The sequence below is a fragment of the Gracilinanus agilis genome, chromosome 2 (assembly GCF_016433145.1).
Source record: "Gracilinanus agilis isolate LMUSP501 chromosome 2, AgileGrace, whole genome shotgun sequence".
Taxonomy (NCBI): domain Eukaryota; kingdom Metazoa; phylum Chordata; class Mammalia; order Didelphimorphia; family Didelphidae; genus Gracilinanus; species Gracilinanus agilis.
Window position 1 is genome coordinate 256,436,227 of NC_058131.1, and position 67,684 is coordinate 256,503,910.

General features: G+C 37.5%; 3 protein-coding genes and 1 pseudogene across 10 annotated transcripts; 2 read left to right on the forward strand and 2 right to left on the reverse strand.

The window, feature by feature from the left end:
- Positions 1 to 6,301: 6,301 nt before the first annotated feature.
- Positions 6,302 to 11,967, forward strand: TUBB1 (tubulin beta 1 class VI). Of its 8 annotated transcripts, none has more exons than XM_044663860.1 (5): positions 6,305 to 6,361; positions 9,523 to 9,631; positions 10,246 to 10,248; positions 10,399 to 10,509; positions 10,647 to 11,967. In XM_044663860.1, exons 1-5 carry the CDS (start codon positions 6,305 to 6,307, stop codon positions 11,717 to 11,719), a joined length of 1,353 nt encoding a protein of 450 aa, XP_044519795.1. In that variant the 3' UTR covers positions 11,720 to 11,967. The 8 variants fall into 8 exon arrangements, with proteins under 8 accessions (XP_044519799.1, XP_044519795.1, XP_044519798.1 ...); XM_044663863.1 differs by lacking the exon at positions 10,246 to 10,248 and having other exon boundaries at positions 10,647 to 10,758; positions 11,101 to 11,967; XM_044663865.1 differs by lacking the exon at positions 10,246 to 10,248 and having other exon boundaries at positions 10,647 to 10,739; positions 11,346 to 11,967.
- Positions 11,968 to 17,303: 5,336 nt separating this feature from the next.
- LOC123233569 lies at positions 17,304 to 21,325 on the forward strand (annotated as a pseudogene).
- A 939-nt stretch (positions 21,326 to 22,264) lies between these two features.
- ATP5F1E (ATP synthase F1 subunit epsilon) lies at positions 22,265 to 30,424 on the reverse strand. Its single transcript, XM_044661137.1, has 3 exons — positions 30,320 to 30,424; positions 25,506 to 25,632; positions 22,265 to 22,412 (listed from the first exon to the last, which is right to left on the reverse strand). Exons 1-2 carry the CDS (start codon positions 30,349 to 30,351, stop codon positions 25,509 to 25,511), a joined length of 156 nt encoding a protein of 51 aa, XP_044517072.1. The 5' UTR covers positions 30,352 to 30,424; the 3' UTR covers positions 22,265 to 22,412; positions 25,506 to 25,508.
- Positions 30,425 to 33,322: 2,898 nt separating this feature from the next.
- Positions 33,323 to 50,175, reverse strand: PRELID3B (PRELI domain containing 3B). Its single transcript, XM_044661138.1, has 6 exons — positions 50,072 to 50,175; positions 38,246 to 38,414; positions 37,400 to 37,489; positions 36,709 to 36,779; positions 36,488 to 36,590; positions 33,323 to 35,198 (listed from the first exon to the last, which is right to left on the reverse strand). The coding sequence occupies exons 1-6, from the start codon at positions 50,101 to 50,103 to the stop codon at positions 35,079 to 35,081; spliced, it is 585 nt and encodes a 194-aa protein (XP_044517073.1). The 5' UTR covers positions 50,104 to 50,175; the 3' UTR covers positions 33,323 to 35,078.
- Between the last annotated feature and the right edge of the window lie 17,509 nt (positions 50,176 to 67,684).

Sequence of the window (67,684 nt, forward strand, 5' to 3'; positions counted from 1 at the left end):
ATATATATATTATATATATATTATAATTATAATTATAGAGTGAGTACTGTCAATTATATGTGAGAGTAAAATTTAATAAATACTCCAAGTATTTTAATTTATAGGATTTTAATAATAACAAAAGTGAGAAAGAAAGGGATTCCTTAGCCAAGTGAACAGAGCACAGAGCCAGAGACCCACACCTGCTTCACTTTGCCAAAGCAAAAGCCCCAAAAAAGCCTAAGTAAAGAGAAAAAACAAAAAAGCTTCCCAGATCAAAACACCTGGGAGAGAGCCCAGAGTTGTCAGAGCAGAGAGCCCCTGAGGATGGGGTCTCCTGAAAATTTATTTCCCAAACACAAGGACACCAGGTGGGAACACAACTCAAAAGGATGCTTGAGGGGCAGCTGGGTAGCTCAGTGGATTGAGAGCCAGGCCTAGAGACAGGAGGTCCTAGGTTCAAATCCGGCCTCAGACACTTCCCAGCTGTGTGACCCTGGGCAAGTCACTTGACCCCCATTGCCTACCCATACCAATCTTCCACCAATAAGTCAATACACAGAAGTTAAGGGTTTAAAATTAAAAAAAAAAAAGGATGCTTGATAATGCAGCTCAGGTGCATCAAATTTCCACCTACACAGTACCCACACTGATGAGTTTATAGATCCAGTAAAATATATCTCTCTAAAAACAACAATCTCTGGACTGGAAATGATGAAACAAAAATGGGTAACAGGGAATTAAAATCCAAGAAAAGTAAACAGGCAAAAGAAAACCACAAGCATGTATTGATAAGTTCAAGTCACCAAGCTTAGATAAAACATATTCCAAGGACAAAATAAATAGAAAGATTCACAAGCTGTTAGTGATCTCTGAAAGATTATGGAGAATGGCAGAAGTACCATAGGACCAGAGAAGGACAAATGCCCCTATTTTCAAAATAGAGAATGGAGTATTTAGTCTACAAACTATAGGCCACAGAGGGTGACTTATTTTAAATTTTCTAATAAAATTCTAGAATGTATTAAAAAAAAAAGGTGGTTCATAAATTTGGGAAATCAAAGTCATTAAAGAGAACCAGGATAGTTTCATGAAAAATGTATCAAAGAACCAATCTAGTTTCAGAAAAAAAAAGGTCATTTTCTTTTTTGACAGGGATACTAGACATGGAGATCAGCAGATTTAATTAATAAATATTTATTAAGGGCCTACTATGTGTCTGGCACTGTTTTAAGCACTGGTGATACAAAAAGAGGTTGAAAGACATGGCCTGCCCTATAATCTAGTTAGGGAGACAACATGCAAACAAATATATACAGCTAAATAGGAAATAATCCCAAGAAGGAAATCATTGGAAGTAAGAGGGGTTGGGGAAGGCTGCCTATAGAAAGTGAGATTAGAGTTGGGACTTAAAGAAAGCCATGGGGTCAATAGTGAGAGTAAGGGAGGGAGAGTGTTCCAGTTATGGGGGACAGTCAGAGAGAATACCTGGAGTTGAGATGGAGTGTTTTGTTCATGAAACAGCCAGGGAGTCAGTGTTACTAAATCAAAGAGTGCATGTTAGGGAATAAGGGATAAAGAAGAATGGAAAGGTAGGAAAGGGTTAGGTTTTGAAGGACTTTAAATGCCAAACAGAATATTTTGAATTTGATCCTGGACAACAGGAACTCCCTGGTGTTTACTGAGTAGGGGAGGTGGGGAGTTGGCATGATAGAACTTGCACGTTTGGAACAGCATTTTGGTGACCGAACAGAGGAAGAATTGGAATGGGGAGAGTTTGAGGAAGGCAGACCCCCCCCACCTCCAAAAAGTCTATTGCAACAATCAAGGCATGAAGTGATGAGGGCCTGCACTAGAGTGGGGATAATGTCAGAAGAGAGAAGGGAGCTGAGGTGGGGTGGAGGAATAACTCAGGAGAAATGATCAGGTTGATATTTGAGGAAGAAATAATATGTATGTTGAAGTCTTATATATGAATTTGGGAAGGAGGAGGAAAATTGTAAGCCAGGTGTCAAACTTATTTGAAGAAGGAAAGGGAGTGACTTGGAGGCATGTGGGTAATAGCTAACTCAGATATAGTTTACCTAAATTAGTAAAACCAGTTTGACAAAATCTCTCATGCTATCTTTGTGAACAAGGTGGAGAAATGAGGGTTAAGTAGATTAGAAGCCACCTGAACAACAGTTCCCAAAGAGAAGTACTAAAAGCTTAGAGGAAGGTTTCTAGTGGAAAGTCCCAGGGATTGGAGCTTGGCCCAGTTCTGTTTAACAGTTTTATCAGAACTCAGGACCTTGAATTTCCAGGCCTTGCTCTATATTTCCTGAGTCACCTACCTGCCCCCATCATTACCTGAAAGTCATGATCACAATAACTAAAGACAATATAAGATACCTCAGGGCATACCTACCAAAACAAACAGCAAAATTATGAACACAGTTATAAAACATTCTTCACACAAATAAAATCAGACTGGAACAACTGGGAAAACATTAATTGTTCAGTGGTAGGCTGAATAAATACAATACAAATAATAATCCTAGCTAAACTAATTTACCTATTCAGGGCCATAACAATCAAACTACCCAAAAATTATTTCATAGGACCAGAAAAAAAATAAAATTCATCTGGAAGAACGAAAGATCAAGAATATCAGGGGAATCAGTGAAAAAAAATGTGAAGGAAGAAGGCCTAACCATACCAGATTTCAAACTATACTATAAAAGCAGTAATCATTAAAACAATCTGGTATTGGCTAAGAAATAGTGTAGTGGATCAGTGGAAAAGATTAAGTAGTCAATACAGGATAGTTCATGTCCATAGTAACTTAGTGTTCAATAAACCCAAAGATACAGGTTATTGGAGAAAGAACTCTATTTTACAAAAACTGCTATGAAAACTAGAAAACAGAATGGCAAGAAACTAGACTTAGAATAATATTTTACTACATATACCAGGATAAAGTCAAAATGGATCCTGGATCCAAAAATAAAGGGTAACGCTATAAACAAATTAGGGGATCATGGAAAAGTCTACCTTTCAGACTTAAACAGGCCATAAAGAATATTACAAAAAATTAAATAGGTAATTTTGATTACATTAAATTAAAAAGATTTTGTACAAACAAAACCAATGCAACCAAAATTGGAAGTAAAACAACAAATTTGGAAAAAAATTTAAAGCAAGTGTTTCTGACTAAGGCCTCATTTCTCAGATATACGGAGAACTTTTGCCACTACAAAAAAGAGTTCCTGAAAATATTTTTATACAGATAGTCCTTTCCACTTATCTCTTAGGGATGCAGACCCAGTAGTGGTATTGCTGAGTCAAAGGATATACATAGTTTTATGGCCTGTTGAGCATGGTTACATATTGCTCTCCAAATGGTTGTATCAATTCTCAATTCCACCAAAAGTGTATTAGTTTCCCAATTTTCCTGCATTCCTTCTAACATTCATCATGTTTATTTTTTGGTCATGTTAGTTAATCTGATAGGTTATGAGGTAGTATCTCAGAGTTGTTTTTTTTTTTTTAACCCTTAATTTTTGGTGTATTGTCTTATAGGTGGAAGAGTGGCAAGGGTGGGCAATGGGGGTCAAGTGACCTGCCCAGGGTCACACAGCTGGGAAGTGGCTGAGGCCGGGCTTGAACCCAGGACCTCCTGTCTCTAGGCCTGACTCTCACTCCACCGAGCTACCCAGCTGCCCCTCAGAGTTATTTTAATTAGTATTTTTCTAATCAATAGTGATTTGGAGCATTTTTTTCATATGACTAAAGATAGTTTTAATTTCTTCCTCTGACAACTGCCTGTTCATATCCTTTGATCATTTTTCAATTGGAGAATGCTTTGTATTCTTATAAATTTGACTATTCTTGATCAATGACACATGTAAAACCTAGTGGAACTGCTCATTGGCTATATGAGGGGGGGTGACAGGAGGGGAGGGAAAGAACATGAATCATGTAACCACGGAAAAACATTCTAAATCAATTAATTAAATAACACTTTTTTTAAAAAAACCCTTACCTTCCGTCTTAGAGTCAATACTGTGTATTAGCTCCAAGGCAGAAGAGTGGTAAGGGTAGGCAATGGGGGTCAAGTGACTTGCCCAGGGTCACACAGCTGGGAAATGGCTGAGGCCATTAAATAACACTTTTCAAATGAACCCTGTGCTCTTTCCACAGCATCTAAACACCTGGAAATCTTAAGAGGCCGTTCTGCATGTTGACTCTTCCATTTGAGGTAATCCTCTCCCAAGGATTACCAGGCTTCCTTGCCCCAACCCAAACCTCTTTGACTTCCCTCCCCCCCATCAGTATGGAGTGTTCTGGGGGCACCAGCACCTTTTCAGGACTGCTCCTTCATCTTTGGGGTCCGTTTGTCACCCAACACTTACCTGTGGCTCCAAGAAGTTGCAGCATGCACAGAGGCCACAACCCCAGTAAAACCATCTCGGCAGATGGGCTAAGCCAAGTTGATGCCTGTCTCAGGTCAGGCCTATTGTCTATGTTAGGGGCACATCCACCCCAAGCATGTGAAGCCTTCCCCTGGCACAATGGGCAGCTGAGAACAATTTGTTCCACCAGCCATGAAGGCGGCTGAAGCAGGTGATGTGAAACACTTAGAACTTGGTCAGGCATCAAAGATGCCAAGGTCATGTAAGTGATTAAAATTATCTCAGGAGACTGGCTCTTCTTAATTTTAAAATGATTTATTAATGGTCCAGGCAAGACATCCTAATTATGGTTAAATGACTCTCTTGATCATCATAAGACAAAAGGAAACTCCAAGCCCAGGTACATACACACACACACACACACACACACACACACACACACACACACACACATATATATATATACACACATTTTAGGGAGCTTATTATTCAGCCCTTCCCTTGAACGTCCCAAGATCTCTTTAACTGGTGATAGCTAATAAAGAGGTAGCCCATCAGATCCTCAGCCCTTCCCCAAATTGACAGGTAAGGATTCCCGTGTCTGTTTATAGAACTTTTCCTGTCAGCCAGAGATTGGGAAAGGACTACATTCCTCGGGACAAAAAGAATGAAAAAATCTACAAACTGAATTTTGTCTAATATAGCCTTTAAAATTCAGAACGCTGATATAAAAATAATACAGTACATAAAAAATAAATTCTCATAGGCATCCACTGCATCCTGGGCCATCGTTAGTCATTTTGACTTGCCACTGGACTTTGAGGACTCTGGAAGAGATTGTGAGGCTGAGAACTCTATGCAACTTTACCTCACTTCAATTAAATTCAAAGGCAAGTCTAGATATATGATGTCATTGGTCATTCTCAAAAACAAAGGACAAACAACAGCAATAACAAGGGACTTTTCTGACTCCAAATATGTGAGCCCAAGCTCCATCTTCCCTAAATGGTACTAAAACAACTCCAACAAAAATATGCCTCAGGCTAAGGACTAAAAAAAGAGTTTATAATCAATTCGATCTTTTGTTAATTTATTTAGTAGAGATAACAGAGACTGTGAAGAGGTTAGAGGATAGGCAGAGGGAATTTTCTTTCTTTTTAAGTCACTTTATCCAAACAAAATAGGGAAAAATCCCCCACTCTCCCTTTCAAAACTGTTTTCTATCCAGGTTAAATAGCAAAATAAACTAAATCTGAGGATAATGCCTATCCATTGAGAGAAACTAGAGGAGAGTCACAACAATCTTAGACTACATCCTTAATCATCTTTCAAATTGTAGTCTGTGGGGCAGCTGGGTAGCTCAGAGAGCAAGGCCTGGAGACAGGATGTCCTGGGTTCAATTCTGGACTCAAACATTTCCTAGCTGTGTGACCCCAGCCAAGTCACTTAGCCCCAATTGCCTGGCCCTTGCTGCTGGAACCTGTACTTAGTATTACTTCTGGGACACAGTAAGGGCTTAAAAACAAAAATAAATTGTAATCTGGAAGATAAAAACCCCAAACTAATGGTTAAAGACAACTACGGCCACTGAACAACTGCCGGTACTGCCCCAACTAGTAGTATACATTTAAGCTTTTTGCCTTAAACTGGGAAATGACTGGACAATATTGAGCCTAACAGTAAGAAGCAGAAAAGGAAAAAACACCCCTTCTCAAAGAAAGATAGGCAGAAAGGAGAGGGGGGGAGGGATGAGGGAAATTTGGAACTGGACACACCCCTGGGGCTAGTTTTTAAAGGGCAGTTTGGTCACTCTAATGCACTCAATTGGAAATGACTTTCATCACTACAAACTGATGAATTTGAGAAGAGTCCTCTTGGAGTTTGTGGATTTCATTGGAATCTCGTAACTTTGGTATAAGACCAAAAAAAAAATGCGTGAAATTGTACATATTCAGATTGGCCAGTGTGGAAACCAGATCGGATCCAAGGTAAGCAGAGTTTGATTTCGAATGCTATATTCCTATGATTGATGAACAGTTTCTAAAGACCATGAGCCTAGCCCTATGCAAAATATTTATTGTATAGGCCAGTTAGGAACATATCTGGTATTTGAAACAAAGGTATAATGACCCACAAATGTGAGAGATGGTTAAAAAAGCTTGACAATTAGGTTAATATAATTTGTGGTTAAATTTGTATAATATGCACATATATGACAAAATTTACATAAAGCTTTATTATATTTATGCTTCAACAGTTTATTATATATAGTGTGATGTTTTTCATTACAATTGAAGAAAAGTAATTTATCTCAAAATCAGTTTCTGAAAGTTGGTGGAGAAAGCACGTCAATCTGAAATAAACATTTTTCTGAAGTAGATTTTGGATGGCAATTTTTGTTCATTTTTTTTCAAACAAATTTCACCAAAATTCTTTCTATTTACCAATATTCAGCAACAAAAGACAGACTCACGGTGTCAAGTATTAAATTTTAAGATGACCAATTATGAGTACCAACTGATAGGGTGGGTCATTTTTGTTTTTACTTTAATGATTTGTGTATGGAATATTTTAATGTTTGCCTTTTTTGTCTGTGATCTTTTGAGGCAAGTGTGCTTTGTTTTTTTAAACCCTTACCTTCCATCTTGGAGTCAATACTGTGTATTGGCTCCAAGGCAGAAGAGTGGCAAGGGCGAGGCAATGGGGGTCAAGTGACTTGGGCAAGTGCACTTTAAAAATGGAACAAAGAATATTCCTATTAATAAAAGTCAGAATTATAGGGCAGCGTCACGGGGCATTTAAAACTAAAATACATACACAGGAGGGTGGGGCTGCCTTAACCTCATAGTTCTGAGGTTCAAAGATAAGAGGACAGAGGACCACAAATGAGTGGAAGGTCTAGATATGGCTTTGTTTCTTTTTCTAGAGCTTCAATGTGGTCTAGTGGTCAGTGCTCTAAAGAATAGGTATTTTAAGTTTATAAAAAGGCAAATGCATGCTTATTTCATGGTGCTTATATCAATTATTCTCTGTTTTAAACTTTCTCTAATGAACAATACTGTAACTAGTCATATGCTATAAAAATACATCTTTGTAATCAGAATTATTGCTATTTTTGGAAGAGCATTAGATTTGCAGTCAGAAAGCCTAAATTAAACTATGTTTTTAGGTTGTTTTTGTCATTCAGTTGTGTTCGACTCTTCTGGACCCCATTTTCATGGTTTTCTTGGCAGAGATACTGGACTGGTTTACCATTTCCTTTTCCAACTCATTTGACAGATGAGGGAACTGAGGGAAATAAAGTTAAGCAACTTGTCCATAAGTCTTAGTTTCCTCACCTATAAAAAAAGGGGGATTAGGTTATATGATCTTTAAGGTCCCTTTGGGCATTAATACATTATATGATAAGAAAGTAATACCTTTTTTTTTTTTTTTTTTACATTTGACCATAAGTGAAGACATGTCTATTATATTCTAATACATGCATTCTTGGGACAAACAAAGGTCCATTTCATGGTGCCTTTTTTTTTTTAATTTAAAATCCTGGTGTGGTTGAGCATATTGGAGAACATCTGTTATCCCTGCTGTTGAGGCTAATGAATTGGAATTGAGGAATTCTGAGCTGCAATCAGCTAAGTATATCAGGTGTCCCAACTTAGCCACCAAAATGGTGAGCTTTTGGAAGCTGGGGATGCCATGAGGAAAGTGGGTGGTGGTGCCCCCAGCCTGTCCAAGGACATAAATAGCAGGTCAAAGTTTCCTGGCTGATTTTTACTGGAATTGGCCCATGAGTGGTCATTTTATATTTCCAGACTGGGCAATATAGAGAGATTCAGACTTCAAAAACAAATAAACAGTTAAGCGTTATCTTATTTTGTTGGAAGTGCAATATTTTAAGTCCATCATAACTTAAGTATCACCAAAATTCGGAACCATATACTAACGGATAAAAATGAATATAATGTTAAATTATAGCTATTTATAGGTACTTGAAAATACAGCATGATACACAAATCACAGGGTTCCCCAACCAATGTGAAACCAGGTCAGAGGAGTTGGGATTATTTACATTTAATGGAATTTGCACTGTGTTAGTATAATATGCCATAAAATATTACTGATTCACAAATAGGACATTCTAAAACAAAAGTTCAACTCTAATGATTTAAATCCAAGTTATTTTACACACATATACTTGACATTCTACTCATGAAACTCCAACTGGTATGAAGTCAGTGATTCAACATAATCGTAGAGGCAGAAAATGAAATTCACTTTATGCTACCTAAGCAATTAGGTGGTGCAATAGATAAGGTGCTAGACTGTCAGTTATGAAGTCCTGAGTTAAAATCCTGACTCAGACACTTCCTGAATGACTGTATGACCCGAGTCTCTTAACCTCTCTGTGACTCAGTTTCCTCATCTATAAAATGGAGACAATAATAGTCCCTCCCTTCCAGAATTATTATGAAGATGAATTGAGATATTTGTAAAATGTTATGTGAATGCTAGCAATAATTATCATCATTAACAACAAAAGTTATTCATGAAGAAGTCTATCTCTAGTTTTTAAAATCTTATGAAGGGGGAAGTCATAGGAAAAAAGAACAGAAGAATTTTTTGACTGCTTTTCCGAGATTCAAACTCTTGATTCATTATTTCCAAACAAATTCAGTTTTCTAAAGATTTTATCCATCCATTCAATTCAACTAGCATTAATTAAGCATTTGCCATGTGTTAGGTGGCTATACTGTGCTAGTCCTGTAGGTATAACACAAAATGAAAAAAAAAAAGATCCTGCCTTCAATGAACCAACATTTTTCTGGGAATAAGAGGCAACATCAACACAGTGCAAAATATATTCAAAATAGTGGTGGAGAGAGATGAGCACTCCTGGGAATATCTGGAAAGGAATTGGGAGACCATGGCACTTAAACTGAGCCTTGAAGGGAGAAAGGAGCTAAGGCTTCCAAAACGCAGAGATAAGGAAGACTATTTTAGGAGCTGAAGAAAGTCTGTTTAAAGGTAAAGAGACTGGAGATGGAATGTAGGGCACTGAAAACTAGAAGCAGGCTACTGGCTGAACCTGGGGTGGGAATGTAATTTGAAAAAGTCTGGAGTCCTGAGTGCATCTATCTTCTTCTTTCAGTTCTGGGAAGTGATTGGTGATGAGCATGGGATTGATGCCACCGGGAGCTACCATGGAGATTCAGCCCTGCAGCTTGAGAGAATCAATGTTTACTTCAATGAAGCCTATGGTACACTGGCATTCTTTCCACTAAACTTCCAAAAGTCAGGCAAGGGTAGTCACAGGAAAAAGCAAGTGATCACTAGATATAACACAAAGGATGCCTAAATGGCAAACCAGTCAAGAGACAAGCACTTATCAAGTGTATAACCATCCAACCGAGATTCTCCTAGAATCCCTGCATCAGTTGTTTCTTGGAAGGACATGCATGCGGTTTCTACAAAGTATAGCAGGGAGGAGTGGAAAGGAGAGGTTTGGGGGGCCTCGTGTGAGGAGTGAGCTAAGTGTTTGGCTTTATCTAGACTATGGCTTTGATTTTACTGGGGTCCACTCTCACTCCTGGGGGCTGCAATCTCTGATATCTACTTTACTGGCTACAGGGTCACAGGTCAGTCTTCTCTGATTTTTAAGCAATTCACACAATACTTATCTATTATGCTATAATCTGGTTGGGATCTGCCCTTATGAGGGAGTTCTCATACTGATGAAATGATATCATTTCAGAGATTTTAAGCAATTTTGTACTATAGAAAAGAATAAAAGGGATGACTTCTATGTTCTTTTCTGGAATCCTCTGATGTATTTCTTGTCTCCCCAAGTCAAATTTAAGCTCCTTAAAGGTAGGATGTTCCTCCCCCCACCTCCTTTGGTATTCTTAGTGGCACAGAGTAAATGGCTTAATAAGTGTTTGATGATTGGCTATCTACATAAACATAAAATAGGTCTATGCTAGCAAACACCATAGCCTTTAAAAATGTTTTTTTATTTCTAAACCAGCTAAAAAGTATGTGCCCCGAGCTGTTTTAGTGGATCTGGAACCTGGAACCATGGATAGCATCCGGTCTAGCAAATTAGGAACCCTCTTTCAACCTGACAGTTTTGTTCACGGTAGGTTTTGCCAACGTGTTGACTAGAATAAATGCAAATGTCCCACAATACTAAATAATACAGCCATTTTTCTCTTCAGTTGGATTTTCTTATTCCTATCTTGGGTGTAATAATTCTGAAGACTTCTTTTGCTACAGGTAATTCAGGAGCCGGCAACAACTGGGCAAAGGGCCATTATACAGAAGGAGCTGAACTGATTGAAAACGTGATGGATGTGGTCAGGAATGAGAGTGAGAGCTGTGACTGCCTCCAGGGTTTTCAGATAGTCCACTCACTTGGGGGAGGGACTGGATCTGGTATGGGTACCCTCCTTATGAATAAGATCAGAGAAGAATATCCAGACCGGATTATGAATTCCTTTAGCATAATGCCTTCCCCTAAAGTCTCTGACACAGTTGTAGAACCATATAATGCTGTACTTTCTATCCACCAGCTCATTGAGAACACTGATGCATGCTTCTGCATTGATAATGAAGCTCTCTATGATATATGTTTCAGAACCTTAAAGTTGACAACTCCCACCTACGGTGACCTCAACCACTTGGTGTCCTTGACAATGAGTGGGATCACCACCTCCCTCCGTTTTCCTGGTCAACTCAATGCTGACCTGAGAAAACTGGCAGTAAACATGGTTCCTTTCCCTCGGCTCCACTTTTTTATGCCTGGCTTTGCCCCACTGACAGCCCGAGGCAGTCAGCAGTACAGAGCTCTCTCAGTCTCTGAGCTCACCCAACAGATGTTTGATGCCCGCAACATGATGGCTGCCTGTGACCCTCGCCATGGCCGTTACTTAACTGTAGCCTGTATTTTTCGAGGCAAGATGTCCACCAAGGAAGTAGATGAACAGTTGCTCATGATACAGACCAGAAATAGTAGTTATTTTGTGGAGTGGATTCCCAACAATGTCAAAGTCGCTGTGTGTGACATCCCACCCCGGGGGCTAAACATGGCTGCCACCTTTATAGGGAATAACACTGCAATTCAGGAGCTTTTCATCAGGGTTTCTGAGCAGTTCTCAGCTATGTTCAAAAGGAAGGCTTTTGTCCATTGGTATACTGGTGAAGGGATGGACATAAGTGAATTTGGAGAAGCAGAAGGTAACATCCATGATTTGGTATCAGAATATCAACAGTACCAAGATGCCAAAGCAATTCTGGAGAAGCATGAGGAGGCAGAAGTTGAGACAGAACCAGAAGAAAAAGAACAGTAAACAGTGGAATAAGAGGAGAAATGCTTAAATGTGAGGTAACCACTAAATCAGATACAATCAAGAATTTTGCTTACATAATTTTTGGTGGGTTTTTTTTTTTTAAAGACTGTTTTGGCCTTTTGCTCCAAATACAATGAAGAATGGACAGCAAATATATTTTTTTGATGAGTGTTTGGGGAGGGCGTAGGGAATGATGATGGGAAACAAGTAGATTAAAGGGTTGAATTCTTAGTACTGGCATTTACAACTAGGAGCTTATAGTTCAACTGCAAACTGCAAGTCAATCTTTTTAATATGGTAAATTTGTTGATAATTGTTATAAATACTTAAAAAGATTACCAAATGCCTACCATCCACAAAGTGCTATTTTAGGCAGCAAGTGGGCTACCTCTCTGATCTGGCAGAAAATCATTGCAGCTTGTATCAACTCCAAAATCCACTGAGGACATACATTCTGATCTACCTGGAGTGTTTGGGGATTTTTGCATTCCAAGATAGTCTGTCTTCAAACTCCTATTAAAGCCAGCTTTATATTTTACCTTTCCACTGGCTACCTGAAACCTCAGTGGAAATAAGACAACTTAATTGTTGGATTTCAAAGTGTATTTAAATTGATATTAGTAAATCAAATTTGTAAAAAAGCATTGTGTGCAAGCTGAAAAAAATGGAGAAAACGAGAAAAGAGAAAATTACCTCTAAAGCACAGGTAGCCCCCACAAAGCATTTAAATAGTCTTAGATTATTAAGTAGTTTAAAAATATTTTTAAATATTTATTTTTCTTATTATAGATAGATTCATGAGAATAGTATGGTGGTGTTTTTTTTAATTCTTGATCTACTTTTATTTATATCCAGAAAACATTGTGAAATCAATTTGGCTTTAGAAAAAGGAAATGAATAAACCAACACACACAAATGTAGCAACGATTGAAGTTTAGGAATTAAGCAATTGCCCACTATGATGTCAGGAAATGAGAATAGTCTCTAGTAAGAGAACATTCTACAATATGAAGAATATAACCATTTTATAGCATTACCATTTTTTGTAATACAATTTGATCCATGCATAACTGGAGGGAAAAAAAAGACTCTAATCTTTCTTACATTGAAAAAAAAGTCTTTTTTAAGCTATTGAATTCCCATTCTCCTAATTTGCTTTAGTAATTGGCTAGAATAAATAGAAGACCTGCAGGAAGTAGATGGGTAAGGGAATGGTGCCATCTGATAAGAATGTAACTTTTTTTAAACTAAGGCAACATGATAACACCAAGGCAAAAGAAGTAATGAAAAGGTTTGCCAAGCAAGTAAGACTACCATTATTGCTGATACTTTCAATATTTACAGAAGTCAAATCTAATGGCTTTAAACCATTTTCCATTTGTAGAGGAAACATTGTAGAAACAATATAGAGGAAATACTGAATTCAATTCATTAAAGGATTCTATATATAGAATATTGTTAGGCACTAAGGGAGATAAACAGATTAATTAGATGAAGTTCCTTACCCTCAAAAATCTCACACCAATAGTGGATATCTAATAATGTATAAAAGTAACTGATATAAAACAGGCCATTAAAAAATGTCTAAGAGATATACAAAGTGCTAAGGGAGTTCAGAGGAGGAAAAGGTAACATATTCTGTCAAGACGAAGAAAAGCTTTATAGAGAAGACAGAATTTGACCTGGACATTGAAGAATGGGTAGAATTTCAATAGTGGCTATTAGGATGAGAGGAAGAAGAAGAGGGGTGTGGGAAGCCAATAAGAGAATAGATAAAAATCTGAGACTCCTCTTTTGACCCCTTTTGTGATCCTTGTGATTTCTTATTGAAAAGTTTTGTGGCCTTATTGAAAAGCTTTAAGTTCCTACCAAACCTGAATTTAAGAGGTTAACACTCTCCCACTTTGGCCAGGAATGCAGCTGCCTGGTACAGCCAGGGCCAAAACCTTAGCAGGGGCAATTCAACCCTGAGATAATATTCCTGGACTTGGCTTTCTGATTAAGAACCCAGTCAGAATTCAGCCTTGGCCTTGTTCTATTCTGAAGCCAATGAGACTTTTTGTGTTTTGATATGACATAATTTGTAACTTCTGCGCATCTGCAAAGTTTCGGGGTGGGGGGGACTCTTTTGTGTGAAATGAGTCTTGAAATATATATAATAAACTCCATGCTCCTGGAGACAGAGCTGGAAGCATGAGCTAAAAGACAACTCCTGTGTCCCTTTATTTCCTTATCAACTAAGCTGTCCTTATCAGATTATCAGAGATGATAAAGAGATCTCCAGAGAGGGGGTAAAGGAAATTTCAGGAATAGACATAGGGAAGAACTTAAATAGAGGTATCAAAAACAAAAACTCTTTAATATTTAAAATGATCAAATTTGGTTGGATCATAGTAGATCAAGTAAAATACTAAAATAAGAATGAGAAGAGAAGCCAAAGTCACAGTTTAGAAAATGTTGAATAGCAGCTAAGAAGTTATAATGAGGAGTTGCTAAGGCTCTTTAGCTTCAGAGAAGTGATGTGATCAAAGGGTGTAAATAAGAAATGATATGGCAGCAACAGCTAAGGGACAGGTCTAAGTGGGAAAGAACCTAGAGGCAGTAAGCCTGGTTAGGAGGGTAATCATCGATCAGATGAGAGTAAAGAGTGCACGGAGCAAGGCTATTAGTCTAAAATGAAAGGATAAAAGTGAACAAGGTGGAATGAAAAGCAATTATTTAGCACTTAACTATGGGTCAAGCACTGTGCAATATGCTGGGTATTCAAATAGAGTACAAGCATGAGGTAGTCCTTGCCTTCAAAGAGCTTATTTATAATAAAGGAAGATAAAATGTATAGGGAATATTGTTTCCTATAAGAGTGCTTTGACCTGGGAATTCAGAGATGTTTAATGAAGCCATAGGGGAATCCATTAATTCATTCTTTTCCCATGCAGTGTTATTTTTTTGATTGTGGTTCCCAAAATATGATGCAGGTGGTAAAAAGATGATAGGAATGAACATCTGGATGAGATGTGAGTATGGTAGGATTGGAAGGGGACTGGCTAAATATAGTAGACTATATGAGTTTGCTCTCATTTGTCAATTAGGACAGTTTAGCTCTTGAGTTGATTAAGCTCCAATAAAAAAGTCAGAGAGTGTACCAGTTCTCTAGATGCAAGAAGATGGCATGGGTGATGACTAGATTAGATATAAAGTATGAATTCCGTAGAATTAGTAGTACTTCCAACAGATTAGATGGAAAAGAGTCAAAGATGACTAAGCATGGGTGACTGGGAAAATACTAGTGCCATTAATAGCAACAGGAAAGTCAAGAGAAAACAATGACAGAGTTTATTGAGAACCTCTTAACAGCTATCAGGATGGGCTGATTACTTAGATCCTAAAGATAGGCTTGAATTTATTGAAAAATTATACACATGCTTGAGAACTTTTGATGCAACATTTGAAGAAGCAACTAGGTATGTGTGGCATAGTAGAATATTGCATTTTTAATCTGGAAAGACTTACAGTCAAATGCCCCTCTAGACTTTAATAGCTGTGTGAACTCATGTGTAAAATAAGGAAGGCGTGAGTATCAATTGAGAAAGTATGTATAATTCTTTGAAACCTTAAAATGCTATGTAAATGTCAGCTATTATCAACATGTAGCTATATGAAATATATTAAAATATTTCTGCTGACTTAAAATTCTTATAAAGACTTGTGACTACGAACAAGAATAAAAGTCAAAGAAAATAAATTTATGTTCATTTTTCTTTGAATTGTTTACATAGAACTAATCTTTTTTTTTGCCTAAACCCTGCCATTTAAACTGATTCTTCAACTGATTGTTCAAAAATATTCCAAAATAAACCACTTTCCTACTTCATACTATAGCAATAAATTTAAAAGGAAAATAAAATTTGAACTGACAATTTTTCTTCTTAGTTTAGAAAACAGTTCATTCTACAATATGGTTTTTAGATGATTTAAAGGTTCATGAGACAGGATTGTAGAATTTAAAGCTAAGAAGAACCTTCAAGGTTATTTAATCCAACACCTTCATTTTACAGACAAAAAAAATACACCCAGAAAGATCACAATTTGCCTTAATTCACTTAACTAGTAAAAGGCAAAATGAGTACAAGAATTTCTAAGACCAACCCCAAAAGGCAAATCCTATCCTAATCCCCGACACTGCAGCAGTTTCCTATTGCTTCTAGCCTGAGGATTTGGGTCCTGGACTTGTTTGCCAGTCTAACAAAGCTCATGGACACCTCAGAAAACCTTTTTAAAATGCATGAAATCAAAGACATAGGATTGCCAAAGAAATCAATAACACTGAAATAGTTATCAAAATATTTAAAAAGAAGTCCTGCTTTGAGCAAAATTAATGCAGCCTGAATAAGAAGGGAAGCTGTCAAACAAGAAAAAAAAAGATTACATTTCTCAGATAAGGACTTGGCATCCAAGATATAGAGGGAAATAGCTTTATATCTATCTATCCATCTATGTAATTAGGATTTGCTCCCCAAGACTCTAAATCTCACCTTCCCATGTTCCTTCTTGTGTTATATACTAATGTAGGGAGGATTTAAGTTTTGTGTAGCTCCTCCACCCCTCTGGGGCTCTTTTCCCACGAATGTGGCTGGGAAAGCTTTCTTTATTCAGGCTTTTACTTTTGTCCTTTTATTTCTTCTACTTCAAGTGATTATTAATACATCTTATAAAATATAATACTTGGAGTTATTGGTTATTAATTTTAATCTTACACATCCATCCATCCACCCATCCATCCATCCACCCATCTATCTCTATGTCTATCTATCCATCTACTTATCTAATATGTGACTAATATGTATGTGCTAGGCAATAGGAATATAAAAGACAAATAGTCCCTTCCTTAAGAAGCCTATTGCAGCTTGTTGGCCTATGAATAGAGCACTGGGTCTGGAGCCAGGAAGATTCAGATTGAAATACAGCCTCAGATACTTCATAGCTGTGCAGTCTGGGCAAATCACTTGATCTGTTTGCTTCAGTTTCCTCATCTGTAAAATGGAGATAATAATAGCACCTGCCTCTCAGGGTTGTTATGAAAGCCAAATGAATATTTGAGAGCATTTAGTATAGTGACAGGCAAATAGTGGGTGCTACATAAAAGTTATTCTTTCATTTCTGGTGGGAAACATAAAGACATACATGGATACAAAATATATGCAAAGTAATTTCTTGGGGAGAGATTAGGTACAATGGGATATAGTTGACATATATTATATCCTTTTCTAAAAGAGTATTTTAAAATATGTCATCCTACTCTTCAGAAAAGCAACACAATAAAGTAGAAAAAATATTGGGCAAGAAGTCAGGAAAGCTGATTTCTAGCATCTGCTCTGTCACTAAAGCATAGTATGACTTTAGGAAAGTCAGTCAAATTTCAAAGAGTCTCAGATTCCTCATGTATAAAGTAAGGAGATCCTGGAGAGCAAACAAGCAACAGTTTTAGTGCAAGAGTGTTTTGGCCTTGCCTTTCCAGACTGACAGTTATGACAGAGAGAACTACATATGGGGACCCTTTGCTTCAGGCAACAGGGAATAGCAAGGGATGTTCTTGTACTTCTGCCCTTCCCTTTCTGCCTTAGAATTGAAATTAAATATCATTCTCAAGGTAGAAGACTGGTAAGGGCTAGGCAAATAGGATTAAGTGACTTGCCCAGGGGTATACACCTAGAAAATGAGGCCACATTTGGACCCAGGGCATCCCTTCTCCAGGTCTGGCTTTCTCTTCACTGAGCCACCTAGCTGCCCCAAGTCCTGCTTCTAACTTTTGCCATCCCTCCCTTCTCCAATGTATAAGCATAGTTTGGGATTCAAGTTCTTTTGAAAAGTCACATTTGGGTAGTGAGAATATGGGCTTAGTCTTTCTCTGTTGAGCAGCATCTGCTAGGAGCAAAAGGAAAGGAGCAATAGGGGAAGGAGAGCTCGGAGAGGAACTGAGGACAGCATTCCAAGTCATTTGGTAGGAAAAGGTGAGAACTAAAACTACTGTGAACTGTCAGATTTTAAGCAGGGAAGGAAATTTCAATATGCGAGGGATTCCCATGACTGGATTTCCCCCCCAAGTTTCCTGGGTAGGGGCAATGAGCAAAGAGGTAAGAAAATCCTTTAGGTAAACTGGGGTCAGACAGTGTGAACACTGTCTTGTTTGGCCCTCAAAAACAACAAAGTGCAGTAAGGAAGTAGTGTATTATTAATCATCCCACTTTACATATAAGGAAACTCAATGTAAGAGCTGGATTTGAAGTTAGGACACCTGGGTTTGAATTCTCATTGTTACTTCCCTGGATGACTTTGGACAAGTCACCGAAAATCTCTTGGTCCCAATTTCCTTATCTACAAAATAAGGCACATGAACGAATTCCTCTTCCATCCTTAAAAAACCCTCACTTGGTTCTTCTACTTCCCCTACTTGGAACATTGCAATAATCTGTTGCTTCATGTCCCTGCTTCAAATCTCCTCCCTCTCTATTCCAACCTCCACTCAGTTCTCAGTCATCTTTCAAAAATGTAGATATGACTTTAGCCCTCCTGCTTAATATACCACAGTGGTTCCCTATTAGCTCCAGGGTCAAATGTAGAATCCCATTTGGCTTTTTTTTTTCTTAACCCTGATCTTCCATTTTAGAATCAATACTGTGTACTGGTTCTAAGGCAATAGAGTAGTAAAGGATAGGCAATGGGGATTAAGTGACTTGTCTAGAGTCACACAGCTAAGAAGTATCTAAGGCCAGATTTGAACCCAGGATCTCCTGTCTCCAGACGTGATTCTCTATCCACTTCGCCATCTAGCTGCCCCCTCCCATTTGGCTTTTAAAACCCTTCATGACATGGACTCTTCCCTTCCAGTCTTCTTACCACTTTCTCCTATGTATTCTATAATCCAGTTACACTGGCTTCCTTTCTGTTCCTTGCATGACACTGCATATCTGGATTGTATCTTCACTGGCTAATCCACATGCTTGCAGTTCTCTTCCTCACTTCTGTTCTTGGCTTCTCTCAAATCCCAGCTAAAACCCCACCTTGTACAAGAAGGCTTAGTCCTGCTCTCCTTCCCTGAAATTATCCAATTTATTATATATCTTGTATGTTTATATGCATGTTATTTTAATATATGCACATATATGAATGCACTCACATAATTTCTACCTTTTATTTTGTACATAGTTGTTTAATGGTTTTAAAAATTCAATTGTAAGACTGTTGTGTATCTTCATGCTTAGCAGGGCCTAGCACATAGTATGCACTAAATGCTTGTTATTGACCATGAAAATTATACTCCTCCATCTCAAAAACAGCACTTTGAAGTCAAATGTTTTATTCCATCGTGTTTCCTTAGCACAAAGAAAATTGATACTTGCCCTCTATTATTATCTATTATTATTATTATCTATTATTCATCAGTATCAAAACAACAGGATATTGTCGAATTATCAAAATCCAGAAATGATAGCCAGGAATCCTGGATTTTGATTTCAGTTTGGCCAAGTCATCACGTTACTAAAGATCTTTGCTTCAGTTAATATATTATCTATGTCATAAGGTAGAGAGGATTGATTTTTTTAAAGTCCATATAAATTTAAGATAAAATTATCTTCACTGAAATTATCTTCCATTCTCCCTTTCTCTCCCCAAGCTCTGAGAAAGGTAGGCTTTCTCCTAGTCAAGAGTAACCCCTCTAAGTTCACCTGAATCCATTCCAACAGACTGTATTCTCAATCACACTCCAATCCCTCCCAACTGTTTCCATCTCTATCTTGAGACACACCCATTTCCTCCATTCTTACGAAATTTTAACAAGATCCTACCATCCTTTTAAGTTATCCTCCTCTATCTCTTCTCTCTTTCAAATTCCTTGAAAAAATTAACTACAATTACTGCCTTCATCTCCTCACTCCCTACCCGTTGCAATCTGGCTTTTGGCTTCACCCCACTGAGAATGCTCTTTCCACTTGTCAATTCTTTTAAAAATTTATTTTTGGGGCAGCTGGGTAGCTCAGTGGAGTGAGAGTCAGGCCTAGAGACAGGAGGTTCTAGGTTCAAACCCGGCCTCAGCCACTTCCCAGCTGTGTGACCCTGGGCAAGTCACTTGACCCCCATTGCCCACCCTTACCAATCTTCCACCTATGAGACAATACACCAAAGTACAAGGGTTAAAAAAAAAAATTATTTTTATGCTCCACTGCTTAAACTTTTGTAAATATAGTCAAGCAAATAAAATTTCTACATTAACAAGATTCTGGGTCTTTTAGTCATCACTGTTTGGCTGGTCATTGGGTTCATCAGAGTTCTTATGTTATTCAAAGTTGTTTGTCTTTACAATGTTGGCATAGTACAAATCATTCTGAGAAAGTTCTGCTCATTTTACTTCTGCATTTCTCACAGTTCATTTAAGAAAACATGCCTAAACCTAAACTCATTATCTTTCCACATAAAACAGCCCCCTTCTTTCAAACATTTTTATTTGTACTGAAGATCTCAATATCCTTCCAGTGTCCCTGGTTCATAATCTTGGCATCATCCCATTCTCCCTTACATCCAATTAGTTGCCAAATCTTGCCATTTCTACCCTCACATCTCTTGTATCTCAAACCCTTCTCTCCACTCAGGCCCTCCTTTACATTATTGCAACAACCCCTAATTGGCATTTCTGCCTCTAAGTGTCTCACTTCCCCAGTCCCTTCTATGTACTATCAAAGTAATTTTAACACAAATCCGAACATGTGAAGTCCTACACAACCTGGTCACAACCTAACTTTCTAGCCTCTCTCCTATACTCTGCAATCCAGTCAAACTGGCATTCTCTCATACTCCATTTCCCACCTCTGTACCTTTTTCTAAACTTTCCTCGAATTATGCCTTAAATTCGAGTTCTCTTTACCTGCATATCAAAGTCCCGCTCTTTCTTTAGATACCATTTTCTGCATGAAACTTTTTCAGAAACTTCTGCTAGAGCCAGGCTTCCTAAATTACCTTTTATTAAACTACTTTGTGTCCACATAAACTTAATTTTTATGCTATATATTTTTACATTTACTTGGTATCTCCCCATTAGAATATAAATTCACTGGGAATAGGGACTGTTTCCTTCTTTGCATTGGTATCCCCAGTGCTAAGCATGGTGCTGCTGCTGCCACTTCCAGCATGAGCAGCAGTTGAAAAAAATGGTGGGCCAGTGGCACAGTTGCCACCAATGTGTGCAGTGCCCGTTTTATCAGCTACTGTATTTACTTTGCCCGCAAGAGACAAACGACCCTAACTTCAAGAACAGGCTCCAAGAACGAAGAAAGAAACAGAAGTTTGCTAAAGAGAGAGCTGGGTTTTCCAAGTTACCTGACCTGAAAGATGCAGAAGCTGTTTGGAAGTTCTTCCTTAAAGAAATACAGCTTGATGAGAAATTACTAGCCCAAGGTCATGAAAAGTGTTGACCACTTGACAAATACCACTGCTGTCTGTGAGCAGCCACAGAAATTGTTGCCACCAGTATTTCAGATGCTTCTGACTAAGCCGCCTACAATTAGCAAGAGAATTGTGAGTGTTCAGAGCTTAGCTGAAGATGATGTGGAATGAAAAATGTCAACATAATAAAATCTTAATAAAAAATTTAAAATAATTCTTAGCCCAGAAGATGAGCAGCAATGGGGAAAAAAGGGCAAACATGCTAGTTATGGACTATGCATTACACTGAAATCTGCCAAAGTTGATTCTAACTTTGTGTAGGTAGGTTTGCTTGGATTTATCTTAGTAAGAAGTGTATTTTGCTAAAGAAAAAAAAAATTCATTTTATACACTGAATTACCTATCACTAATTTCACTTACTAAAATATGCAGTTGTAATATACATATGACATGACACTTCTACATGTTAAAATACCCAGTGCTCATTTTTTTTACAAAGTTAAGGCAATAAAAAGAATTCTGCACTGTGTTACAGAGCTAAAGGGTGGATTTGGTTTATTCTAATAAATTTTACAGTATAGTAGAAAACTAATTTTTTTTTAATTCACCAAAGCTAACAGGCTTTGAAATCACTGGATATAAAGTATTTCCCATTCATAAAGATAATCACAGATACATTTAGGAGATAGTTTATTTTTTTGTGTATAGGGCAATAGCTACTAATCACTTAAAAAAAACCCCTTTAAAAGTTTAATTAAAACAAGCTTATGAGTCCTGGATATTTTTTTGGTAATTCAGTTGGTGGAATGAGCACTGAACTATAACAATCAGGAAATTTGTGTTCTAGTTCTGTTCTCCCATTAACATATACTGTGATGGATATGGCATAATTTTCAGCTGATATGCCCTCTGCAACGGAAAGATAAGGGCCAATTATAGTGACAAGAGACAGTTTCTCAATTTTGAGGCATTTCCTCAGTTTTGTTTTGGTTTTTGGTCTACTTCAATAGTTTTTACAGATGCTATTTCTACTCTATAAAGAATCCCCATGTCTTTTGTCACAACCCCCAGAAATGCCCCAAATTGCAAAGTTGGCTATAAACCAAACAATTATGTTGAACCAGGGCTCAGTTTATTGGCATGTCAATCTACAGATAAATGTTTTCTTCTCAATAACAAAACAAGAAGTGAGATAGTTTCCAATCTGCCATAACATATGACAGAAAAGCTTCAACTTGAAAATGTTGGAAGTCAGGTTCTAGGAGAAAAAGAGAAAGCAAGAGTTGAAAGTTATTTTCTCATTGAAAATTCAATAATTTGAGATATTATTTCCTTATACTGACCCAGGAAATCTATCTTATGCCCCAATTTTAATTGTACTAGTGTCATTCCCTGTCTTTTGGCCAGAAGATGGCACTGTTGAGCTAAATGATACACTTTCCTTGCACATCTGAAACTTTTCCAAGTCAGTTATTTTTGTTCTTTTTTAAACTCTTACTTTCGATCTTAGAATCCATACTAAGTACAACTCCAAGGCAGAAGAACAGCAAGGGCTGGAGAATTGGGGTTAAGAACCTTGCTGCCCAGGGTCACACAGCTAGGAAGTGTTTAGGATCAGATTTGAAGCAAGGACCTTCCAATCTTTTGGGCCTGGCTCTCCATGCATGGAGCCACCTGGCTGCCCCTAATTATTTTCTTCTTAAAAGGCATACATTTTTATAAGCCTGGAGTCTCACACAATTTAGAATAGAGATACGGGTTTTTATAATTTGTTTGTTTTTAAACCAGATCTGTGATTTTGTCAGTATGGGAAACTAGACTGAGGAAACCTTCAACTCAGCTCCAGCTCTGCAGCTCAATGACATAAAAGTTGCCTGGGGCAAGAGTTCGATGTCTTCATAATGTTAACATAGCCTAAATGCCAGAGATGAGATTTGAACTCAAGTCCTCCTGACTCCAAGGCCAACTCTCTATCTACTGCCTATCGCATAAATGACTTATTGCTTTAAAATGAAAAGTAATGAAAAGAACAACACTATCATCTAATGAAATGGACAACCGAGTGAAGCGAGTTGTGTTCTAAGTGGCCTCTGATAACTGCTCCTCTTGTTTCCAAGTGCTAGTGATTTTCAAAGATAGGCTACACAGGGTAAAATTATCTCAATCTAAGCACTAACTCTCTGGACTCCTAAACATAAGCTGTTAAAAGGTTAACATCTATTACATTTATTGGCTTCTGCTGACAGGAGGCATTAAAACTGACCTCTAGGTCTCCAATCATGTGTCTTGCTTGCTTTTATCAGAGATGTGCTTTCATTTCAAAATACTGACACTGACTTAAAAGTCCATGGTACATGGGAGTTTACAGAGAGGGAGATTTTTTTTTTTTCATTTGGCACCTAGGACAATCTAGAGGTAAGCAGGGCAAAAATTGTTATCTCTGATTTACAGATGAGAAAACTGAGTCTCAAGAGAGGTCAAGAAATTTTCTCAAGGCTAAAGCTTGAACACAAACTCAGTTCTCCTGAGTTCTCCTGCTATGCTTTTCATTGTTCCACACACTGTGTTATCTTTCAGAGTGCAGATATAATTAACCAGTTTTCAACAAATCATTAAAGCATACATTTATTTAGAAGAAAACTAAGCATTCCCTGAAAGACTTTTAATTGATAAACTAGCATAAATTTACCTATTTCAGCAGTGAGGAACATAAGAGCTTTCAGTCTCTATGTACAAAATTACATGAACATTAAAGAGATGTGAGGAATAGCAATATCAATGACTGATATTTTCCTCATGAAATCTCTGTAGCAACCTAAAGGTTGAAAAGTAATTATGATGATATAGACTTTGGGGAGAACTGTACTGGTACCTACCTGTCCCATAGAGCTATAGTGGCAAACAAATCAGACAAGTGTATATAAAACACCTTGAAAACTTTAAAACAAGATTTTGCAAATGTTAAAGTGTTTTTTGAAAGTCTGCCACTATTTTTGAAAATCCAGCATCAATATGGAATTTCAGAGCTTAAGATAATTTTGTTAGACTCTTAAATTTTATATTGTGGGTAGTAAGGTCCCAATGTTAATTAACAATCATTTATGAGTGTTTACTGGGTGCCAAAGACCACGCTGGGCAACTGGGATATAAAAAAAAAATGAAACTGATCAATCTCTCTCTCATTAATAATAAGAGTAGTTAACATTTATGTAACTACTACTATGTGCCATGAATTGTATTAACTGATTTTCAATTACTATCTTATTTGATCTGAAAACAACCCCAGGGTGGGGGTGGGGGTGGGACTAACAAGCTCAGGGTTACACAGTTAGGGGAGTGTCTGAAGCTGGATTGAAATGGAGGTCTACCTGCTTCCAGGCCTTGTGCTCTACCCACTTCACCACCTTGGCAATATATGTATTTACGAAGTTAAGTTCAAGATAATTTGGGAGAGAAATAGTCGCAATTGAGAGGAATCCAGAAAGGACTCAGCAAGGTCAATTTGGCCAGAGCAGAAATATATGAAGCGAGTAATGCATACTACTACTAAAAGAGTGGAACAGATCTAGGCTATAAAGGATGTCAAATAGAGTTCAGTTGATATTATGACTAACAGGGAGCCACTGAAGTTTACTGAGCAGGAAAACGGCATCTGTATTAAATAAAGGGGGAGATGTAAGGCAGGAAGGCCAATTAAGAGGCTATTGAAACATTCCAGGAGAGAGGGGTGAAGGCTTGAATTAAGATGGTGGACTATAGGGAACTGATACAAGAAATGTGGTGAAAGATAAATTGGCAGGACTGGGCAATTGCCAAGGTGCTAAGGTGAAAGTGGAATTGAGATTTCCAAGTTTGGGAAGGACAGCTGGATAAGAGAAGTGAATCAGAAAAGACTTTTCTTCCTAAATTCCAAATCTGGCTTCAGACACTTACTAGCTATGTGACTCTGGGCAAGTCACCTAATTCTGTTTGTTTCAGTTTCCTCATTTATCAAGTGAGCTGGAGATGAAATGGCAAACTATTCCAGTATCTTTGCCAAGAAAACCGGAAGTGGATCATAGTCAGACATAACTGAACAGCCAAGGCTGGGAAGCTTGGGTATCTGCAAGGACAGTAGTGTCCTGTTCTTGGCTAAAGGTTGGATTGGCTCAGAGACTGTTTATTTCTTGGCTCTGGTTAAGTCTACTTCCACTATACTTTATTTCATGTACTTTAAGCTATTATAGCATAAAGACTAAATGTATGTCAGCTCAGACTAACAAGAGGGAAATCTGAACATTTGGGGGAGAAAAAGCATTTTCAAAGCATGCAACAAAAATTATAATGATTCCATTAAAAATTAGTTACTTACACATTACTCCTTTTTAACTTTCACTATTTTTACACTGCTGCCAGAAGATTTTTCAGCATTTGCTTTGAATTCAGTCTTCAGTGCATCTCTTACTGCTTTTGCACAGATCTGGGAATATCGGATGTAGCTGAAAAAAAATATAAGTGGGAATAATGGCAAGTTATGAATCACTGATAAGGCCAAGTTGACAAGACAAAGGAGTTACGTTTATTTCAAATAGCCTTTGAATATAGACTTCAATGAAAAAAAAATGCTTCCAAATGAAAATGTCTCTTCTACAAGACATTCCAATGGCTTTATTATAAATGCAGGATTTGAGGGGGCAGCTAGGTGAGTCAGTGGACCAAGAGCCAGGCCTAGAGACAGGAGGTTCTGGGTTCAAATTGATCTCAGACACCAGCTATGGGACCCTGGGCAAGTGACTTAACCCCTACTGCCTAGCCCTTACCACTCTTCTGCCTTAGAGCCAAAACATAGTATTGATTCTAAGACGGACAGTAAGGTTTGTTTTTTTTTAATGCAAGATTCCTTCCCACCTCTCCACTAAAACTGTCATAATAAAACTTCTTCATATCCTACATTAAAATGAAAACTTCTTAGTGAGCAAAACCAAAAAAGTCCTTGACTTCAAGGACTTGAAGGTGGAGGAACAGTATGTACCCAAATAAATTTAATTCAAGGTAAATGGAAGAGCTGAAGGAAGTAGGTAAGACTTCAAAATGTAGCAAGTTTTGAGTTCAGGGAAAGGCTTGTTTACTTTGCCTGGAACAAAGCTTTTCACAGAGGAGTTGATATGAAACTGGAAAAGCAAGTTAAGAGCTACATTGTACAAACCAATTAGGAAATCATTATGGCAGCTCAGGCAAGAGGTAACAGAGAGTGATAGTCCAGAGACTGGATGAAGAGAGGGATGATTAATATACATTTGAGTGACTGGTGTTGATTCTGTGGATAGTAGATACTGAATGCTCTAAACAGAGAAGAGTTGACTTAGATGCAGAAAAATAATCAGTTCCTGTTGAAACTGAAACTCCTACAGGACATGCAGAAGGGAAAAAAATTTTTTTGAATTATAAGAGCTTATTTCCAAGTATCTCAGCCCCTTCCTACCATTCGCACATTATAGAAGGCATCATCTAGCAAACATATATGTATACAGAGATTACATCTTTAGTGTTTCCTTTTTTCAGTTCATTCTCTGGAATTTAATATTCACAAGTTATTCTTCAAGTATTAAATCTGTAGCTGTATGTAATCCTCTCTGGGTTCTACTCATTTTACTATTTATTATCTCATGTAGTTCTTTTAAAGTGGGCTTTTAAAATTAGCCTGCTCATAATTTCTTATGTACAGAAGAATTCCATCACAATCATATACCACAATATGTCCAGTCATTTCCCAATTGATGGACCTCCCCCTGAATTCCAGTTATTTGCTATCATAAAGAGAGTTGCTACAAATATATATATTTTTTTATTTTAAACCCTTAACTTCTGTGTACTGACTTATAGGTGGAAGAGTGGTAAGGGTAGGCAATGGGGGTCAAGTGACCTGCCCAGGGTCACACAGCTGGGAAGTGTCTGAGGCCAGATTTGAACCTAGGACAGCCCGTCTCTAGGCATGGCTCTCAATTCACTGAGCTACCCAGCTGCCCCATTGCTACAAATATTTTGGGACATATGGGTTATTTTCATTTTTCTCTGATCTCTTTGGGAAACAACCCAGAAATGATATTGCTGGGTCTAAGGGTGTAAAATGGTTGGATCAGTTCACAGTTCCACCAACAGTGTATCAGTGTTCCCATTTTTCTACATCTCCTCCAACATTTGTCATTTTTCCCTTTTGTCATTTTTTCCAAGGAGGAAAATTTAGTAGGTAAGTTTTGATGTTAAACTGGGGTTCAAGAGAGATTAGGGCTAAATATTTAAAGATATAGACATATAATTATGGGAATCCATGAAAGCAGTTGGGATCACCAAAGGAGAGTAGAAAGAATAGGATAAAAGAGAAACATCTCTTGGGGGCAGCTAGGTGGCTCAGTGAATTGAGCGTCAGGCCTAGAGACTGGGAAGTCCTGGGTTCAAATCTAAACTCAAACACTAGTTGTGTGACCCCAGACAAGTTACTTAACCCCCAGTGCCTAGACCATACTGCTCTTCTGACTTGGAACCAATATACAGTACAGTGTGGGTTAAAAAAAAAAAAGAAAAAAAGAAAAACATCTCTATAGAACATGCATAGTATATGTCCAAGAGATGGAACATAAACCAGCAAGGGAAATGGAATAAAAAGATAGTTTGGAGAACCAGAAAAATGCAGTGTCCTGAAAGACAAGACAAAAGAATATTGAGTTAGGAGTCACCAGAGTTGAAAGCTGCTGAGAGCTCAAGGAGAATAATGGCTGTGAAGAGGACAAGGGATTTAACAATTAAGTGGTGGTTGCTTAAAAAAATGGAATAGGATGGGATAAAAAGTAAGACTGAAAGGTTGGAAAAGTAAATGGGAGTCAAGGGAAGTTGAGGCAGCAAATGTAAACTGTTCTTTTTAGGAGTTTGGCAGCAAAGGGCAGGAGAAGGACATTGTATAGTTAAGTCAAAGTTTTTAAAAAATAAGGCTAGACCTGAGAATGTTTGAATACAACTGGGGAAGAAAGCATAGATTAGGAGCAAGCACAGTCAAGTGAAGGTTTTTAAAAGTCAGGGTAAACCTGGCCATATTCAGAGGTTAGCAGAGAAAGATACAAAGACATATATGAAAGAAACTCTCAAAGAATACATTGTCAGGAGAGCTAACATGTATGCACATACAAAATTGATACCCATCTATTCTCATATATTTATCAATATGCATCACATATATTCATTCCATGTTTAAATATCTGTTTCAAATTTCTCTTAAACTTGATTCTAAAAGCAATCGTTTGCTGAGCATTTCCTTCTGGGTGTCTTGTAGTGTACTCAAATTCAACACGATCAAAAAAGAACTGACTATTTTTCTCTATACCGCTCACTCTCCTAAATTCCCTGGTTCTATATCACCATCTCCACTATCCACACAAGATATCTGAAAATAATTTGGTGAGGAGTAAGGGAACTAGTATCTGGGGAAAATCAGGAAAAGTTAAAGTAGAAGATGGTGTTGAGCTGAGTTTTAAAGGAAACCAGGCATTTTATGAGGCTGAGTTGAGGGGGCACACTGTGAACTCCTGGAGGACATGGACTTTTTGCTTTTTCATCTTGGCATCTCTAATGCCTAACACAATGTTTTGTTGACTATTCTCAAAGACAAAGGCTAGTTGACTGACTTTAGGCATAAGGGTTAGTCTTGGCAAAGGCAATGAGACAGGAAATGTAAAGTCAGAGGTGAAGCAACAAGGTTAGTTCTGCTGGGCCAGGCACTGTACTGAGAGCTGGGAATATAAAACAAAGAATGATTTGCATTCAGAGGCCTGAGACTAATGGGAAACACAACATGCACAAAAATGTACTAACAAGATATATACAAAATAAATTGGAAATAATCAACAGAAATAAGGTGCTAGCATTAAGGTGAATCATTAAAGGCTTCTTGCAGAAGAGAAGGATTTTTAGCTGGGATATGAAGGAAGCCAAGAGATAGGGATGAGGTGGAGGAGAACTTCAGAAATGGGGTACAATTAAATAAATGGTGTCTGGAGGCAGACTATCTTGTGCAAAGAACAGGAAGGAGGATAGTATCATTGGAATACAAAATATGGGGGGGAGGGGGCAAGGTGGGATGGAGGTTGAGTGGTTTTAAAGCCTAGGAAGACTGGAAAGGTAGGAGTGGCCAGGCTACAAAGGGCTTTGAATGCCAAAGAGAGTATTGTATATTTGATCCTAGAGGTGACAGTGATCCCTGAGGTAATGAGATGACAGTCAGACCTGTGCTTTAGAAAAATCACGTCGGTGGCTGAACAGAGAAAGATGGATTAGTCAGGAAGAGATTTGAGGCAAGGAGTCCATCTGGAAGGTTTTAAAATAATTCACCTGTGAGGAGATGAGGGCCTGCATCAAATGGGTAGCAATGTCAGAGAAGATGAACTGAAGGCAAATAGATTGAGTTGGAGAAGATAAGAACAACAGGATTAGAAGTCCTGAAGGTCAAAGGCAGAAAAAAGGCCATTTTTAAGAAACGGTCAATGGAAAAGCAAAGCAGCTAGGTAGTGCAGCACATATCGCTCTGGACTTGTAGTCACGAACTGAGTTCAAATTGAATCTCAGACACAAGCTGTGTGCCTCTGAGCAACTCATTTAACCTTTTAACCTTGGTTTCCTCTGGTAAAATGAGGATAAAAACAGCATCTCCCTCCCTACGTTGTTGATATAAGGTTAAGCTGGAAGTGCTCTAGAGATCTAAAATTCAATACTAAAAAAGCCAAAAAGGTACAAGTAGGTTTTTTTTTTTGTAAATTTTATTTTAAAGTCGATAATGGAACATGGTTGGAGTACTAAAATAACCCTAACTGCAATCCTAAAAACAATTCAATAAACGTTTCATGACTATTTATCGAACTGAACTGAATCACAGAGCACGAAAGTGTCGTAGGAGGTGGCCTCGGTTAGGGTTACTTCCAGCGGGGGGAGGGCGGAGGGAGGAGGCGGCCAGACGCGGCAGAAGCCCCGGGAGCAGGGGTGAGGAGGATCCGGCCCGGGCCTAAGGACCGGTCGGGGGTTGGCGGTCTCTCCGAGGAGGATTAGCCCGCCCGAGACAGCCAAAAAACTTTGAGAATACCCAGCTTTCAAGTCATCATCCAAAGTTTCGGGGTGAGATCCCCAAACCACCCATAGGCCTACCTGAGTCCAGCCTGTCTCCAATAGGCCACCATGGCTGCGAAGAAAGCGGGAGAGGGACAGGACAAGCGAGAAGTCAACCGGTGCAGGAAGGTCACGAGCCGGAAGGGGAAGAGGCGGGGATCAACGCCAATCTACCAATCCCGCCTGAGTAATCTTCGCCTGTACTCACTCCTTGCAACCAATAACAGAGTAAGCCTGGTAGGCGGGTTAGACACCGTCCAATGAGAGTCCTCGGTTTCCGTTCTGCCAGCCCAGCGCAGGAACTGCCGAGTGCTTAGATCGGCTTTTCCCGACCGCGGAGCTCCTAAGGATACCAAATTTTTGCCCAGCCTCTTGGTGTGCGAATTAGTAGATCAAAAACAAAATATATCACTTCATTCAAGCAAAATTTACCTACTACCAGTTTTGCAGAACATGCTCAGTGTTAGGCAATAAGATCAGGATTTCCGTCTTAAAAACACTTTCCATCCCTCCTCCCAGGAAAAAATGAATGCTCTCCTTCCCAAATTCCTAAGTGTCACCTTCTACAAGAAGAGGGAGAGGGAGAGGGGGAGCGGGGAGGGAGAGTGCCTGTGTGTTTGTTTTTGGAAACCCGAGGACCACACTCTATCCTTGCATTTTTGTATTTAAGAACGAACGTACCATTTCCCGTCTGGAGGGTAAGAACTATTCCCCTTTTCTTTGTATTCTCAGCACTTGGGACCTAAATGAACCTTAGTAAATGCTTGTTGAATGTAAAAATGGAGGAAGGGCCCTAAGACAACTAATCTAACTCTATAAGCAAGCAGATGGCTTGTTTAGGTTTAAAGGAAAAAAAAAGCCAGCCTAATCTTCTGTGATATCCTTGACTGCTGACTCTTGACCTACTTCATCTTTGGCAAATGTTGGACTCTCAATAAAGCAACTAAGATACCATTGGGTGCTTGGGTCAATACAAAATGAAATCACTGCCCATAAAGATAGCCAACATATTCATATATAAATATATACAAAAAGCTAACTAAGTACAAAGTAAGGGGTGGGAGAGCAGTGTTAATGGGGAAATCAGGAAGGTCTTTTGTAAGAAAAGGTGCTTATTTTTATGTGGGATATTGTTTGTGAAAAACAAAAAGAGAAAATAATGTCAAATAAGGGTCAAGGCTAATTTCAATAGAACACAGAATTCATGTGGAGTAATTTATAATAAAAAAAAAATGGGTCCAGCTCGTGAAGAACTCTGAAGTTAAAAAAAGAATTCTTATTAGATTTTGAAGTACTAGAGTCAGTGGAGTTTATAGAGTGTAAGGGAAGGTTATCATCTGTTCTGCACTTAAGGAAAATCATTTTGGTGATGGTGTGGCAGATGGAGAGTGAAGGAGATTAATGTGGAAGCTCCAAAGAGGAAATGAAGGCTTGAACTAGGTTAGTGGCTAGTTGAGTTCAGAAATGGATAAATGAGAGAGAAATTGAAAAGATAGAAGTCACAAGATTTGATAAGTGATCATAACAACCTGAAGAGAGCAAGTGGAGGGCAACAGTAAAGTTGCAAACCTTGGAACATGGAAAATTGGTGGTGCCATTGCCAGAGAAGTGTTAAGTTCTCAAGGAGCTGGGGGAGGGGACAGTGCAGACTGAGTTCAGTTTTGGACATCAACAGATTGTTGGTATCCACATGTCGAAAACCACATATCCTTTCTTCCAAGAGAGAAATACGCACAAGAAAAAAAAAATCTGACTAGTCAATAAATCTCATTTGTTATACATTAGCAAAATTCCTACTGAATAATCTGCCTTGATGTCAGTTCTGGGGCTGATATATATTATTTTCATATAAGATACTCAACCAGAGATGGTAGCACATACCCATTATCCCTACTACTGGGGAGGTTGAGGCTGATGGATCTTGAGCTATGGAGTTCTGAGCTGCAGTAGGCTAAACATTAAGTCCAATGTCTGCATTAAATCTGGCACCAATGGTGGGCCCCTGGGGTGCCAAATAAAAAATGAAGCAGGTCACAGTTTTCATGCTGTGATCAATTATGGCATCAAATTTATGGGCATCAGCTGTACTTCAAACCTGGGCAAGATAGGGAATTTAGTCTTAAAAAAAGAAATCCAGTTAGGAAAAAATATAAACTTTTTATTATTGGTTATCGCAAATCTAATTCAAGGAGGCATCGAGGTGACATACTGGATAGAATGCAAGGTCTATAGTTTGAAGACCCGAGTTCAAATGTGACCTCAGACATTTCCTACACCTTTGTGACCCAGAGGAAGTCTCTTAACCACATTTGCCTACCCCTTGCTTTCTGTTTTAGAGTTGTAACTGACAGAAAGTAAGAGTTAAAAAAACAAACAAACCAAAACCACTAGTTATTCATGCATGTGACTTGTTGCTACATTGGCATGGTTAATATCCATGACAAACACCCCTGATTTCTCAGTAAATTGGTTCCTTTTTAGTAAACAAAAACAAGTCAAGGATCAAAGGTTGTTGGGGACACAGGGGAAAAAATCTACTTCAAGCATACTTTATGAGGAGCTAACACAGGCTAAATTGTCAAAAAGCCCAAGTAGCAAATATTAAGAACATTTTATAGTTAAAATCCATTTTTTTCCAATTTGGGAAACTTCCCCTTCTCCACAAACACAGTTGGTATGAATGTTTCTTACATCTAAAAGTAAGTGACACCCTCCCCTCGCCCCCAACCGCATTCAGTATCATTGACAATTAAAGGATAGAATCACCAGAAGGTGATTTTTATGAATTTTTCTTTTGACCTTTATTTGTATCTTTCAGACTTTGTTTTAAAGATGTTTTATAGACACATTAATCTGATAATCAATAAAAAGTGGGAAATTATAATGAAAGGGTTTTTGGGATGACAGCAAATATTGTTCTTTAAGGTTAAATTTGAGATCCTAAATTGAACTGTATCCCAGAGAAAGAGCACATTTCTAGCCACTACTGAACTACAGCACATAAAAAGATAATTTGAAAACAGACCAGAAACATAGAAAAACTTGTTTAGAAATATTTTATCATTAGAGCATTCATTACACTTTTTTCTGAACAAGTCCAACATACAGAAACTATACACAGCCAACTTTTATCAAGTATTAACATTTACTATATTTTGTTTAGCAGAAGTGCCATTTTAGTTGTAAAAACAATCTCCTGTTACAAAAAATAATCATAAACCTTAATGGATCTGAGTTGCTTTTACAAATGTACTAACAAAGTCTCAAGCTAAACAATATTTTAAATAGAAAAAATACTCATTTTTAAATAGTTTGGTAAACTTATGTTTCTGTGGCTTATGTATATACACAGTAGTTTTTCTAATGGAAACCTCTAGAGTGTAGGAAATCTTTACAGAAGTTCCAATTTAGGTTAAACACAGTTAAAGGCAAGCTCTAACTGTCTTTTAGAATACTCCATATGCAACCAGTATTACAGAAATAATTACAAGAACCAGAAAATACTATTTAGCAGTTAATAATTATCTGCCTTGAAATATTAAACAAAATACAGCATTTTCTGGAATAGTTTTCTGTATTCCAGTTGGCCCTCTTGTGCCAAAAGGAAGGACTTCCCACAAATAAAAGCTTCAGTGCAGTCTTCCCTTAGTGGCTTAGCTGTGGCCAAGTTCCTTCTTTTGGCAGTGGCACCATAGGATTATAAAGAGAGCTAAAGGACCTAGGATTTATATTTTAAATCAGACTAGAAATTAAATCAAATGATCCATGGATCTGCACGTAAAAAAGACTTGCTTATGGTCAATTACTACAATAAAAAGATGCCATTTGCTATTTTGCAGTCAAATAATTTGACATATCATGCTGTACCAATTATTGATGCATGATTCAGTCATTTTTGCACAAGTTAATTAAGCATTATATGAAATGCTTAAAGGATGCAAATAGCTGTTGTAGCTTAAATTTTATGATGCTCCTAAATTCAGGTAATAACTTTTATTTTTCATTTTGGTTCCTTTTCAAATATCAAAGTGAACATCACATGTCCAGAATTCAGTATTCTAAATCACATACATGTCCTCAAGTGCAAAATCAAGATAGATCATGACTGTATTAAATCACAACATTTTGGCAAATCAATACTCTGTAAAATAATGCAATCAAATTTACATTGGGAGTCATATCACTTTACTTATAGTGTTCACTACAAAAATATCAATTAAGTACCAGTTCAGAATGCTACAGTTTTTCAAAGCTAGTTACTTTTGTACAGATAAAAGGCCTGCATTTGGATTTCAAGTTAGCTAGTTACTTCTGTATAGATAAAAGGCCTGCATTTGGATTTCAAGTAATATACTCTCCCTCTTTCCAAAGGAAATTATTAGAACATGAAAACTGCTTGGGCAGTCATGCTTAAAAAGGTACCTCTGCTTCTTTTTGGAGTTGGTCCAAAACCGGATAGTCTCATGAATTAAATGCTGTAAAATTCAATCTTATGGAGATATTCAACATGCCAGTTTCTGGTCAAAGTATCCATTTGAAATATCCTTAAATCTTCAAGAAAATTGGAAACTTGATATTGCATGATATTTTTGGGTTATGTTAATTCCAGTTGATCCCATGTGTTTGGAAGCCCTGCACCTTTCCCTCTTTCCATCAAAAGTTGCAGCCTTCCTCCAAGCTAATTGAATACCTATCTAAAATACAGATATGCCTCTTAAATAACAAATATGAATAAATATGTTACCAGCTTGGAGAGACCCTGGTGGACCTATTAATGTTTCATATAAATAGCCAATTATCATTTCTCTACAAATGCTGCCGCTGCCATCGGTGTCCTCATGCTTCCTCTTGCTGAAGCCGTCAACTCTTCAATCTCAGCATTTAATTTGTTAATTACCCACTCCATTGCTTCACGGCCCTTAAAAAAATTCATGAAATATTCATCATCACTGAATAATAACAAAGATAACTCATTACTTCTTGCCAGGACTATTAGAATAAACCTTCTGACTAGTCTCTTTGTCTCAAATCTCTACCCACTTCAAACCATTTTTCACTCAGCTGCTGCCAAAATGATTTTTCTAAAATGTAGGTCTGACCATATGACACCCCTGCTCAGAGAGCTCCAATGGTTCCTTATCACAATGCTCTTCCTTACTTGATCCTTTCCTACCCTTTTAAGTCTTCTAACTTTACTGCCCTCTTCCAACAACTCTGATCCAGGTGCACAGGCCTAACTGCAGTTCCTCAAAAATGACATTCTATTTCCCTTTGCACAAGGCAGTACCTCTTACCTGGAAGGCTCTGTCCCTTCATAGCCACCTGTTGGTTTCCCTGGCTTTCTTTAAGAGTAAATTCAAGGGGACAGCTAGGTAGCTTATTGGTTTGAGAGCCAGATCTAGAGACAGAAGATCCTGGTTCAAATGTGTTATCAGATAAGCCAAAATTCTACCTTCTGCAAGTCTTCTCAGTTTAACTTCCTTTTTTAAAATCTCTAATGCTTAGCACATAGTGACTAATAAATGCATGTTGACTGACTAAATTTCTCTTAAAAGTGATTCATGAATATAAAAAATTTTTGAGAGTCTGTTGGTGCCAACAAGTCCTGAGTTCCAGTCCCATTTCCGACTAGTTGTATGCAAGTCATTTAAACCTGTAAGCCTCAGATTCCTCATTTGCAAAATGGGAAAAATTAGAGTATCTACCACAAAGGGTTGTTGTGAGAATCAAAAGGGTTAATATATAAAAAAACATATAAACATTAGCTATTATTACTTCTAATAATAAACAATTAGCTTGGAATGAAATTTAAGTATCATTTTCCATTTTCTATGCCTAAAATGTTCACAAAAAATCCAGGATGAAGTTATAGTGGTGCCTTTTACTACTAATAACATGCTCAAGGTAGGATGGTGGTGGATGATTTCTAACCCTAACCCTAAAATGATTTCTTTGTTCCTGTCATAATCTACCCTCTATTTTACATTTAACACACATTAGTAAAGTGAATTTACTTCAGATATAATAATAAGCTATAGTTACAAAACACATCATGTTCCCTTTTCTCAAACCTTTTGCCTGTTATAGTTAAAAAAAAATAAAATGTGAAAAAAAGTAAATTAATGAAAACATGGAGCTATTTCAGAATAAGCAAAAAATACCCTAGAAAATGTAAACATCAATAAATGGAAATACAGCATAACTTACTTTATTAGCATTAGATGATATTGTACTTTCCATCAGCCCTTCTAGATAACTACTAAGGCTTACTCCTTTCACAGTAATAATGGCTTCTTGAGTCAAAATGGTCCTGAAACAAAATACATTTGAATAGTTTAAGTATGTCTACTTCTCTGACTAGTAGAAATATTTTAAATAATTTGAAAACCCAGCAAAACATTAAGATTTTCTAAAAAAGTTTTACTTACTTTCCTGGTTCTTGAGGATGTGGTTTATATATAAGTCTCTCATCTACTGAAACCAAATTTGTAAATGAAATCTATAGAATGAAACCCAAAAATGATCAATTGACAAAATGTTATTAAAATTGAAATAAATTCAAATCATTTCCCCAGGACTGAGGTATTAAATTTATCTTCCTCTGGTCAAAAATTTCTTACCCTCTTTTACTAAAGCCACCAACTTGGAAAATACAAAATAAGCACATTTTTCTTACGTCCTTTGCTTCTTAGAAATATACAAGATTATTAACATAGTACTAGTCAGGAACAGAGGAAGGAAAATCCTGTAGAAACAATGCCATAGGAGTATTCACTTTTTTGACTGCCATAACAGCTAACATTTATGTACAGCTTATAATATGCCGGGCACTGTCCTAAATAAGTGCTTTATAATAATCTCATTTGTTTCTCATGATAACTCTGGGAAGCAGGTGCTATTATTATTCCCATTTTGCTGTTGAGGAAACCAAGGCAGAGTTAAGTGACTTGCCCAGCTACAAAATATCTGAGGCATGGTTTTAACTCAAGTCTCCCTGACTCTAAGCTATTACTCCATTCACTACATCACCTAGTTGTCCAGAAAGACTATCCCCATACACATAAAATAAGTTAAATAAATGCTATTTCAATATTGAAAGTTAAAAAAAACACAACTTACATTAGTGGATTTAAGCTCCATTGTTTTCTCTACAGGATCAACTACAGAATGTTCCTGAACATATGTTTTAGTTCTTGCTGCACCGATAAGCTAAGAGAAACAATCAGAATCAGTGACAGTCTTTGTAACAAGAAATTATTACTATAAATATAATAATCATTCATATTCACAAAGTACTTAAAGGTTTACAGAATATTTTTCTCACAAAAGCTTTCTGAGGTGGGTAGTGCAAGTGTAATTATCTCCATATTATAAGATATCTCTACCTTGTAAGAGAAATTTCTACCACCTAGAGAGGTGGAGAAATGCTAACAAGTGTCAGAACAGGGATTGGAACCCAGAGTCCAAAGTCAAACTCCCTGTGAGCATTTTCTGTATATTATTTTGAAAACTAATGTGCAGCTCATTTCAAAACAAAAATATCAACATCTCTCTGATTTAAAAACAAGATGAAACAGACAAAGATTGGAAAGGAAATGCCTGTGTGAAGTTAAGAGGAAGCAGCACTATGGATGACATACCTAGATTCAGGAAAATTTGCTAGAAGTAATTAAAAATCAGGTAAATGATGGAAATCAAAAGCTTTGGAGGATAAGAATTTGTCAGTGGCAGCAGCACTTTCTCTTGGACATACAGAAATCCTAATTCTAATTTACTCAAACAGATATGAAGAAGAGATATAATTCACCATCAATATATGAATGCCGAGTTTGTAAAAAATTAACTACATTTCTCTGATTTTGTACCTTTAGAGCTGCCATTTGAGTTTCTGATTGATGAGCAGAAAGGACTGGGGATGGGACAATGTCAGAAGTCAAGGGCCATATGGGGCAGAGCTGTACTTACCGATTTTACGATTGAAGGCATTCCCCACTCTGTGCTAAGAAGTCTATGGCTATGCAATTTTCCAGTGGGATCTATATGTCTGGCTAATACATCAACTCCAACTACACTTGGATTCATAGGATTTGGATATTTCTGCATAGCAGCTGTTGTAACTGTTTCCCAAGGGTGGCTGCCAAAATAAAAACAAACAAAAAAAATCAAAAATGTAAAACAGTCTTTAAAATTCAAGATGTCTAACAACAATTTCAATTTCTTCTTTTAACAGTATCAATTATCACATGTACTCTATTCACCTATTACATCATTTTATTGAAGAGGCAATATTGTACAGTTGAACACTGAATTTGAAATCAAAGGATTATGATCTGAATCTCAGCTCTACTAGATGCTATCTATGTAAATATGGGCTCTCTGGGCTTTATTTTATTTACTCCTGTAAAAATGAGGAGCTTGCACTCATTTTTAGATGGCCTATAAGATGTTTTTCAGTGCCACCTTTCATACTATTAGTGAATCTATTCAATCTCACACACACAGCATTCAAATAATTTTATGAATCAATGAAATTACATATCTGGACCAAAAGCAATCAAATATTAAAAAAACTCTTAAGATTTAAGAATACAATGATTACATCACATTGCCTTCAGAATCTTTAAAACCTAATTCAAACACCATAACATACTTGAAAGTTTTTTAGTATTCTATTATTTTTGGTCCAGATATGTAATTTCATACACCATAACATACCATGTTTTCAGAACACTAAGTTATCAAGTTCCACTGTTTCTGAATCTTCTATTTAGTTTCTTCCTTTGATTTATCTCTATTAGTGAATTAAAAATAGTTTTGATGACTGTTGTTTTTCCCTCTTCATCCTCACCTCTTTTCATTATTTCATTTGATATTCAAAATCTTCAAATAAATTTTTTTACTCCATAGAATTCTATAAATTACTCCCTTGGTAACTGATTGGTATAGAATTAAAAGCATAAATTAACTTTGGTGATATTGCCATTTTTCTTATATTAGCATGGCCCAGCACTGAATATTCCTCCAGGGATCAAACCCATTTATTTATTTATTTATTTGTTTAAAACACGTTGTAATTAAATCTATATAAGTATTTTGTGCTTTTTAGTAGACTGAGCACAAAATATCTTATATATTTTTAAATTATTTTGAATGAATGGTATAGAAATGCCATAGATTTTTTTGGATTTATTTTGTGGCTGAAAACCTTGCCTTAGCTATTATCTCAATTACATTTTAGTTGATTCCCTCAGGATTCTTTATTCATGTCATCAGTGTCCTCTTAACTATTTTTACCCCTTTCTTTTTTGTCTTATTGCTACTGCTAGCATTTCCAGAACTCTATAAAATAGTAACTGGAAAAATGAATATCCTTCTCTACTCCTGTATTTACTGAGAAAATTTCCAGTGTATTTATATTTTTAAAAGTCCTTTTATGACTATACTCTATATTTTAGTTTAAAAACAAAAGAGTTGGACTTTTGTCAAAGGCCTTTCTGCATCAAGATAATCATATGGTTTTGGATATTTTATTTTTAATGTGATTATGTTGTTTTTCTAATGCTGAACCATCCTGGTACAAATGCAACTGAATCATAATGAATGATTTCTTTTGTGTATTGTTCTTTGTTGTTACTGTTCAGTCACGTCTGATTCTTTCTGATTCCATTTGGGGTTTTCTTGGCAAAGATACTAGAGTAGTTTGCCATTTTCTTCTCTAGCTCATTTTACAGATGAGGAAAATTAGTTAAACAGGGTTGAGTGACTTGCCTAAGGACACGCAGCTAGTGACCAAGGATGGATTTGAACTCAGGTCTTTCTGACTCCAGGTTCTACATTTTATAATTTTCTTTATTTCTTATATTTCTCTTGTCTAGGGTACTTGGCAAAGCAATGCTCCCACCCGAGTTTCTTGGGTGGAATGTTAAAAATCCTTCTCTGGCATTGTACTCCCATCTTTTTTCATTGATGAGTAGGCTCAGGTGTGTGAGCTGTCACCTGGGGCTGCATCTTGAGCTCCTTCGTTATTTGAAACAAATTATTCCGTTCCTTTTTGTGGTTTCCATTTTTTGAATTTCCTTTAATTTATATTTCAAAGTCTTTCTCCTAGTCACTTGAAGAATTAGTTGTCATCAGAATAGTTCAATTTAACCAAATGTGAATCAGGAGTGTGTAGAGTAATTTTTTTCTTTCCCCTGGAGGTGATTTGTGGATTCTTCAATTGTCATTTTAAGTTCCAGGCAGTTTTTGTTTGTTTTTTTTTGTCTTACTGCTTGCATCATAATACTCAATAATTTTTTTGGGACACCAATATTTCTTAAGCTGTCTCCACTCATCCTGTCTCAAACATGAATATATTTTGTTTAAATGATGACCAAGTTTACTTTTAATGTCTTAAAAAAAAAACATACTGTCTATTAATAGCAAGTATAGGTTCCAAGGTAGATCAGCAATAATGGCTGGGAAATTTGGGACAAGTACTTTTAATGTTAATACTTCTTCTAGATCATCCTCACTTCTGTGAGCTCGTATTTGTAATCAGATGTTCCCCTATGTTTTTATTTTTGGTGAGGTTGGCTACAATTAATTCAAGGTTTTCTAGTCTGTGGATTATTTTTACTCTGCAGGCAATAAATTCTACTTTCACAATTTGTCTTTCTTTTTTTTTTTGGTCCCATTTGGGAACATATTCTTTTAAAAAAATAATTCTTAACTTCTATCTTAGAATCTTAGAAAAATAAATAGGGACAAAAAGGAATACACCTTCTTTTCAGCAGCACATGGTACATTCTCAAAGATTGACCATGCACTAGGACATAAAAATAGCAAACAAATGCAAAAGAACAGAAATAATAAATGCAACCTTTTCAGATCATAATGTAACAAAAATAATAATTAGCAAGGGCACATGGAAAGGCAAAAGAAAAATTAATTGGAAATTGAATAATATGATTCTCCAAAATCAGTTAATTAGTGAACAAATCATAGAAACAATTAATAATTTCACTGAAGAGATTGACAATGATGAGGCATCCTATCAAAATCTGTGGGATGCAGCCAAAGTACTATACAAAGTAGTACTTAGGGGGAAATTTATATCCTTGAGTGCATATATTAACAGATTAGGGAGGGCAGAGGTCAATGAATTGGGCATGCAAATTCAAAAAACTAGAAAGCGAGCAAATTAAAAATCCCCAGATGAAAACTAAATTAGAGGTCATAAAAATTAAAGGAGAAATTAATAAAATCAAAAGTAAAAGAACTATTGAATTAATAAATAAGACCAGAAGCTGGCACTTTGAAAAAACAGATAAAATTGACAAAGTACTGGTCAATCTAATAAAATAAAAAGGAAAGAAGAAAACCAAATTAACAGTATCAAAGATGAAAAGGGAGACCTCACCTCTAATGAAGAGGAAATTAAGGCAATCATTAAAAACTATTTTGCCCAATTATATAGCGATAAATATGGCAACCTAGGTGATATCGATGAATATTTACAAAAATATAAATTGCCTAGATTAATAGCAGAAGAAATAGAGCACTTAAATAATCCCATATGAGAAAAAATCTCCAGGTTCAGATGGATTCACAAGTAAATTCTATCAAACATCCAAACAACTAATCTCAATACTATACAAATTATTTGACATAATAAGCAAAGAAGGAGTTCTACCAAATTCCTTTTATGACACAAATATGGTACTGATCCCAAAGCCATGTAGATCAAAAACAGAAAGAAAACTACAGACCAATCTCCTTAAGGAACATAGATGCAAAAATCTTAAAAATACTAGCAAAAAGACTCCAGCAAGTGATCACAAGGGTTATACATTATGATCAGGTGGAATTTATACCAGGAATGCAAGGATGGTTCAATATTAGGAAAATCATCCACATAATTGACCATATCAACAAGTTAATGAACAAAAATCACATGATTATCTCAATAGATGCTGAGAAAGCCTTTGACAAAATACAACACCCAGTATAGGAATAGAAGGGCCTTTCCTAAAAATAATAAGTTGTATATATCTTAAACCATCACCAAGTATCTTAGAATCAATAGTAATATCAATTCTAAGACATAAGAGTGGTAAGGTTTAGGCAGTTGGGATTAAGTGACTTGTCCAGGGTCACACAGGGAAACAATCTCTTGAGAATTCAAAGGATCCTCTGACTCAGATCTGAATAATCTTCCTTTGCCTTGAAATATTTATTGAGATGTTTGGACCTATTTAGATAATCTAGTAAAACTGTCCCATTTGTCTATTTCCCTCTGAATCTCCTTTTCTGTGCACTTTTAAAATGGTTTTTTGATGTTTTTTTTTCTTCTTGCATCATTGTTATGACTCCACTTTCCTCTAATTCTTGCCTCCCCTCTCAAAAAATATTCCTCCTCCAGTGTAATCAACATAGTTAAGCAAAATAAAACTACATAATAGCCATGTCCAAAAATTATATATTTTATCTTTCACCATCTAGTCAAATGGTAGAAAAAAATGTTTCATTTCTGATCCTGCGCAGTCATGGGTGGTTGATGGCTCTGAACAAAGTTCTTAAGTTTTTGAGAATTGTTTTTCCTCACAATATTTTAGTCATTTATAAATACTTTTCCTGATTTTGCTTACTTTATTCTCTATCAGTTTACAAAAGTTCTCCCAGGTTTTTCTGAATTCATCCCTTTCATCATTTCTTACATCAAAATAACTTTCCATTATAGTAATATATCAAGATAAACACAGTCATTCCACGCTCAATAGGTATTTCCCTTCGTTTCTGGTTCTTTGCTACAACAAAAAGTGCTGCTATGAGTATTTTTCTACATTCTCTCTTTCTTCTAGACTCTTTGAGGTATAACCCCAGTAGTGGTATCACTAGGTGATGGATTATGAACAGTTTAGTAATTTTTTTTGCATGTGGTTCAAAACTGTTTTCCAGAATGGTTGTAGCAATTCACAACTGCACTGAAAATGCATCAATAATGTCCATCCTTCTACATTCTCTCCAGCAATGGTCATTTTCTTCTTTTGTCACATTTGTGAATCTGATAAGCATGATAAAATCTCAGAGCTGGTTTAAATTGTATTTCTCTTATTAATGAGGTTTATTTAAGTGGTTGTTGAAATTTTGCTTCAGAAATGCAAAGAACATTTCATTTGTGAAAATGAATTGTGAAAAGGAATTCTTTATACTCCATTTTGAGTTAACACTTTGTTAGCCATCAAGTAAGAGAGTTCGCAAGTCACTTGCTAAAATGAGTGATAACTCTAGAACTCAAAGCACCCCTACTTAACACTAAGTAAGAGTGTTCACCAGTCATTTGCTAAAGTGGGTGATAACTCAATTAGTCAAAAACTTGTGAATCCTATGATAAAAAGTTGATACCTTCAGAAACCTATGATAAAAGGTTGATACTTTCAGAGGCAATTTGGAAGCTGTGATTGGCCCCAGTAAAGAGGGGAAGGGACAAGAAATCACTATAAAACCCCTGAACTTCTTTGGCTAGAGGGAGTCTCCTGCAAGCAGTCTTCAGGTCATCTTCTTTGGTAGTCATCTTTGACTGGTGATGTGCCTCTTGGGTGAATGAGTAGCTGGCCTTCTTTTCCTGGTGTCTGAAGAGAGATTAGTTTAGGAGAGGCCTTCCCTTCTTGGAGGAGGCTGTGTGGGTGGAACTCTAGGTCCTCCAGTCTAGGGCTAACAAGCCCTACTGAGCTGAGCGGACCACTGGAGCAATATTTAGTGTGATAGGGTAGACATCTATCTTATCTACCCTCTTTTTGTATTTCTCTACTTTCACTCTTTCTACCCTTTTTGTAAATAAAAGCTATTAAAAGTCATTTTGATTTGAGCTATAATATTTTATTTTATTTGAAATTTTACTTTTTAGAAAATTTTTCCATGGTTACATGATTCATGTTCTTACTCTCCCTTCCACCCTCCCCCTGGCTGACACGCATTTCCACTGGTTTTAACATGTGTCATTGATAAAGACCTATTTTCATATTATTGATAGTTGCACTGGTGTTGTCCATTAGAACCTACATCCCCAATCATGTCCATATTAACCCATGTGTTCAAGCAGTTGTTTTTCTTCTGTGTTTCTATTCCTGTAGTTCTTCCTCTGAATGTGGACAGCATTCTTTTCCATAAGTACCTCAGAATTGTCCTGGGTCATTGCATTGCTGCTAGTACAGAAGTCCATTACATTCGATTTTACCACAGTGTATCAGTCTCTGTATACAATGTTCTTCTGGTTCTGCTCCTTTCACTCTGCATCAATTCCTGGAGGTCATTTCAGTTCACATGGAATTCTTCCAGTTTATTATTCCTTTGAGCACAGTAGTATTCCATCACCAGCATAGACCACAATTTGTTCAGCTACTCCCCAATTAAAGGGCATACCCTTGTTTTCCAGTTTTTTGCCATCAGGAAGAGTGCGGCTATAAATATTTTTATACAAGTCTTTTCTCCTATGATCTCTTTGGGGTACAAACCCAGCCGTGGTATGGCTGGATCAAAGGGCAGGCAATCTTTTAGCATTGAGCTATACTATTTTAAATTGGTGACCACCATATTATTTTATAATTCTCACATATTTTAGTCAAGCCCTTAATTTAATTCCTTACATTTTTTGGCATTCAAGAAGTACCAAAATCTGCAAAATCATAAGAGTACATTTAATAACAATAGCAAACAAACCCACTATCATTAGGATTCACATGAGTTTCTACAGCCACTGAAGCTCATAGATACCAGGCACAAGTTCTTTTGATTTAGCAAATCTTTCAACCTTGGCTTGAGATATTTCTAACAAAGTCTATTATTGCCATCATTCAAAAATTTGGCAGGAGAGACCAGGAAAAAACCTGGTACTGCTGATGAAACTCTTTTGGGTCTAAAATGTCACCAAGAGGGGGCAGCTGGGTAGCTCAGTGGATTGAGAGCTAGGCCTAGAGATGGGAGGTTCTAGGTTCAAACCTGACCTCAGACACTTCCCAGCTGTGTGACCCTGGGCAAGTCACTTGACCCCCATTGCCTACCCTTACCACTCTTCTGCCTTGGAACCAATACACAGTATTGACTCCAAGACGGAAGGTAAGGGTTTAAAAAAAAAAAATGTCACCAAGAATCTAGATCAATTCTGGTGGAAGGGTAGAGTAACAACCATAAAAACCATCCAGAAGCTACAAGGCTTCGAAGTGTTCCCTGATTAATTCATTAATTCATTCAACATTCACCTAAAACCATTCATAATAGTTTAGGCCTGTGGGAAGGGAATTCCCCTCCCCATTATGTCACTTTGTTTGATGTTATCAAGCAGGGACCTGAAGATCCTTTACCACTGAGATGTGCAAGTATAGAGAAACCCTCAGAGAAAGGAAGTTGAAACCTGAAAAGGAAGATGGAAAACTGATCCATCACCCCCATCCCCATCTCTGTCTCTCTGAACCCAGGTCAGTGGTGAGCTTTAACCCATCAAACACAAATAGGGTAGTAAGCTAAGCTACTCTCGACCTCTTTCCTACATTTCCCTCTCTTTACTATCATTACTTTGATGTAATAAAGCTACTAAATCTACTAGCAGCCTCATGATTTAATTTTAACTATTATAGGTAGGCCTCTATCTAATAATTATGAGTCTTAAGACAAAATTGACTTAAAAGATTTTAAGATAGGTTCACATACTCTCAAAAAGAATAGAACTCAAAAACAATCGCTATACTAGTCTACAGAATTCAACTCCTCCAAATATTCGACAGGATTTTTTAGATTAACCTAAAAAAAATAGCAAAAAGAAAAATCCCAGCTTTTGTGACATGAGTTCATTAGCTAATTTACCCATCAACAGCATTTATTAAACATCTACTATATGACAGGCACTGGATTACCTGCTAAGGATACAAAGACAAAAATTTAAAAAGTGTCCACCCTCAAGGAATTTACACCCAATGAATAAAGGCCTGTGTTCTCTGGATATGCTGGTCCAAAAATCTGACACACACACACACACACACACACACACACACACACACACACCCCTTATTCATAGTTTCCAAAATTCATTATGCCATGATCTCAGAATAAAAATTATGAATAAACCAATGAATGATGGAAAGAGGTGATGTAAATATGCTAACATGTTACTAACTCCAGTAAATCTATAGCAAGTAGTAGTATTAAAAAGACATCACTGCTTACCTCTGTGACTGTGGGCAAGTCACTTGACCCCAATTGCCTAAACCAGTGATGGGCAAACTACAGCCTGTGGGCCAGTTACAGGCCACCTGAAATGTTCTATCCGGCCATTCCTAATCTGATGAATATAATAAGCAGGATACAATACAATGAAACTTCGAAACAGTTGCCTTAGAAACAGACTGACAGATGGGGATTTCCTTTCCTTACGCTCCCTCTTTAAAAAGTTTGCTCATCATTGGCCTAGACTTTCCTTACTCCTCTTCTGCCTAGGAACAGAGTATATAGATTCTAAGTCAGGCAAAAAAAAAGTTAAAAAAACAAAAAAAATTCCACTGAGGATATGTGATCAGAAAAAGTAGCAGATTACAAAGCAAGAATGTAAGACTATAGAAGGACAATCAGAGTGGTATAGGATATTGATGGCCACCTAAGTGGCACAGTGAATAGAATAATGGCCCTACCTGGACTCAGGAAGCCCTGAGTTCAAATCCAAGCTTAAATAATAATTAGCTCCATGACTCTGGGCATGAGTCACTTAATCTGTCTGCCCTAGCTTCCTCATTTGCAAAATGGGAATGATAATAGTATAGTACCCATTTCTCAGGCTCATTGTGAGAGTAAACAGAAATAATGGTTGTAATACTATTTTTATGACTAAAAAGAAACAAACAAAGGTCTTAGCCACAGCCAAATTAGGTCCTTTTTAAAGCTTCTAAAGCTTTTTGTTAATCCACTGTTTAGGGGGGGTAGCTGGGTGGCTCTGGATTGAGAGCCAGGCCCAGAGACAGAAGGTTCTGGGTTTAAATCTGTTCTCAGACACTTCCTAGCTGTAAGATCCAGGGCTAGTCACTTAACCCCCATTGCCTAGCCCTTACTGCTCTTTTGCCTTGGAACCAATGCACAGTATTGATTCAAAGACTAAAGGGAAAGTTTTTGTTTTTGTTTTTTTTAAATCTACTGGTTAACATCCGATTCAAGATTAGCTAAAAAGCAAAACAGTGAGGTGATAAGTAGTGATTTTACTAGTGGAAATGGTGCTCACAGCAATGAAATCACAAATTCTCTGAAGATTTTACCTAATACATGATCCATACTTAAAATTCTCCAACATGGCATGATTGTTTCATTTTACTGTCTCAAGTTCTACCTTTTATCCAAGCAATGATCACTAAAATGAAAAATGGGTTTTCATCTCTGAAATTCTCACTTATAGACCATCACTCATGAGTCTGAATATTTTAAAAAAAATACATCCTTCTACAGCTATGGTAATGGCTATTGTATTTTTGCCAAAGACCTACTTCATTTAAAGGTTGTTTTCTCCATCAAAAATCTTATACCCTTAACCAAGTGGCGCTAACCAACTTTACTTTAAGGGTATTTCTGCCTACCCTAAGAGAAAAACAGCAGAAAATATGTTCCAAAAAAGGGCCTCTGTTAATCTTTATTTTCAGAAAATTCAAACAAGTCAAGATGGAACATTTTTTTAAAGTTGATGCATACCTAACATTTTCGTTAGGCTCACATTTTTCAAATTGATCTTTTTATATTATTTTTATTTCCACAATATCCCTTTTCTCTCCCAAACCAGGGAACCATCTCGTGACAAAGAATTTAAAAGAAGGGCGGAAAAGACTATTCCGAAAAACCAAACATCAGTTGAGCCTAACAGTTATGTGCATTTCCCCCCACTACCACGAAGAATGGAAGGGGATATTCTGCTAGACTTCTGATGTAGATGGTAGTGGAAAAGAAGAGGAAAATTAGTTGCAGGTGGCAGCTTTAAAAGTGGTGGCAGCTAAAATGATAGCAGGAGAGAGTAATAAATATTGGAGGGGATGTGGCAAAATTGGGACATTAATGCATTGCTGGTTGGAGTTGTGAACTGATCCAACCATTCTGGATGGCAATTTGGAACTATGCCCAAAGAGCGCTAAAAGACTGCCTGCCCTTTGATCCAGCCCATTGCTGGGTTTGTACCCCCAAAGAGATCATAGAAAAAAGACTTGTACAAAAATATTTATAGCCCCACTCTTTGTGGTGGCAAAAAACTGGAAAACGAGGATATGCCCTTCAACTGGGAAATGGCTGAACTAATATATATATGCTAATGATGGAATACTACTGTGCTCAAAGGAATAATAAACTAGAGGAATTCCATGTAAACTGGAATGACCTCCAGGAATTGAAGCTGAACCAGAAGTACATTGTATACAGAGACTGATATACTGTGGTAAAATCGAATGTGATGGACTTCTGTACTAGCAGCAATGCAATGACCCAGGACAATTCTGGGGGATTTATGGAAAAGAACGCTACCCACATTCAGAGGAAGAACTACAGGAGTGGAAACACAAAAGAAAAACAACTGCTTGAACACATGGGTTGATGTGGACATGATTGGGGATGTAGACTCTAAAGGACCACACCAGTGCAACTATCAATAATATGGAACTAGGTCTTCATCGATGACACATGTTAAAACCAGTGGAAATGCATGTCAGCTATGGGTGAAGGGGAAAGTAAGAACATGAATCATATAACCATGGAAAATTTTTCTAAAAAAACAAACAAATAAATAAATAAAAGTGGTGGTGGTATGGGGAAACAGATTACACTCCCTTGTCCAAAATATGCAATGATGAAATCTCTTGCTTTTGCAGGCGGATCATCAGCTCACTTAGGTGGAGGTTAAGTCAACAGGAAGTAGAAATTGTTTTACTCTTTGTCACACTTCTTTATGTCACACCAAACCAATCCGTTTTTCAGGAATAAGGTTCCTTCTTTTTCTGGGTGGGGAGGAACTGCCAAGGGAGTTCACTAACAAGTTTTGGGAGCACTTGGATTGCAGCTACAAGCTTTCCTGATTCCCCAGTCTTTGACACAAGCAGGCACATGGTCTGAGCCAAGGCCAACAGTCAGCCCCTCAAAGAACACATTTGAGAGGTACATTAATTAGTTAAGAGAGTGGGTGTTTTTTGTGAAATACTTTACTAAGGACTTAACAAGAAAAAGAAAAGTTGCTCTATCCTCACTTAACAACATGGCAATTAGTTAGATGCACTAGTTTGGGGCGGCCCAGAGAGAAGCACAAACTTTCGGGGACACAATGTCCCGTCTGTGCCAGGGAACACGGCTGCCCATTCCCAAGGCCACTACCTCTTCGAAACCCAAGCCTTGGATGCCTGGAGCAGGGGGTCTCGCCAAAGTAAAGTCGGGGGAGGAGTACTGGGCAAGGTGAAGGAGCCCTTAGTCCTGGGCGAGAGAATAGAGACGAACTTTTCGCGGGAAGAAGGCTACGCCAGAAGCCCAGCACCAGCAGTGACCTTGACACTAGTTTCCTTTCCCCTCCCCTTCCCTTCCCTCCCCTGCAGCTCCCCCAGTCGAAGATTAGCGGCTAGCATCCCTTCAGTGGGTCCGGGCTCGTGCTTCCGCTCCCGCTCGGGTGCGCGCCTCAAAGCCCGACGCCTGGAAGGTTCCCAAGGAGGCCGGTTTGCTTCTTGGCATTATCTTCCCATCCCCACTCGATTCACCTCTCTGCGTCCCCTACTTCCCGTTTCTCTTACAACTGTCCCAGAGCTCCCAACTTACTCAAAAACATGCTCTGACGTCCAAATTTTCATGGTGCCAGCGACCAGCACGATGTCCGGGCGGCGCTAGAGGATAGTAGGGTAAAAGAGGGAACACAACCCCTCTTCCACTTGCCGGCAACAGAACGCGCAAGCGCCGAAAGGGCAGACGTAAGCGACGTCTCTGACGTAGTTCCTTGGCTCTTCCTTCCGAACCGGATTAAATACCATTGCGCAGGCTCCTTGCGGACCGCACTCTTTTTTTTTTTTTTGACAGGTTGGGACGGCCTACTGCGCAGGCGCAAGTGGCGTAGGTTGGCTCGTTGCCCTCTCCCCTGGAGTTGCGTAAACGAAATCTTTGACCTCTGTTACTATTTGGCTTTTACCCAGCTGGTAGGCGGGCAGATAAGTATTCCCCTTTGCAGGCAGTTACCTCGGAGTAGGAAGGGCACTGCCCTCTCCCATGGGTCAGTGACCAGAGTGCGTGGCCAGCTGGCTGGCTACAGTCCCCACTTAACACCTGAAATCTGCCGGGACTTGGAGGCTTCACAGGTGGGAGACAGAATTGGAGCCGAGGCGGAGAATGTCTGCTCCAGCGAGGTGTTTCAACCCACATCACAGTCATCCTGATATTTGAACAGGAAAAACCTGTTCTGACGAATTGGAGCATTAATTGCCATCTTTGTTAATTGGGAAGGAGCGTCTGTTATTTCTCCTATTACTCCTCAGCAAAGCATTTCACGAAAAAACATCAACTATCTTCAAGAAGCCAGTTTTGTTGGGGGGCCGGGTCTAGTCGATTAAATAGGACGGAAAGTAAGGGAAATTGCCTTTGAAAAATTAACCATGACGTTAATTTTAAGCATTTCATCAACTATTTACTGGGCACTTATATATGTCAGCTCTGTGCTGGATGTTGTTGTGGATAAAGAAATCCAAGAAGTGTTAGTAGCTAAAGGAACTTACTGCCCTGTTTAAGAAGACAAAGACACACACATATATAATTAAAATTAAGTGACAATATAAGAAAATATAATTGGGGATTAATATGAGGTAATAATCTCTACAGGATTTCATAGTGAGGGTCAAATTTGATAGTATAACTGGAAATGTATAGAATATTAGGTCATAACCTGAATGGGAAATATGTAATAGTGGGGAGAGGAGGAGAGAAGGCATCCCAATTAAATTAATTTACTATGCACCTACTATTTGCAAGGCATTGGTTAGGCAATGGAAGTACAAAGGTTAAAAAATCTGAAAGGTGTACAAGATAAGAGAGGAATAGTATTACTTAAAGTCTACTCTATGGTACAGATGGTGTGGATAAATTGTTGACAGTTCAGGTAATTTTCCTTATATATTTTATTCCTATGTATTATTAAAAAAATACTTGTGTCAGCAAGAATGCTATATGTAACAAGATTTTGACAAGTATGGTTTATATGTACAAATATGCTTACACCTTTTACTGCTTGCTACTTGTGTCTTTAAAATTCTGTATACTTAGAAATGTATAAGATTCTCCAGAATATGGTGTAACTTAGAGATTGAAACAAGTTTTTAAATTAAAACTTTTTTTCCCTTCAGGACCCAACACAAAACAGGGGCTTCATCTTTATAGTATTCTTTTTAAAAGATTTAATTTATCAAATATAAGTCTTAAAACAAACTATTCTAAAATGGAAGATAAAATCATAAAATAGCAAAACATTTTCTATAGACACAAGAAACTATATAAGATAGGAAGTTTAAAAATATGCCATTTATAGTAATGATTGGATGGCATATAAATCATAATAGTTTGTGATATCTATTAATAACTAATGTTTGTCAAACACTATGTAATTAATTAAATGAAGTATGTAGTGCCATTTGTAAATCTTAATAGTGCTCTGTTTCTTTTATCTAGTGTATTTCTTTGCTTAATTTATACAATTTATCATAAATTCTTAGTAAGACAATGCTTAGAGGAATTATGGATGAGCCTTAATGTCCTTTTTAAAAGTTCAGGTTATCACCACCAGGGCAGAAGACACTTGTTCAAGAACCAACTCAAAACAGCCTGTCCCTGCTATTCCTGAAACATTGTTGAAATGTTTCCAGTCACTCAGTCTTGTAGTCTTAGTCTATTTTAGAAAATGTCATTCTACTCCCAGGTCAAGATTTTAATTTCTTACTATATTGTTGGTACTGTGTTAATCACTGAGGATATAAAGAAAGGTATATAGCCAGACCTGTCCTCATTTAGTTTTCTAATGGGGTAGACAACACGTAAATAAATAGGCACATATAAAATAGATACAGAATAGGTGGAATATCATCTGAATGACTAAGGCATTAACAGCTAGTGAGGAAAAAGAAAGCCAGAGTGTTATGGGGTACATCCACATGTTGTAGGGTACAACCAATGTTGTGGGGCATAATGGTGAACCCCTGGGTTGGGAAGGATACCTTTTGCAAGAATGCAAGACTCTGAAACTTAGTTTAAAAGTAAAAACAGAGATTCATTAGTAAGATCGAATTATTGGCCAGCAAGACAGTATGAGTGGAACAGACCTGGGGGGGTTGCTCCTAGAATGCTTCAGTTCAGGGGTTTTTATATTCTTTACAACGGTGAGTACGTGATGCTGTGTCATGGTGTGGACGTGACTAGAGTGGTAAACGCTCAGACATTTGGTGGGGTGTTTGGTCATCTGACTGGGGTCTGCCTGAAGACCCTCATAGTTTAGGGAACAGATGAATACCTGAGAATACAGCCCAACAGTATCAAGGTGTAGCCTGGAGTTGCATCTCTATATCCATCTCAAAATAAAGGATGATTCAAAGATGATAATAATCTCAGGGTCTTGTAGAAGTTATCTGATGTTCTTGGGTTAGGGGTCACAAGGACAGAAAGGAGCAAAGGAATTTCCCTGTTTGCAGTTTGCCTGGGTTAAGGGATACAATGCCCATGCCATCTCCCTACAATGCCCATGCCAAGAGTAGCTAAGAGGCTGAGGTAAGAAAGAGGGCATTCCAGTCATGAGGGACAGCCACTGCAAGGCAAGTATATGGGTTAGATAGGGTCATATGCAAGGAACAGCAAGGTGGCCAATATTGCAGGATCAAAAAGTATATTGAGGGGAGTTCAATATGGGGAGAATGGAAAGTTATTAAGAGCTTAAGTATCCAAGTAAAAGAGTTTATATTTGGTCCAGGAGGTAAAAAGGAACCATTGGAGCTCACCAAGAAGAGACTTAGCATGGTCAAATCTACACTTTAGAAAAATCATTTTTGGCAATCAAGTAGAACATGGATTACAAAGATACATGAGACAGACCATTTAGGAGGCTACTGCTATAGGTCAGGCAAGAGGTAAAGAGGGCTTATACTAGGGTGGTGTATGTGTATATATATATATATAGTAATGGAGGGTTAACATCTCCTGCTAGGTCCACATTAACTATATATAAACTAATACCTAAATAATCCTCACAACTATATATATGTATATATATATCATAAATGATGTAAAGGTAGATGAAAATCTTTTTTTCAATGGTTAGGATATCTACAAATTGAGAGCTTCAATAAAAGTTGGGAACCTGTTTGACTAAGAGGATTGTGGTACTCTTAACAGTAACAGAGAAATTGGGAAGAGGGAAGGTTTTTAGAGAGGGAGTTGGGAGATACAAGAGGGGGAAAATTTTTAAAGAGGAACAAGTATGTAGGAGGAGAAAGTGATCAAGTGGCTTGTTGCTGTTTGTTTTAAATTCCGGGAAGTGCTATTTGGAAGTGTCTAACAGACTCTGTATGGACACATGGGGGCTTTGAGACTACATTACTCATGATTCCAATGTGTCTTAGGCGCAGGGATGTCAAAGGTCCCCATGCAGGGGGCAGTTTAAATTCAGAGGAAGGGCCTAAAAAACTTTCTTGATCTTCCTGAGGAGTGGCTGGCTAGCGGGAGAGAGATGGGCTCCGGCAGTAAATATAGAAGATAGGCGAGGTCTTATATATATTTTACCAACATGGCCATGGCTTTAATTAAACTACTAATTTCTCTTATTATATCAGTCTTTATCAATTTTAATCGTAACATTGACAAGAGAGTTGAGAAAAGGCCTTTAATTTTGTCAATTAATAGAGTACTGGTAACTTTTTTTTTGGATAATTTTCATTTGAATTTGAGAACCCCAAATACAGAGAGTTTAAAAGAAAGCACAGAGAAGTGGTGATACCAAAAATTGGATAGCTTTCTTAGGGAATTTAAGCCAAGAAGGAAAGGACAGACTGAAAATAGTGTGGTTTTTGTTTTTTAAGACTGAGGGAAGTCATGGGAATGCTTGTAATCAGTAAGGAAGGAACTAGTAAACTGGAAAAGATCAGAAAAAGTGGGGATGATAGTGGGAGCAATCTTCTAGAAAAGATAAGAAGGGATGGCATCCAGGGATGGTCTTGGCAGTCAGTCAGTTATAAACACTAGGTACTATGCAAAGCACTGGGAATACAAAAAGAGGTAAAAGACAATTCCTGCCCTCAAGGAACTAATGGGGGAAATGATATACAAATATAGCCAAAGTAAGGTATGTACAAGATGGCAGGAAATAATTGAGTGAAGGTACCAGAATTAAGAGGGATTGGGAAATTTCCCCTTAGAAGATGAGATTTTAGTTTGGACTTAAAAAGAAGCCAGGAAAACCAGCAGGCAAGAGACAAAGGAAGAACATTCCAGGCACGGGAGACCACTAGATAAAAAGACCAGAAATTGAGAGATGGAATGTCTTGTTTGGTACAACTGGGAAGTCACTATCTTTGTATGAAAGTATGTGTTAGTGAGGCATAACAAGACTGGAAAGTAGATGGGGATTAAATTATGGATGGCTTTGAGTGGATAGAGTAGGGAACAACTTGAGGCAGGCTGATTCAACCTACTAACATTGATGAGGAATATAATCTGAATGAAAACAATCAGGCATGGTCAAGGGGAAAACATATCATTGTTATTAGACTCAAGTGCAGAAAGGACAGGGACTCTGTCTTATCTAAACTCTGCAAAATCAGAGAGAGTCTGCACAGAGTGGACACAATGTTTGTTGAATAATAAATATAATCATTTCAGGATTTAGAAATAAGACCTCTGGGCCAGGAGACTAAAGGGTAGAGCCTGTAATGGGAAGTTGATTTCTCTTTACTTTATCCATTTGTTTTTGAAGGAATAAGTAGACACACCAACTAGAGAGTTTAAATATTTCTTTAATGGATCACAATCTGCCCGCAAAAGCCATCGAAACCACCAATTGGTCATTATAATGACTAAATTGAATGAATGCATAGCTCAAATGGTTCTGCTGTATAGGGAAGATTCAGAAACAAACACCCTCTATTCAGTACCTACTTATTGAGTAAACTCTGCTGGGTGTCAAGCCTTATACTGGCTCAGGAACAATTACCTACCTTTATGGCACTGGCTATTTATTATTGGTTGCAATAATAAGGGATTCAGAGAAGGGTGAGACTTTTGTGGGTTGAAGTAATGAGAGAAAGTTACATGGATAAGATAGAATTTGAATTGAGGGTAAAAGGACAGGATTTGTTTTGAGTGTAAGGAGGAGATAAAGAAGAGCAATATGCATTACAGAGAAATAGGGTGGTAAAAGAAGGATGAGAACAAGCATTTATTATGTACCTACTATGTGCCAGATACTGTGCTAAGCACTTTATAAACATTACCTTGTTTGATCCTTACAACTACTCTGTGAACAGCCAGAACACAGGTTGTGTCACAGCAGTTCCTGAATCTGGATTTGAATTCAGGTCTCCTTGACTCCAGGTCCAGGGTTTCTATTCACTATCCCATCTAGTTGCCTCTGAAGTAAAAAGTTATGGAAGCAGGAGAGCCCTAAGTAAGAAACGTGGTTATTATGCTTCCTAGATATGTGGCCATGGGCATCTTAATTGATCCATAGTTCATTATCTGTGAAATGGAGATAACTACTTGTAATACCTCATAGAGTTGTTATGAAGGTTAAGTGAAAAGTTGTAAATTTAAATGTGATATTTAAATAATACAAGTTAAATAAAAATTAACTCAGTGATTTGTGGTTGCCACTAACACTGGGAGAATCTCAAAAGGCTTCTAGAAGTATTTAACACTTGAACTGAGCTTTAAGGAGAGCTAGTGGTACAAAAGCAGAGGATAGAATGTTATGTAAGGAAACCTACAAGTAGGCCAGCTTGATTAAAGAATAATGCATGATTCAGAATATCCTAGGAAATAAGTTGGAGCCAGATTGTAAAGGACTTTAATTTCCAGAAAGAGGGGTTAGTATTTTATCCTAAAGGCTCTGACCAGCCACTGGGGTGGATAGATTGTTACATAGAAACATACTTTGGGAGTAACAATTTGGCAGTTATATGGAAAATAGATTGTAAAGAATATAGAAGGGCCACAGGGAGAGAGATTAGAAGGCTATTGCAAGAATCCATTCAACAAGTGATAGACCTGAATTAGAGTAATTTGGGGGTTTCTAGAGAAAAACACAAAGATGAGACATGTTCAGCAGGCAGAATGGTTAAGACATGGAAACCACCTGGATATGGAGGTTGGAGGAAAGAAAAATTTGGACTCAAACAAGTATTGTTTACTGTCTGATACTGTGCTGGGCTCTAGGGACACAGTGACAAAAATGAAACTGCCTTTGATCTCAGTGAGTCTATAGCTAGAGAACTGATCAGGAAATCTGGTCAGAAGAGTCACTTTCTCAGGAATGACAAAGCTCCAGTAATTAGCTTGAATAGAAAACTGTATTAAATTTAATGCAAGTTGAATTATTGAGTTAAGTGGCTGGGAGGCAGGAGTAGATGGAGTACTGCCTCCCTGAGGAGAAGGGATTTGGGATACTTATATCCTCTTGACAACAGGGTCTTTGTGACTAGAGATGGAATGATGGTGGGGTGAGATGTTAGGAGATAGAGAGGAGGGGTGATGGTGGGATGATGGAGTGATGTTTGGGACTCTGGGACCTGAGATGGGCCATGTGTTTATGTTCTATGCCTCAAAGGCAAAAAGAGGTAAACTTGTCCAGTTCAGGGGATAGTTAAATATCTGAGCTCAAAATATATGTTTATTAGAAGCAAGTTGGGAAGTGCCTATCTATGTTATCAAGGAGAGATCAAAAGGGAGTGTCTCTCTCAGAGACTTATTATTTGGCTTCTGTTGCTCAAAGTCACCTTCCTTTAGCCAACACTTGTAGAAATGCAAGGGAAGAAAGGAATTCCCTTTTGACCTGGGATACCTTTGGGGTTTGGGGGGCATCTAGGGGAAGTCTGTACCCCCATATCAAGTATACTGAGGGAGAAAAATATATATGCGTGTGCATATACATATATAATATATAACATGTGTATATACATGTGTGTATATATACATAAATGTACACAAAATAAATACTAATTTGGGAGGAAGGACACTCAGAAGGAATAAGAAAAGTCTTTATTTAAAGGTAGTGATTGACCTGGGTTTTGAAGGAACAAGGGATTCTTAAAGGCTATGGTGAGGAGGGCCATTCCAAGCAGAAGTATCATGGAATCCTTGACAGAATTAGAGATGTTAGAAGTGGTAGATTTAGAATAAAGTAAAAGAGATATGTTTGGACATGCTGAGTTTAAGATACCTGTGGGTCATCTTGGTAGGGGTACCAAACAGGAGATTCAGGACCAGAGTTCAGGAAAAAGATATATGTATGTGTGTGTGTGTGTGTACACACACACACACACACACACACACACACACACACACACACACACACACACACACACGGTATAGAGGGAGAAGAGAGGACCCAGAATAGAACCATTTATATGAAATAAATATGACACTCATAATGGGAAATGGATGATTCAGAAGGATAGGTTTGGCATGGGTTACTGGGTCCCTTGGACACCCCAGTACTCCAGAGAAATTCCAGGTTAAAGAGTATGTGAGGAATTTATCATTCCTGCACCCCTGCAGTACTAGCTAGAGCAAGCCTGCCTGAAAGCAACTGAAGGAACTGAATGATAAAAGGAGTCTCTGAGAGATACATTTCCTTAGCATTCCCTTAGCTTCCTGATAAACACAGATATGTACCTTCTGTTTGCATTTCAGACATTACTTCATTCCCTGAGACATGCAATTCACGCTCCTTTGTGGTCAGGGACAATCAGGGAGACCTGTGCCTTTCATCTCAAATCTCATATCATCCCCCAACCCCTGTTTCTGGTCACATAGTCTCTTGTCCCTATTGAAAAAAGATAATATTAGGAATGGGGAATTAATAATAAACTAAGGACATACTCACTCCTCCCAAGGGAAGGACAGACAGGGGAACACAAGTAAACCAAATGGGGATATGAGTTTCAGGAATGTCAGTTGACTTGTAACTGACAAACTGCCAACAGGGGAAAAAACCAATGCAGTGGGTTCTTATAACTAAGAGGAGACAGGAAGTGCTAACAAAATTATGTTTAATGGTAATGACTGAGAGAAGTAGGGAGCAGGGTATTTCTATTCTAAAGAATAGCCTAATAGTTTAACTAACTAGATATCTAACTAAACTGGTCTCTAACCAACTAAGAGGGGCTGGAGAGGGGTTCTCACAGTACAGGTTCAGAGATGCTCCAAGCTGGTCATAGATGTAACAGGAATAAGTTCAAAGCAGCCAGTTAATCCAAAACAGATTCCAGGGAGTAAGGTAGATTAACCTGTTGTCTACCAACAGTTAACCCAGTCCTATACTCAACCTAGGTCACGATGTTTTCCTTGCAAAATCTCCTTCTTAGTGGTATCCCACACTAGCAGCTCCTTGGGTATATGGCAAAACCTGGACCACACAGCCAACACTCCTCCTTTCCTCCAGCTTGGTCAAACCCCCACTCCTCTTTTCAAAATCCGAGCTTCATTCCATTATGGAACCCTCAGGTTTTTAGACACAGCCTGGGTACTACTGCTTAATCTCCCCATTACAGTTCCCCCCTTTGCACAAAGCCAAAATAGTGTTCCACACAACATTTTGGTATTTGTGTACTATGGACTAAACTAAAATTCTAACCCAAAATAACAAACAACCTACACTAACTCTATTCTATCTAACACTACCTTACTCTACCCTACACTAAGGATTTTAACAAGGAAGGGTAAAGGGATAAATACATTGAACAGTAACATAGTTCAAAGCACAAAGTAACAAGTAACAATGCAAAATTTTCAACAAAATTAACAAAATCAACAGCAGATATGAAATATCAACACAAAAGTCAAAGCAAACATCAAACACAACTCCTATTCTAATACAGAAATATTCTACTAATAAATGCAAACAATTTTGGAAAATACATTTTAACAAAACATTGCATAAGTTTTACAGCAAAATTAAAACAAAACATGAAACTCACTTATGCAAAGTACATTTAAATGTTTGCAACTCAATTATATCAAAGTATTCACAGAATTTACATTTATACATATGATACACACATATAATATATACATAATATATACATGTATGATATACATATATACACATAATACCTACATATCAAGTATACATATGTATACCCTTTACATATATGCAATACTTACACTATAATACAATTTACAACATATACAATCCTATTTTTACTTATTTACATTATTTTGTGATATGTGATCTGTAGTATGTTATATGTTTTTCATGTAATGCAATTTTGTTATGTTTGTTGTATTTGCACTTTTAAGGTACATTAGTATCTAATCTACTACTATTTCCCTAAACTATTCTAAACTATCCCTATGGTATTAGTATGTTAGTCTAGCTACATCTACCTAAATAACTAGCTAATATTTGTTAGTAACTAACTATCCTTTGTTAGTAATTACTTATCCTATAGCTAATTCCAATTTTGTTAATAATTATACATTGTTTCATTCCATAAGGAACACAATTTATTCTAACATGTTTGTGTTGTATGTATCTGACTTGTTATGTTGTTTCTTTGCTATATTGTTCTGCAACATGTTACTGTTGGATGTATGATACCTACCAAAACTCCAGATCTCCTTCAGATCTCCTTTATTCTTATGATGTTCCATTCCTTAAGGAAATCTTCTCTTCTCTCTGTTTTCTCCTCTTCTCCTTTTCTCCATCAAAGTTCCTGATAGTTTTATGTGCAATGTTGGATGCATATGAGTATATAGTGATATTATTTACATTACCCAAAATACTTCCAAACCATGATCCAAATTGTCCATGATTAATCTTCTTCTTTAGGAAAATCCTTGAAAACAAAGTTTTTATCAGTTCAATTCACAAGTTCATCAGTCTTAATACAAAGTCGATAATATCCTGAATCGTGATTTCTCTTCATCCATGTCCTCTTCCATCTGAATGTCCTATTCTGCTGGAATGGTCCTCTCCTTACTGAACTTTCTGACTGCAGACTCTAATTGACTGAAGGTCTCAATTTACACAATTTCTTCTTCATTATTAACAATTTCTACATTTTCATTATGTATACCATGTGCTAATTTAATATAAGAACAATGATACCATGAATCTCTACCTAAAACTTTCACAGAAGATGGTGAAACTAATAAAACTATATAAAGACCTACCTAATTTTGTTCTGTTGCTGATGTTTTGGCAAAATTTTTCACATAGACCATATCACCTGGTTGAAAGTTATGAAGAGAATAATCCAAAGGACCAGATTGAATTAATACTCCCATATTTTGTAATTCTCTTAGCTTCTGCTGTAAAGCACTCAAATATGAAGCAATTTCGCAATCACCTCCTAAGAGTGATGCATAAACAGCCTTACAAGTTTTTGCCTATAGTGGAGCCTGTCCAAAGAGTATCTCATACGATGATATATGTAGATCCGCTCTTGGTCTCGTACACAGGTAAAACAAAACTATAGGAAGAATATCTGGCCATTTAAGATGAGTTTTGGCACAGAGTTTCCCAACCATAGTCTTGAGTTCCCTATTCATACACTCCACTTGACCTGAACTTTGTGGGTGATAAGGAACATGATATTTAGGTGTTATTCCTAGATTGTCATAGACTCTTCTAAGGATATCCTGAGTGAAATGAGATCCCTTATCTGAATCTATGGTTAATGGTACACCAAATCTAGGCACAATTTCCTTGAGTAGCACTTTCACCACAAAACTAGCTGTGTTGGTATTTGATGGAAAAGCTTTCAGGCCACTTAGTCTATCAACTATCACAAGACAATACTTATATCTTCCAGGTTTAGGCATACAGACATAATCAATCTGTAAACTCTCAAATGGACAATATGCTAAAGGCCCACCACCCAAACCTTTCTTTCTGAATGCACTTTGATTGAACTTTCCTGTTGCATGGTAAACAGAAAATGCATATCAAGAGTCTGTATAAATATTTACACTTTTACCTTCAGCTAGAAGATAGGCTTGCTTCAATGCCACTAATTCTTCACCCTGAGCACTAAGATTACTAGTTAATGAGCCATACTTCATTGTCTCAAATTCTGTGACAACTGCAACACCAGTACATCTGATTCCATTACACAAATATGATGATCCATCTGTGAATAATACCAACTCTGGGTTTTCAAGTGGTGTGTCTTTTAAATCCATCCTAGGCATATCCACAAGATCTACTACCTCAATACATTCATATAATGCCTCACTGTTCTTTGGTAAATCAGAAAGAAGAGTAGCTGGATTGAGTATGCTACATCTCTTCAATTGGATGTTCTCATTACCTAAGAGAATAATTTCATATTTAGATATTCGTTGGTCTGAATATGCTTGAGTACGAAACTTCCTCATTAGTGCTTCTATCTGATGTGAGCAATAGACCGTTAACGGATATCCCCAAACTAGATCAGCTGACTTCTGGACTAACATAGCTGCTGCTGCTACCCGCCTTAGACAAGGTACTGTCCCCACAGCTATTGGATCTAATTGACAGCTGTAATAACCAATTGGATGATAACTTTGTCCTAAAGTCTGTGTCAGCACACCAGGAGGTATACCTTTTGTTTAGCTGACAAATAGCTGAAAAGGTTTCTCATAGTCTGGGTTTCCTAATGCAGGTGCAGATAGAATGGCTTCTTTCAGCTTATCTAAGGCTAAGAGATGTTCCTGCTTTAGTTTCAGAGGTTCTGGTTCGGTATTCCTGGTCATATCTGTTAAATACTTAGTGATCTCACTATATTCAGGAATCCACTGCCTACAGAAACCAGTAGTTCCAAGAATAGCTCTAAGTTGTTTTTTAGTTTTAGGTGCACTCAATTTTTGTATATCAGCTATTCTCTTTTGTGTGATACTTCTGGAACCCTCTGACAACACAAATCCAAGATATTGCACGTGAGGAAAAATCCATTGTAATTTTGCCTTGGAGATTTTATGCCCTTGCTTGTACAACTCAATCAAAATAATCTTGCTATCCCTCTAAGACACACGTTTGCATTTGGGGATGCTAAAAGAATATCATCCACAAAATGCACCAATTTACTCTCTTTAAATTTAATCGTTTTTAGATCTCGATTTAAAATTTGAGAGAACTAGCTAGGTGAGTCTGTATACCCCTGTGGAAGACGAGTCCACGTCCACTAAGTTTTCTCTCAAGTGAAAGCAAAGATCTTTTGAGAGTCTTTATGTATTGGTATAGAGAAAAATGCAGAGCATAAATCTACCACGGTGAAATACCTAGCCTGACTTGGAATGGAAGAAATTATAGCAGCTGGACTTGGCACAACTGGATGAGTCCTGATGACATAATCATTTACCACTCTTAGATCTTGGATAAATCGGTAAACAGGTTGGCCATTTTCATCTGGTTCTGGCTTCTTTATAGGCAAAATTGGTGTATTGTACTCAGCAAAGCATGGTATTATTATCCCTTGTTGGATTAAGGACTCAATAATTGGTCATATACCATCTATTGCCTCCTTAGTCAAGGGATATTGAGGCACACAAGGAACTGGTCCTTCCTTTGTCCTCACCCTGACCGGAATAGCTGATTTTAGCCACCCAACATCTGTGGATGATCTTGACCACAAGTCCTTAGGTATATTCTCAGATATTGGATAGAGAGTACTTAAGTCATCCTCTATACTGTTAGAATCTAAGAAAAGCAATGGAAAGGCCTTCAAAGATTCCTCTGGGAGATTAATTTTGGGTACACATTTCAATTTCCTGAGTATTTATTGGCAACAAAGGCTTCTTTACCATTGAACTTAGGCCTAGTCAATAGGTGATTTAATTACTATTCCTAATCACAAAGGTTTCCTTATCTCATTGTTTCTTGCCTTGAGGCTTCAAGATGCATAAACTTTACTGGTACTGGGGAGCAATTCAGTGTTCTCTCTGAACCTTGTTTATTAAAAATGCTGCTTAGAATTCATTATTTGTATGTGTTTCTTCCCCCTTATTGGCACTGATGTTTTGCCAGGTTCTTTTGACCTAAATTCTTCTTCCTTTTAGGAAAAGGGATCTCTTTGAACTTGCCTACTCATTCACAATGGCTAAAAATTTCTATCTGCCTTCACAATTCCCATATTCTAGGCCTTGCCTTTCTAAGGCTTTCTTCATATGATTACAGAAAGTTGCTATAACAGGAGAAAAATGGGAAGTAACTCAAAATGAGGAAGAAAAGCTCCCATAATTTGGAATATTAATGCCATGCATAAGTTGGTAATGATCAGCAGTCACCTGTAGAACTTGACAGAAACCTAACTGAACCATTTCTCAGCCCTTCTATTCACCCTGTGACTGTATCAATAACCAATTTTCCTCCATAGCATTTCTTTTCCCAATTATCTTCCCATACAATTCACCCTTAGATGGCAATTCTTTCTAACTGTGCTCAGGGTTTAAAATAAACTATCTTCTGTTATTAACAATTATTTCTAGGCTCCATCATTTCTTTCCTGAATTTTTCTGATGAGAAAAACACTGTAGTACTGTAGTACTGAACTAGATCTCTGGAATTTCTCCTGCAAATTCTCAAATTTAACAGATGTTACTTTTTAAACTTCTTAACAAGATGAAATGCTACCACTTTAAACTTTCCCTACTTTAGCTAAATTTGGGGAATAGCTTTCTTCTTTCTAGGTTCTCTACTTAAAAGGGATTTTGCTCAGGGTAAATATAATAAAATGGCCAAGTTTTTGTTTGTTACAGAAAAGTGAAATGGCAAAATGAAAGCAATTAAGAAAGGGAATACTTATCTGTTCCAGTGACATTTTGGGCTCCTTTGGATTTCTCATAGGTGTCTTTTTTAAGAATCCTTCAGAGTCTAGGATGCAGGAAAATCTTTTCCAGGCTTTTGGCTCCTAAGAAACACCTTGAGAGATAATAGTGCTCTAGGGATTCTAAATAAATTCCTTTTTAACAAGCCATAAGCAAACTTAACCTTAATAAGTTTTAATCACTTCACCCACACTCCAGAATTGGGATGGTAAAATGCAGGGCATTCCTAGAAATTTATTAGGAATTTCCCAGGTGTGGAATACCTTTCTCTAATAGGGGTCATGTGTCATCTATCAGAAAAGTAATGCTCACAAAATAAATGCCAAATTGGATTAATTCTCTCCACTTAAAAAGGAAAAATTAAAGCTAATTCACTATAGGAATCAGGATTCACTGGTCTTTTAAAACAAAAACTTTTCTATTGCAATGGTGGCACTCTGTAAATTTACCTTAAAAATTCCAAAAATCTGGCTATAGTTCATGATCCCTTTACTTTTTCAAAAAGTAACACTCATAACATTTTTCTTCAAACACAAAACTTTGGATTAGTAAGGAAAGGCTTAAAATTACCTTTCAATCCAAATACCTATCCAATTCTCTTCTTTTTATCTTTTACTCTAATTTACCCTTGGCTCCAAAATTACATTTCTCTAAGCTTTGCCTCAAATGCCTTTGGCCTAAGGGTAAAGCCGCTCCTTTTCCCATCCATGTGTTGTTTTTTTACAAAGACACAATGACAAAAATTAACTTTATTTCAGAATACACACACGTTAATTAGAAAAAACCTTGATCTTTGGGAAACAAATAACAGCTTGACAAAAATGTGAAATTACAGCACTCAAATAACAAAGTTAATATCTAGAATAAAATGCATTTCATTACCAATATTAAAAATTAAATGCACTCAATTGACAATATTTCACACATTAACCATACCAAAACTGGGAAGAAAAGATTAGAATTTTAAAGTAATGACTTTCTGGACCTCCTTTTGCCTCCGGCTGGATATTTTCATATCCAGATTGCCAGCTCCTGCCTCTCCTCTTTAGCTTTTAGGAGGAATTAACTGTTAACACAACTTTTAGACATTATTTGCTAACATTTAAATCACAAGCATTTAAGGTTGTTAGTGAAACCTCCTTTTAAGAACACAAATACAGAGTTGCAGGTTTCCGGGTTAAGATGGCGGCAGAGTAAAAAGCAGCTCTTAACCTCTCCTGACCGAAACACACAAGACTCCTCAAGGGGACATAAAAACAAGTCCAGACGAACGGAGGAACCCCACAACAGGGTGCAGTGTGGAAGGTACGTGGAATCGGGACATTTCCATGCTATAAAGGGGTGAAACAGCTCTCACTAAATCGCGGGCTGAGCAACCACCCCACCCCCACCCCCTCCACACACACCACCTATAGCACCGAAGCCAGCTAAAAAGAAATAGAGCAAGTTTGGGGCACCCATCGAGTCATTGGCAGCTCCAGGGCCTGTTCCTGAGAGCAGCAAGATTTGGGACCCCAAAAAGCTAAAGTATGCACACGAACTCTGAGCGTGGGCACAGAGCGAGGGCGCAGGGCCCAGAGCACGGGCTCAGAGCACAGGCGCAGCAGAGACGTGGGTGGAGGCAGACACAGCCACAAGCTAAAGCTCTGAAACCCTGAGTGGGGAACCAGTGCAGACGGGTATATGACTGTGGAAGCAGCGCCCTGAGACTTGTAAAGGAACCTCCTGCAGAGGATCAAGCTAGGGGGTTCACCAGGGGGCTTGACCTTGGAAAAAACCAGACCTCAGACTTTAGGAGCCAAAAGACCGCGGACAGACCCTGAGCGTGAGGATAAAGCTGAGAAGCTGCTGGGCTAATGATGGCTACCCAGACTCAGGAAGTTCAGAAGAGAAAGATTAACAACAAGAAAAAAAGTCTTTAACACTCAACAACTTTTACACAGAGAAAATCCAGACAACTGAGCAAACAGAGGAGGAGAACAAACAAGCATCTGGACCTACCTCAAATAAGGAAAACAGGTCACAAGCTATGGAAGAGTTCAAAACTGAGATTTTGAGGAAAATGGAAGAGATATGGCAAGAAAATAACAGTTTAAAAGGTAGAATCTTGCAATTGGAAAGTGAGGCTCAGAAATCAAATGAACTGATAAGCAAATTGAACGCTAGAAATGACCAGAGCGAAAAGGAAAACCAGAAGATTATAGCTGAAAACTTAAAGATTATAGCCGAAAACCAATCCCTAAAGGCTAGAATTGAGCAATTAGAAGCTAATGATCTCTCAAGACAACAAGAACAAATAAAACAAAGTCAAAAGACTGAAAAAATAGAAGGAAACATGAAATATCTCAATGAGAGAGTGACAGACCAAGAAAACCGGTCTAGAAGAGACAATTTGAGAATAATTGGTCTTCCAGAAAAACCAGAAATTAATAGAAACCTGGACTCCATACTAAAAGAAATTATTCAGCAAAATTGCCCTGAAGTCCTACAACAAGAGGGCAATATAGACATTGAAAGGATCCATAGAACACCCACGACATTCGATACAGATAAGAAAACTCCCAGGAATATAACTGCCAAATTCAAGAGCTTTCAAGCAAGAGAAAAAATCTTATAAGAAGCCAGAAAGAGACAATTCAAATATCAAGGAACACCAATCAGGATCACACAGGATCTGGCAGCCTCCATGCTAAAAGACCGTAAGGCTTGGAATACGATATTTAGAAAGGCAAGAGAGCTGGGCCTGCAACCATGGATCAACTACCCATCAAAATTGACTATATATTTCCAGGGGAAGTATGGGCATTCAACAAAATTGAAGAATTCCAAGTATTTGCACAGAAAAGATCAGGGCTAAATGGAAAGTTTGACATCCAACCACAAAAATCAACAGAATCATGAAAAGGTAAATAAGAAACAGAGGGGAAAGAAAGAAAACTTATAATTTTTAAATTTGCCTTTTTAAGGACCTCAGTAAGATCTAATTATCTGTATTCCTATGTAGAGAAATGTTATGTATAATTCTCTGTAGTAAACTCTATTGACTATTATAGTATTCACTATTATAGTAATCAGAAGAATAATTCACAGGGTGAGGGTGGAACACTAAATAATCTAAGATGACATGGGGGATGGGAAAGAGGGGGCGAATAGTAGGGGACTCCAAGAGAAACTTGAGTGAATAAGAAAATAGGATATTCTATTACACACAAAGAGGGCATGGGAAGGAGAGGGGACAAATACTATTATAAGAAGGAGAGGAAGAGAGCATTAAGAGGTAATAATCCAACCTTACTCTCAGTGTAATCAACCCGGAGAGGGAAGAGTAGCTATACTATCCATTGGGACATAAAACTCTTATCTAACCCTTCTGAGAAAGTCAGAAGG

Coding starts and splice junctions, on each gene's coding strand:
- TUBB1 (XM_044663858.1), top strand. CDS start 6,305: ATGCGTGAAATTGTACATATTCAGATTGGCCAGTGTGGAAACCAGATC. Junction 9,636..10,393: donor TTCAATGAAGCCTATGGTAC/ACTGGCATTCTT, acceptor TTTTATTTCTAA/ACCAGCTAAAAAGTATGTGC. Junction 10,510..10,646: donor ACCTGACAGTTTTGTTCACG/GTAGGTTTTGCC, acceptor CTTTTGCTACAG/GTAATTCAGGAGCCGGCAAC.
- ATP5F1E (XM_044661137.1), bottom strand. CDS start 30,351: ATGGTGGCCTATTGGAGACAGGCTGGACTCAG. Junction 25,633..30,319: donor TGGAGACAGGCTGGACTCAG/GTAGGCCTATGG, acceptor ATTTTTTTTCAG/CTACATCCGATATTCCCAGA.
- PRELID3B (XM_044661138.1), bottom strand. CDS start 50,103: ATGAAAATTTGGACGTCAGAGCATGTTTTTGA. Junction 36,780..37,399: donor TGGAGCTTAAATCCACTAAT/GTAAGTTGTGTT, acceptor TTCATTCTATAG/ATTTCATTTACAAATTTGGT. Junction 35,199..36,487: donor TATCATCTAATGCTAATAAA/GTAAGTTATGCT, acceptor AATTTTTTTAAG/GGCCGTGAAGCAATGGAGTG.